The sequence below is a fragment of the Humulus lupulus genome, chromosome 4 (genome assembly GCF_963169125.1).
Source record: "Humulus lupulus chromosome 4, drHumLupu1.1, whole genome shotgun sequence".
NCBI lineage: Eukaryota > Viridiplantae > Streptophyta > Magnoliopsida > Rosales > Cannabaceae > Humulus > Humulus lupulus.
In genome coordinates this window covers 5,627,392-5,699,480 of record NC_084796.1, presented here as the reverse complement: position 1 = coordinate 5,699,480, position 72,089 = coordinate 5,627,392, and the positions used below count along the sequence as shown (strand labels likewise).

The following is a 72,089-nucleotide window of genomic DNA, read 5'->3' as shown; positions in this document are numbered from 1 at the left end:
TGAGTATAGCATATAATAAACTTGGGGGACGAATGTTATCCCCAAAATTTGAAAACGATGACGTGGCAATAAAAGTGACAAATGGCAAGAAATGGCTGAGTCAAAGGTTTTAGATTAATCTGGTGATATTACTGACATGGAAATTGCTTATCTGTTTTGGGAGTGATCTGTCCAACCTGGTAGAATTTCTGTCAGACCGGTAAAGATTTTTGACTGACCAGTCAAGTGTTTGGCCGACCAGTGAGGTGTTTGGCCGACCAGTGAAGTGCTTGGCCAACCAGTCAAGTGTTTTGGCCTACCAGTCTTTCTTCAAGGAGTGAAGTTGGCTGACTAGACAGATCATCATTATGCAACAAAATTTCAGTAACGGCTTCAGCTAGAATTAGTCATACCCACAGCGGGAATCTCTCAGATTATACCAAAAAATCGCATATTGTTGTATTTTAAACGTTATTATTAATTAAATATTGGGAGAGCAACTGAAGGATCCTGATTATGAGGGATTTTGATTTGTATGATCCTGAACTTATAAATAAAGAGCTCATGGCATCATTGAAAGGATTCAAAGGCTGATTTTCCTAAGAGAGTATTTGTATTCTGAGAGAAATATTGTTTTCATCTACACTGAAGAAACTCAGTTGACACAGGTTCATCTGATCTTGAGTGTAGATCCATAAATCATAACTCTAAGTGGATTAGGATATTACCAACATATTGGGGCTGAACCACTATAAAAATCATCAGTGTCGTTTTTTCTCTTGAAGGTTTATTGTAGTTTTGACGTCTACTCGTCGTTGGCCAAAATCGTGGTCAACAGTTACAAATGTCAAATATAGTAGGCTATAATAACTGCTATGTTATAATATAATGCTAGATATTGTAGGCTAATAATCAGTAATATTTGACATTTAGAGACATGAGCAAACGTGAGTCACACCCTAACAGTCAGAGACATGTTCCCCATAAAGTTGGTACACAACTTTCTGCAATGGGCCTCGTCCAATCCGCCTAGGTCATAGTCTCTATTAGTGTAGTCATTTTTGTATTAATTCAACATTAATACCCCATTAATGAGAGTATTTGTATTAATGATACATGATTAACATTAATGACATCAGCCTCTATAAATAGGGCTGGGGTATCTCCTTGTAAATGGTTCAGATTTTAGAGAGAAAAACTATGTAACTCAGCGCAATATATACGTTGCTTGAGAACCACCATTGAAGCTTGCTCAAACAAGTTTCAAGCTCACTAAATACCAGAGACTCGTGGACTAAGGCTCTTTTATAGCCTGAACCATGTAAAATCCTAGTTTTCTTTTCCATTATTTTACTTAAACTCTCGGATTAGGTTGATAGCGAAAAAGGCAGTCAACAATCACCATTAAGTGTTAGGCTTTTTTCTTTATTATTTTATTATTATCTCTAACTACCAACAATAAAATATAAAGAAAAATTATTATTTTTTGGATATTTTCAATAAATATCAAATGAGCATTAATGAAAAATTGATTTTTGCATCTACTTTTACAATTGTGCATTGGAGCATAGTGCTAAAAATTATGCCAAATATACCACATATTGACTTTTTGTGTCAAATATAGCATAATATTTACATCTCCATTGGAATTTTTGATATAGTAGTAGCATTGTATTAAAGGAATATCAAAATAAACTACATGTACAAACTTTATAATATTTGTTAGGGAATTTTTCTGAAATATATATATTGTTTTGTACTTTTTTTACATTTTTAGTGTTCCTAATTTTTTTTAAAAAATAATATGACCTCATATTTTAAAAATATGATTATCAATAAAGTTTCATAATTACAAAAATATGGTTTACAAAAACTGAAAAGCAACTAGAATACAACTCACTCGATCAACCAAAAATAAACTAAAAAAAATAAATAATATACATCATAACAATTAAACATCAAGCCAAAATAAACCTAAAAACAATACAAAGAAAGAAAAAAGGCAAAACCATAAAAAATATAAAAATTTACCTAAAATCGTAAAATTGAAAGAAAAAAATAGACTGTAATATGTAATTTTTTTAGCGAAATAAAGTATTTTGTATAAAAATTCATACTTGTTAACCAACAACCCAAACTTGTGTTGAGATTAAGAATGTAATGGTTAAGTTGTTTAATCAATATAGTGTAAAACAATTAACTATTTTCACTTAAGTTGAAGTGAAAATATGAGTTTTTGTTGCAGACATTAATAATTGACTTTTATGGGTCTAAAATGATACAATGATGTATCTAAGCTTACCCTGATAGCTTGGAATCATTTGGAGGTAATAAATGATGATTTTGGGCACCCTAGGTAGTGGGTAGGCGACATGTCGCTTATCACGGGTTTTAAGTTACATTTCTTTGCTCCAAAATGATGTATTTAAAAGCTTTAATCTTATTGGTCAGACTTAATGACAGTGTGTAGTGTCTCTGAATTTTACCTAGTAGTAGTAGTAGCTTAGTATGTTAGTTTTCGTGGTTATTGGTTCAAGTCGAGATTTAGTTGGAAGCTCATAGAAATAGTTATGGATTTTACAAGTTTAATCTATAGTTCAGAAATATTAATTATAACATAAGGTTTGATTAATATAGCTGGTCCTAGAAATGATATTTATTATTTAGATAGAATAATGAAGAATGTGACGCTTGTCACATGCATGTGTTATTAATGATTTAAGCATTTTGGATGAATAAATTAATAAATGATAGATCTAGAAGCTCTAGAACATTCTCTCAGCTGTTAGGATTATGTTTTACTCAGTCAAAGTTGTTTAAACAAATTCAAAATATGCTGAAATAATGCAAAAATGTGTTTGATATATCAGCGTATGCCGATATATCGCAGCTATAGGGGCCGATATATCGCCTAAGGTTGATACGGAAAGCACGTCGAGTTTAGTTCATTATAGTTCTTTAGTTTTCTTTCAGATCTTAACTTGTTATTATGGCTTTTGGTTAGGTGTTTAAGTTTCTTGAAACTTAAGGTTTTTCGGTAAGTTTCTATCTTGATGGTTTAGATCTATTTTTCATCTCATTTTTTTTAGAATCTCATGAATCTTATTGTTGGTTTTAGGAGTTTTACAGTCTTGTTCTTGTCTCCAATATCCTGATTTTAGGTAAGGAAAATAGGTTAGACTATATGTGTTATGATATGTTATGTTATGTATGTATATGAATATGTTTTATGTTATAGTCACTTGGGTATTATAGTTGCTTAGATAGCAAATCAAAACCCAAGATTTTTATCATCATCGTAGATTAAAGTTATAATTTACCCTACCTCAATTAGTAGACAGAGGACCTAGATGGGTTATCACATACTATTTTGTGATCTAACCTACCTCGATTAGTAGACTGAAGACCTAGATGGTTTTATCACATACTACGGTAATGAGTTATTGACCATTAATATTGTAGTCTTATGTTTTTATGATATATGTATTTACGTCATATGTTTTATGATTTAGTCTAATGATTTATAATATGTTTTAGTAGATTTTCCTTGCTGGGCATTAGGCTCATTCTTTTTATTTTAGATGGTGTAGGAAAATGAGCTTGGAAGGCGGGTTGGATTCTTGGCAGCTTGGCATGTGTATTGGGAGATGACTGATTGAATGGACTGTTGGAAGATCGAGGATGAAGTTATATTTTGAGTCTTTTTAATTTATGTATTTATGTTTTTTCGCAATTAGTTTTGAATAATTAAATAAAGGGTTATGTTTTCTTTATGTTTTTATGTACTAAATAATGGGATCTCGATTTTAGATTTTTAATGAAGTTCTATTATTTTATGTATGTATTCCAAAATAGTAGTTATTAATAGTTCGAGGTCTAGAAAGAGTCGGGGCATTACACAGTGCCTACACGATAAAAGGGATCATTTAGAGTTGTAAAGTTTTTATCACAATTTTCAACTCTCTCTAACATTTCTCTCTAGCTCTCAAAGATCATAAGTTTTCTCCAAGAAATTCATCAAGAAAGTACTTGTCTTGCAAATTTTAAAGGGTTGTTCAATCTCAATTTCGTTTCCTACTAGATAAAGCCACAAACATCTATGAATGGCTAGGATATAAATAATTTGGACAATGATACATCTCATGTATAAAGAGTTTGTTCTACAACTAGGGTTTCCATTTCTCCACTCAAATTTTTTATTAGACTTTGTGAAGTGAAATTGTGTGTAGATTCTTATTACATTGGTGGTGTAACCTTAGTCTCCTCCAACAACTTGTTCAATAGTGGTTCCATAAATGACAAAGCCTCACTGTTCACATTCATGCATTTTGGCTTGTCATGTCTTAGTAATAAGACTAGTTTTCCTGTTAATCTTCAACATTTCAATAAAATTGTTTGGTGAGAAATTGTAACCACAATCACAAAGAAGTCAAGTTCCTACATCAATCATACTCGAGGAGACTAGTGGAAGAAGGATCCTCCATGCACTGGAAAACAATTCAATGTCTAGACTGGAAAAAATGTCGGCTATCTCATCAAACAAATAGATTTCATCATGAATGTGGACTGAGTCAGAAGACTTTGCTGCCACCATATCACAATCACCAATAGTGGAATGGATGAAAATGACTTCAACAGATTTACTAATATCCCAATGTAAGCTTTGTCATGGTTTCTAGTAGCAAAAGCAACACCATTAAGGGGTGTTTGGTGTGGGGTAAAGTGAAGGTGAGAATGAGAATCTAAAACACTTCCCAGTTTGGTTCAAATTTTTAGGGGGTAAAGTTAATAATTTTTGTGGGCCCGAATGTATTTTAAGGGTAAAGTGAATTATTTTATACACTTGAGTTTAATATTACATCCATCCTAAGCCCATCTACACTTTCCAAAGTCACTCAATTACTTAAAACAAATCCACAAAATTCTGTAAAAGTTTGCAAGATCATAGATACAAATTAATGCATGTTTTTCTTTTTAAGCTCTAGATGGATTAGCATAATCACAGAGTTCATAAAATAGGAATAACTTTCAATTTTTGGTTCCACCAACAAACATCTAGTTTGTCACTGACAACCACACAAAGTTACTCAATGAGTGCTGCAAAAAAAGAAACATGGTTAGGAATAACGATTCCATTCCAATTCTCATTCAAGTCTACCAAACATGCTAATAGTTCTCAGTTACAACACTTTCAAACCTAAGACGCGTAGTTCTCAGTTATATTGAAACAACTTTCATAATGAGGTGACTTTTATTGCCATTAACCAACTTATGTATCTATAACGACCCAAATTCCCTAATGTGGCTTAGTGCCTGGATTAGGGGATCAGAAGGGCCATAATTGATTTAATATGCAATCATGTGATTATATGCATGCTTATGTGAGTAATATTATTATATGATGATAATTGTTGGCATGTGGGCCCACTTCTTATTAGAAGGGCATTTTCGTAATTTTGGCTCGTTAAGAGCATATTTGTATATTTATGTGTGTGTTTGTGATTTATGGGTAAGACCACGTTATTATGTGGTTATGTTCGAGTTATTTGGCATGAGACAATCCTAGGATGCAAGATTAGCGGTTTAATCATTACGTGGTTAATTACTGGGCCTGTGGGTTATTATTTATTAAATATTTGAGGATATTAAGAGTAATGAGAATTGGAGGGCGTTAATTATGATTAACGAGATAGATGGGAAATGACAGTTTTTCCCTTGTTAGTTTTGAAGGATTAACTTGGCCCTAGGGGCAAAATGGTCATTTTGACCATTAGATATGTTTAAAATTAGTGGGTTGTAGAAGGTTAAGGCTAAAAATAGAGTTCCTTTTTCCTATCTCTCTTTCAATCATCACTCTCTCTCTCGGGTTAGGAAGTTTGAAGCTAAACTTGAGGATTAAAGCTTGAGAGCTTAGGGTTATGTTCAGTAGCTGGAAGGGTTCAATTCAATTTGAGGTAAGGAATTCTAAGCCTTAATTTATGGTTTTTACTCTGTTTTGAAGTTATTTATAGGCTTGAGAATCTGTAGAGTCCAAGAACTTTACTTAGCTAATTATTTAGTAGTATTATAGTATGTTTAGTATTATCTTTGTAACTGTGGATTTTTGGTTCAGACCGAGAATTATTTGGACACTCATAGTAGTACTTATAGATTTTCTAAGTTTAATCTATAGTTTAAGAATATTAAGTTAACCTAAGGTTTGATTAATGTGACTGATATTAAGGATTATATTTATTATACTATAAGGTTTAGATATCAACCAATAGGATTTTAAGCACATGTTATGAATGGGTGATTAAGGATTAAGTATTTTGAGGATTAAATTTAATAAGGAGTAAAGTTTGAATCCCCTAAGGTCAGTCAGCAGCTTTGAATACGTTGAGGGCTTAGTCAAGGCTGTTTACTCCATTCAAACTTAGCTAAAAATGTGTAATTTCGTGTTTAAATATTTAGCGTGTGCCGATATATCGCAGCTATAGGGGGCGATATATCGCAGCACGTAGATACGGAAAACACGAGACGATGCACGGTCGCCTCGGGCATACTGGCCCAGGCGATATATCGCCTACAGGGGACGATATATCGCCTCCTTCAGTGTATTTTCAAACATTTTTGAATTCTTTTCCTTTCAGCCATTCAAACTTCTTCATAAATCCAGCATTTTTTGAACGATTCTTCAGCCTCTGCTGAACGATTATTCAAATTATTTTCACCTAAAAAGCTATTATTTTTATTCAAGTAAAATCAAGATCCTTTCATTTCCAAACTCTATAAATAGGACCTAGTACCTAGCCATTATTCACCTTTTGCTCTAAGTTCAGAAGCTGCAAGTGCTAAGTGAGTGTGAGAGTGTAAACACCTAGTTTGGGAAAATCATAAGCTTAATCATCTTAAGCTTATCAAACACTTTGGGAAGTGAGATTCTTTAGTATTTCGGTTGTGGTGTAGATTGGTCTTGCAAGTCTTTGAGGTAAACCAAAACTCTAGTTCATTTGATTTATGTTATGTTTCCCTTCTCTTAGTCTTCTACTCAGTTTCCTAACCTCATTCTTATTTTGGTTAGGGAATCTAAGTTCTTGAGCACATAAGTTTGGTAAGTGTGACTTTCAATGGTTTAGTCTTCCCATTCCTTTTCATCTCTTTTCCTTCTTTAGACTCACTCTTGTTCATTATGGTTTTAGGAGTGTTCCAAAAGTCCCAACTCAGTCCAACATATCCCGGTAACTTTGGTAAGGAAAATAGGATAGAATCTATATGTTTATGATTATGTTATCTTATGTGTTATGTTATGAAATATGTTATGAAATGTGTATGTTTGTAGGCTTGGGCATATGCCCTATTTGACTAACAAGACCCCAAATAAATTATGGGCATATGACCTACTTAGCTAGTAGGACCCCACTAATCTCATGGGCATAAGCTTGTTTAGTCTATGGGACCCCAAGTAATAATGGCCATTATAATAAGTGTATGTATTAAGTGTTATGATATGTCTTTACGTTTATTATGAAATTTATTTTTATGACTATGTGTTAGATTTTCTGTAGAGTCCAAGAACTTTACTTAGCTAATTGTTTAGTAGTATTATAGTATGTATAGTATTATCTTTGTTACTGTGGATTTTTGGTTCAGACCGGGAATTATTTGGACACTCATAGTAGTACTTATAGATTTTCTAAGTTTAATCTATAGTTTAAGAATATTAAGTATAACCTAAGGTTTGATTAATGTGACTGATATTAAGGATTATATTTATTATATTATAAGGTTTAGACATCAACCAATAGGATTTTAAGCACATGTTATGAATGGTGATTAAGGATTAAAGATTTTTGAGGATTTAATTTAATAAGGAGTAAAGTTTGAATGTTATAGGGTCAGTCAGCAGCTTTGAATATGTTGAGGGCTTAGTCAAGGCTGTTTACTCCATTCAAACTTAGCTAAAAATGTGTAATTTCGTGTTTAATTATTCAGCGTGTGCCGATATATCGTAGCTATAGGGGGCGATATATCGCAGCATGTAAATACGGAAAACACGAAACGATGCACGGTCGCCTCGGGCATACTGGCCCAGGCGATATATCGCCTACAGGGGGCGATATATCGCCTCCTCCAGTATGTTTTCAAACGTTCTTGAATTCATTTCCTTTCAGCCATTCAAACTCCTTCAATAGCCAGCATCTTTTGAACGAGTCTTCAGCCTCTGCTGAACGATTATTCAAATGATTTTCTCCTAAAAAGCCATTATTTTTATTCAAGTAAAATCAAGATACTTTCATTCCCAAACTCTATAAATAGGACCTAGTACCCAGCCATTATTCACCTTTTGCTCTAAGTTCAGAAGCTGCTAGTGTTAAGTGAGTGTGAGAGTGTAAACACCTGGTTTGGGAAAACTATAAGCTTAAACATCATAAGCTTATCAAACACTTTGGGAAGTGAGTTCTATAGTATTTCGGTGGAGGTGTAGATTGGTCTTTCAAGTCTTTGAGGTAACCAAAACTCTAGTTCCTTTCTGTATTATGTTATTTTCTTTCTCATAGTCTTCTACTCAATCTCTAACCTTAATCTTCATTTTGGTTAGGGAATCTAAGCTCTTAAGCACATAAGTTTCGGTAAGCATGTTTCTCAAATGGTTTAGTCTTTCCATCTCTTTCATTTCATCCCCTTTCTTTAGACTCACTCTTTCTTATGGTTTTAGGAGTGTTCCAAAAAGTCCCAACTCAGTCCACATATCCCGGTAACTTTGGTAAGGAAAATAGGCTAGAATCAATATGTTATGTGCTTATGTTATCTATATGTTTTATGTTATTAAATGTGTTATGATATGTATGTATGTTGTAGGCTTGGGCATATGACCCATATGACTAACAAGACCCCAAATGGGTTATGGGCATATGACCTACTTAGCTAGTAGGACCCCACTAATCCCATGGGCATATGCTTGTTTAGTCTATGGGACCCCAAGTAATAATGGCCATTATAATAAGTGTATGTTATATGTATTATGTTAAGTCTTTATGTTTCTTATGAAATTATGTATATGACTATGTGTTAGATTTTCCTTGCTGGGCATTAGGCTCATTCCTTTCTGTTTTATGTGCAGGAAAATAAGCTTTAGAGGCGGTAAGATTCGTGCCGCTTAGAGGATGTGTATCGATGGTGAATGGAGTCAAGGGGCCGAGCGTTATTCGATTCGAGGATGTAGTCTCATTTTACTTTTTATGGTTTTATGTGTATTTTCCGCACCAATTATGTAATGTCTTTTATTTTAAATCATCTTTTGTTTTTAAAGACAATGGGATCCCATAATCCTTCTTAGTATTCTATTCAGTTGTAAGTAACTCTTATTTTACAAGTTACTAAATAAAGTTGTGGTATTTTCGTAAAAATGTAAGATTATGTATAGTTTCGTTAATGGTCCAAATAGTCTAGATTAGTGGGTCATTACATTTTCCTTGCTGGGCATTAGGCTCATTCCTTTTTGTTTTATGTGCAGGAAAGTAGCTTAGAGGCGGTAAGATTCATGGACGCTTAGAGAATGTGTATCGATGGAGAATGGAGTCAAGGGGCCGAGTGTTATTCGATTCGAGGATGTAGTTTTTGTTTTATGTCTTTTTACATGTATTTTCCGCACTATTTATGTAATGTCTTTTTATTTTAAATCATGTTTTGATTTCAAAGACAATGGGATCCCATATCCTTTTTGGTATTTATTTTGTAAGTAACTCTTATAACTTATAAGTTACTTAATAAAATTATGGTATTTTCGCAATTGTAAGTTCTATTAAGGATTGTATGTATAGTTTCGTTAATGGTCCAAAAGTCTAAATTAGTGGGTCATTACAGAATCTTAGTTATAGAATTGTGAATTTGGTGATGTTTCAAGTGGTATAAGGCTTGGGTTTTGTTGTTAAACTGGTGGTAATGTTGTGGTGATGGTTGGTGGTGATTTTGGGATTGGTTTGATGAAGGTTTGGTTGTGTTTGTATTGGGAAAAATGGAAGGGAGTTGGGTTCGCGAGGTCAAGTCGAGACCGAGTTCATGCAAGTCGTGACTTGAATCCATTCCAGAGCCTCCCCTGGTCTTTGTATAGCAGGCGCGCCGCGACCCTCAGGGTCAAGTCGCGGACCGCCCCTGGCACCCCAGACAGGGGCTCTCTATCTTGGGGGCGTGCCGCAGCCCTTGGGGGCAGGTCGCAGCTCGCTTGTCTCTTTTGTGTCAGGATGAGGTTTTAACCACTTTTAAGCGGGGGTTTTCATTTCTCTAGGCTCGAGATCGAATCTACTAATCGTTTTAGTATAATTCTAGGTCCCAAGAGCGGGTGTTGCTGATTTTCCTAAGTGTGTGAAAGTGTACACAATCGCTGAACAAGTAGTATAATGATAGTAATTTTTTATCATCTCCTCAAGGATTGCCAAACAAATATTGTAAAAATCAACATCAAACAATTTGGGGAACAATTAAATTATTATATTTTATATAATTAAATCAATTGAACTAGAGAGAGAAAAAAAAACTAAACAAGAGAATTAACTCAGGTCCTTAACAATAAAGCTAGAAAATGACAATTTGTGATTAATATGATGATAAAAGTTAGGCATATCAAATCCCCTAATTTGTAATTTTTCCCTTGATGTTGCAACAAAGTTCTCTTGTAACTAGGATTTCCAATTTAATGCACATGCCATTTTCCAAATGCTCATGTTAAAGTTCCATCAATTAAATTCACATATTCCTATGCTAATTTTAATTTCAAGAACATAAGTCCAAGCATCAATCCTTCAAGTTTTCAAGGTGAATAAAATATCTCTAAGTTTTCACTAATCAATAACTAAATTATCAACATGCATCAATCAAGCATTTCCACTAATTTTAACCCTTCCAGAATTTAAACTAGCTTGTATCTCACCTAAGTTGATCATTCTCAAGCAAGAAATTTACACAATAAAAATAGCTTAATTGAACAAGAGAAAGTTATCATAAAACATTCAACACTTTGGGGTTGATTACAAATTAGGGTTCATCAATATCCCTAACACAACAAGTAAGTTCATAGTCAAAATACCAACATCACCACAATAAATACTCAACATTGTCTCAAGAGTTCAAGAAAGAAATAAACAAAAAGGGAATAAAATTATAAGAGAGTAAAGTTTAGAAAGACAAGCCAAATTGATAGAGATATTTTATTCTTTGTCTTCTAACTCTTCTTCTTCTTCTAGCTTCCTTCTCCTAGGTTTTTCCCCTTCTCTTCTTGATGATTTCAGTTCAAAAATGTAGAAAAACCTCTTCAATGGAGCTTGGGCAGCTGGTCTCTTTCTTGGAGAAGAAGATGATCTCCTTTTTTTGGGCTCACAAAGGATATAAACCCTCCCTTTCTCTCTCTACACGTGGGGGACCACATCCTTTGCCTTTTCATAATTTTGCAGCTCCTTTCCACCTCATCCTCCCACTAATCAAGTCTCTCCACCTCATTTAATGTACATGCCAAGTGTGTAGACTTTATGTTGATGGCTGCCCACACTTTGCTGCAGCAAAGTTGACTGATGTTGCAACAAGTGCCAAAATTTCAGCTCCAATATGATTTCCTTGCACATGCATCACTAAGTTTTCCAAGCACCCTTTCTTTTTGCCTTCAAAATAGATACCACATTTTTTTAGAATATAATCTCATTATTTTCCACAAGAGTTTTCATTAATTAAAACAAAATACACAAACATATTTAAAGGACAAAAAATGGCTAAAACCACACAACAATAATACAAACACTCTATTTTTACTTTAGATTTTTAAGTTCAAAAGCTCAATTAATAACTCTAAAATATAGAGTTATCAGCGGGGTTTTAGACCATGGACCTTTTATTACCTATTTTTATTGACGAGACTTCATATTTAGTTATGATTAGGTGACCGCTAAGGGGCTTAAGGACCGGTCGTTCTCAAGGGTCGTTCTTTTATTATTTCACGCACATGCATGGTTATTGTTGAGGCATGTTGAGTGCTCTATATATGGACATTGATTGCATTATAAATGCTTTGCAGCTTTGCCTAGTTGCAAATGACACTGACTTATTAGTCAGAAACGACAATGATGTTAGTATTGGTCGTGAAGTTGTGACTTATCAGTCATGATCGGCAGTAGTACTGAGCACTAGTCTTATGGTATTGGCTTATGAGTCAAGAGCGGCATTAGTGTGTTTAACACAGAGCCGAAATGATTAGATCTAATCAACATGAGCATTAAATGCTTGACCGACCTATTAGTCAAAGAAAACTAAAGCAATTGTCTAGTCTAAAGGCTAGTTACTCAGAACCAGGGTCAAAAGGCTCAGGTGACTGAAACGTCACATGGCTTAGGGCATAGAGCCCCAGAGAGAGACTTATTAGTCATCTATCCAGAGAGAGACTTATTAGTCATCTATCTAGAGAGTGACTCATTAGTCACCTATCCAGAGAGTGACTCGTTAGTCACATATCCAGAGAGTGACTTATTAGTCATCTATCCAAAAAGTGACTCATTAGTCACCTATCCATTGAGACTTATAAGTCATCTACCTAGAAAGACTTATTAGTCACCATCTTATTAGGACTGCAAGCCCCAGAATGATTACATGATCATTTCTTTATATTGTATACATACAGTAATAAGTTTTCTTGCTGAGCCTTAGCTCACGAGTGCTGTGTGGGGAAGGAAAAGGGAAAGAAAAGTTCACCCAACCTTGAGTGGAGGGCTTAGGTGACAATGTGTACATATGCGGCCGCTTGACCACTACGGCCAAGGTGTTTCTCAAGGGAACTAAGGTTTAACCCTATTTTTGCCGCTTAGGTCGGCGGGTTGTAAATTTTATACTATAATGACCATTTTGGATTGTAAATAACTTTGTAAACACTTTTATGGGCCCATGTACAGTTTAATATTTTAAATAAAATATATCCATTCCTTTTGACTTAGATTTTCACCCTGACCTATTAATAACACCCAGATGCACGTTTATAACCCAATGACTCATTTAGCGAGTTAAACACTATTAAAAAATACACAGTGTGACGGTCTTGGGCTATTTAGGGCGTTACAGTATCATAGTAGTCGACTGACTATTGTTCCCTAGTATCCTCCATAATCTCATAATTTAGGAGCAAGTCCACATCCTCAAAAGTATGAATAAAAAAGGTAAGATCATAAAATGATGGGTTATGTGTTAGGATTGGTTAAAGTACAAAACCAAGTGTTCTTACACAAGTTAGGTGTAAAACACTTAATGATTTCACATAGTGAAGATGTGAAAATTGAGTTTCTATTGTAGGCATTTAAAAATTGTGTGTTTGGGTCCAAAGTGATACAATAAGGTATCTAAGGATGTCAAAAAAGTTTTGAGGTGTTTGGGAGCATTTGGAGGTGTTTAAGGTCAATTTTGAGAGTTTGACCTACTTAGGTGGCGTTGCGTCGTCACTCTAGTAGCGTTGATGCCCTACTTATAGGTGACGCTTCACCTGGCAAGAGAAGCATCACTTATAGGCAGGCGACGCATCACCTGACGTGTCCGTACAGACACATCTTTAAGCTCCAAATAATGTGTTTAAAAGCTATAATCCTATTGGTTGGACTTAATGACAGTGCCTACACTATAAAATGGCTCTCTAGGGTCGTTTGGTATGAGAAGTTCACAATTTTCATATTACTGGGAAGGTTGAAGAAGGTAATCTGATAGTCTGGAAACTTACATCACAGTGTTTGTTTGTGCACTGGAATCTTATCTATGATTCCCGGGAATATCACTTTTGTGTTTGGTTGTGCATAGGAATTTGTTAAGTTTTCATATTTTCATAAAATTAATATAATAATATATTTCATCAAAATAATAAATAATATAATCATAAATAACAAATGACATTTTAAAAAATTACCAAATTTTTACTTAGATTATAATTTATAAACAATTTTACTCATGAAATATTTTTTTAACAGAATTTTAAAAAATTATTAAATACTAGAATCAAGTATAATTTTTTAAAATATAAAACACCCTTATTTTATTTTTAATAATATTTCATTTGTTATTTTAAACTAAAGTAATGATATAAATGTTGTACATATCAATTTCTTTAAATAAACAAATATTATTTATCATTTTATAGTTTGATATATGTATATTTATTTTTATATTATAAGTTGTAATGACCCAAATTACTAATAAGGCTTAAGGGCCTTGATTAGTGTGTCGGGAGGGCATAACTGGATTATGTGTGATTTAAATGATTAAATGCATGATTATGTGATAAGCATGCTTATATGATTATTTAGATATATGAGATGCATGAGTATTAGTACGCATGTAGGCCCTGATTAGATTAAAATGGCATATTCGTAATTTTGGCCCGTTGAGGGCATAAATGTAATTAATTGTGTTAAATTGTTGATACCACATTATTATGTGGATATATTTGCAGCTTGTGACTCGAGGCGATCCTAGTGAGCGATTTAGAGAAAAAGTCAAGGTAGGGATTTATACCCGGCTCGGGGGAGCCTGGGGGTATTACTGGGAATTTGGGAAATATATTGGAGACTATTTGACATTGAGGAAAATAATTGGTGATTAGTTGGGTGTCGGGATGTAAGCGGTAATTATTAGGGACACTCGAGGAATTAGCGGGAATTGAGAACAAATGACCAATATGCCCTTAGAATGTTTAAAGGCTTAGGATTTAAGTGGGAGGGAAAAATGGTCATTTGTTGGTAAAAGGAGATAAGGGTGTTTTCTGCTTCTTACACTTAGTGGGATTTGTAGAATGTGTTAGAAACAGAAAGAAAGAAAGAAGAAAAACAGAGACTCATTTTCCCTCTCCCCATCGATCACATTCTCTCTCACTCTCCTTGAAGATTTTTGAAGTTGTAACTCAGAGGAAGCTTAGGCTGGAGCTTGGGACTAGGGTCCTTGGTGAAGCTAGAGGATTTAGTAGGAATTAGCTACTCAATTGAGGTAAGGTTTAAAGGTTTTGATGAGTTTTATGAGTTTTGTTAGAGTTGATTTCTGAACTTGGGTTTTGGATGGAAGTTAAGGGAATTAAGCTTTGGGAACTGATGGAGTTTGAGATGATTTGGTGGTGGTTGAAGATGGGTGGTGATGGCTGGCCGTGCGTAGGGGATACCACTTTGGGTGGTCACGCGTGGAGGCCGGTGGTGGTGATGGTGGTGCTAGTGGTGGCCGAAGTGATGAGAATGGTGGTCTAGTGTAGAGTCCAAGAACTTTACTTAGCAAATTGTTTAGTAGTATTATAGTATGTTTAGTATTATCTTTGTTACTGTGGATTTTTGGTTCAGACCGGGAATTATTTGGACACTCATAGTAGTACTTATAGATTTTCTAAGTTTAATCTATAGTTTAAGAATATTAAGTATAACCTAAGGTTTGATTAATGTGACTGATATTAAGGATTATATTTATTATATTATAAGGTTTAGACATCAACCAATAGGATTTTAAGCACATGTTATGAATGGTAATCAAGGATTTAGTATTTTTGAGGATTAAATTAATAAAGAGTAAAGTTTGAATGATATAGGGTCAGTCAGCAGCTTTGAATACGTTGAGGGCTTAGTCAAGGCTGTTTACCCCATTCAAACTTAGCTAAAATTGTGTAATTTCGTGTTTAAATATTCAGCGTATGCCGATATATCGCAGCTATAGGGAGCGATATATCGCAGCACTTAGATACGGAAAACACGAATCGATGCACGGTCGCCTCGGGAACAGTGGTCCAGGCGATATATCGCCGATAGGGGGCGATATATCGCCTCCTCCAGTATGTTTTCAAACATTTTTGAATTCATTTCCTTTCAGCCATTCAAACTCCTTCAACAGTCCAGCATCTTTTGAACGAGTCTTCAGCCTCTGCTGAACGATTATTCAAATGATTTTCACCTAAAAAGCCATTATTTTTATTCAAGTAAAATCAAGATCCTTTCATCTCCAAACTCTATAAATAGGACCTAGTACCCAGCCATTATTCACCTTTTGCTCTAAGTTCAGAAGCTGCTAGTGTTAAGTGAGTGTGAGAGTGTAAACACCTGGTTTGGGAAAAATCATAAGCTTATCAAACACTTTGGGAAGTGAGGTTCTATAGTATTTCGGTTGAGGTGTAGATTGGTCTTTCAAGTCTTTGAGGTAACCAAAACTCTAGTTCATTTTTGTATTATGTTATTTTCTTTCTCATAGTCTTCTACTCAACCTCTAACCTTAATCTTCATTTTGGTTAGGGAATCTAAGTTCTTGAGCACATAAGTTTCGGTAAGCATGTTTCTCAAATGGTTTAGTCTTTCCATCCCTTTCATTTCATCTCCTTTCTTCTTTAGACTCACTCTTTCTTATGGTTTTAGGAGTGTTCCAAAAAGTCCCAACTCAGTCCACATATCCCGGTAACTTTGGTAAGGAAAATAGGCTAGAATCTATATGTTTATGTTTATGTTATCTTATGTGTTATGTTATAAAACATGCTATGAATATGTTATGAATGTGTATGTTTGTAGGCTTGGGCTTATGCCCTATTTGGCTAACAAGACCCCAAAAAGATTATGGGCATATGCCTACTTAGCTAGTAGGACCCCACTAATCTCATGGGCATAAGCTTGTTTAGTCTATGGGACCCCAAGTAATAATGGCCATTATAATAAGTGTATGAATTATGTGTTGTGATATGTCTTTACGTTTATTATGAAGTTTATGTTTATGACTATGTGTTAGATTTTCCTTGATGGGCATTAGGCTCATTCCTTTCTGTTTTATGTGCAGGAAAATAAGCTTTAGAGGCGGTAAGATTCGTGACGCTTAGAGGATGTGTATCGATGATGAATGGAGTCAAGGGGCCGAGCGTTATTCGATTCGAGGATGTAGTCTTGTTTATGTTTTTTTATGGTTTTAAATGTATTTTCCGCATTTTCTATGTAACTCTTTTTACTTTAAGTTATCATTGTTTTAAAGACAATGGGTACCCATATCCTACTTATTTTGTGAAAGTAACCTTTTTTTCTACAAGTTTATAATAAATTGTGGTATTTTCGCAAATGTATGTTTTAGTAAGAATTTGTATGTATAGTTCGATAATGGTCCAAGAGTCTAGATTAGTGGGTCGTTACATCTAGGGAGTGAGATTGTGGCTGCCATGGTGAGAAACCTTGGTTCGGATGGCAATGGCTGAATATGTGATGAGGTTGATGAGAATGGGGTCACGTGCATGCATGCGTGCATATGACCTAGCTGGTTACAAATAGTTACAAATATGTAACCAAAAGGACAAAAAGCAGTATTTGGTCCCGAAAATTTAGGAAGTTATTGCAAGGCTTGAGATTAGGTATTCTAAGATCAAAATCTGATTATTGAGAATTAAGGATAAAAATTCTCTAGGTAATTGTCCAAGTATAATAATTTACAAGCTAGGCTCGGGAATTATTATGTAAGCTTCAAGAAAAATTCTAAGTTTGGGAGTTAGTTTCAAAGTTTAGATTTGATGACTTAGAACCTATGAAATATTTTCAAGGACTTAGAGAATATTTTAGGAAGTACAATATTACCAATTTTAAGTCTCAAGATCAAGAAGTGGGCTCGGGGCTCGTGAATTGGACTTGAGCATCAGAAAATGGAATTTTAAGAAATAATTGGAGTTTTGACTTGAAATTTTGGACATAGTTTATGATAAAATTATTATCGGAAATAATAATTTTCTAAGTTGAGTTCGGGATATTGAGAGGGGTATTATGGTCATTTTACCCCAAGGGCTCGGGTTGGGCCAGGGTCGAGAATTTCAGTTTTGATTTTAAATTCCCTTATTTATATTTTAGAATCTTAGTAAGTGTAACGCCCCAACTCTAGGGACCGCTACAGTGTACATTGTAAACAGTGCTAAACTCGCTAATCGAGTCGTTTGGCCATAAACGTGTAACTAAGTGTGATTAGCGATTTAGGGATTAAAAATCTCGGTTAAGATGTAACGTTTCACTAGAACGTTTAATATATACATTGGGATCCAAAAAATATAATTTTAAAGTCTATTACAAAAGAATATTTACAACAGGCCGTTCTAAGCGGAAAAACAGGGTTCAGCCCTAGTTCCACTTTCAAACCTCGCCCAAGTATTGGTCGAGCAGCTGCATATGTACACGTCATCACCTAAGCTCTCCAACTCAAGGATGGTCCAACTTCCTTTTGCCCTTACCTGCACCACAAAGCACCCGTGAGCCGAAGCCCAGCAAGAAAACTCACATGCTCATAAACAGTCATATCATGATATCAAATCATATCTGGCATGCCTAGCACTCATAGCTCTATTCAGCATGCAAATGAATTCAAACAAATGCTGGGGTATCCAGGACAAGAAGTCCTGGCCTTCTGATTGGAGGACTATCAAGTCAATCCTAATCAGATGAGTGTCGCAACACTTGAGGTTTTGGTAAGCCATACTGAGTGACCGACAAGCGAGTCACTAATTCAAGTGGAAGGCTGGCTGTTGGGTAAGCCTCTAACCTTCAACAGGTTCTGGTAAACCATGCTGAGTGACCAACAAGCAAGTCACTGGGGCCTCAGTGCCCAAGCCATGCATATGATGATCAAAATGATCATGCAGAGCTCATAGCTTTGATCGGATGAGTGAATATCACTTTGAGGTCCTGGTAAACCATGCTGAGTGACTGACAACCAAGTCACTAGGGGCCCAGTGCCCATTTCCTGCAATGGCTCCACATGACTAGCCTTTGGCTAGATAAATGCTTGTTTATATTCATCGAACTTGAGGTCGGTCCTGCATTAATGCTCTTTGAGTCATTCAATGCAGAGGGTCGATTAGGTCCAATCAACATAGCTTGCACTACTCACTAGGGTTGTCATGACTAGTGAGTTAGCGCAATGTGACCAGTGCCCAGTACCACTGCCGAGCCTGACTAATAAGTCACAGCTTCACAGTTGATACTAGCACCTTTGCCAACTCTGACTAATTAGTCAGAGCCATGCATGGGTAAGCAATGCTATCAATGAGTATCATATGCCAATTATCCAATAATAGGGCATTTAGCATGCTTACTAAACAGTTGCTAGCATATTTATGATCATGCACAAACGCAGAGACTCAAGCTCTGACCAATCTCATATTCATCATTCATGGGATGCCCTAATCACATGTTTCTCGTGCATCATATGCATCACACTTAATCATCCATCATGCCTCAACAATAATCATATGCAAATGGGCAAGATTGCCAAGCATTCATTATGCTATCAATGTTTACATTTAAACATTCAACATGCATCAATCATAACCATGCATGTCACATATGGGGTGCAGTTTTCTTACCTTGGGTCCAAGCACAGGTTACCAACAAACGAGCCACAAGAACGATCCTGATTCCAAGCCTCTAGTGTTAACCTAGTCACAACCACAAATGGTGATCCAATGAGTTCAAGTTCTAAAACCAACCCTTGAACTAAAACTTAGCCTCCAAGATATCAATCCTCACTAATCCGGGTAGTAGGAATGATCCTGAGGCCTAAAACCATGTAATCGGGGTCAAAACGAGCAAACGGGGTGAAAACAGGGCAAGGGCTGCGGCCCTAGCACCTTGGGCCGCGGCCCCCAGGGTTCTCAGAGGCTAGGGTCGCGGCACCCTCCATCAAGGGCCGCGGCGCCCAGCAAGGCCAAACCCTGACACCTGCTTCTTCGAGCAAGGGTCGTGGCGCCCAAGAACAGGGCCGCGGCCCAACTTCGGGGCAGCCATTTTTCCTTCGTTTTAACCTTTTAAAACCTCCCAAAAACATGTCTAAACATTCCAAAATCATTAAATCAAAGTTCCCAAACTCCCCAATGGTCCAAAACCACCAAAACCCAAGGTTCAAACAACCTAAAAACTCAACGATTCACAAAGCCCAATTCAAGCTTAAAAACTTTTAAAAACTTAAAACTTAAACTTGAATTACCTCCGATTGAGTTGTTTCCAACTAAATCCTCCAGCTAATAAGCTTCTAATATTCCTTAGGATTGCTATGCCTTGATCCTCGCTTGATTCCGAGTCCTAGAACTCAAGTTATCTTCAAAAATGCAATCGGGAACGAAAATGGAACTTTAGGGAGAGAGAACGTACAGAACGTTCTTTTTATTTCTTAAAAGGTTACTTCAAGCTTAAGTAGCTTCCAATAAAACCTAATGCTCGGGGTCCTGAAAACACCCCCGGGGACATTATAGTCAAAACTTCCTGAATTTCCCCTGGTCTTACTAACTCCCAACTTATCACCAAATATTAATTCCCATTACCCAATAACCCGGTAATGCTCTAAATACCCCTTGACTTACTCCAAGTCAAGATTAAATCCCGTTGTGACTTCCCACTAGCTTACCTCCTAGGATCGTCTTGTGCTGGGTAACCCTGGCATAATCAAATAATAACAAAGCACCACGCCCATTTCACATATATGCCAAAAATGCCCGAAATGGCCAAAATATGAAAATCACCCAATTAATCACAAATGGGTTCACATGCATATTTAATACACCTAAACATGCATATTATCATTAAATAGCATAATAAAGCAATTATGGCCCTCCTGGCCTCCTAATCAAGGTCCTAAACCTTATTAGGAAATTTGGGGCATTACAGTAAGCATAAACTAAGACATATTGTCCCAATATTATTATAGGGTCTAAACGCGATCGGAAATACTCACAAAGACATAATTCCCGAAAGCTAAGGACAAGAGGTAAGGAAGTATACAACAAGAGTAACTTAGCTTGTTGTGATCTTAGTGAATTGTTTGCATGTTTGTATACTGCCGGTTAAATTCTAGATGCTATGTATATGTGTGATTATATGGCTGGATGCGCATGATAGTACCCATTTATTGGGTTTGAATGTGCTTAGTGCAGTAAAGTTATCATGAATGCATGTGCAATGTTTGTGACTGTTAAGGGAAACCTTGTGAGGGTGGACCCCATGCAGCCGTGTAGTTGGGTTTGCCGTCTAGTCAGTAAAGTCATCGGGTTTTAGCGGAGTATACCCCTTTGGCAGGGAGGTGAGTATTCTCTGGGCCGCGGAGGCCGCCCGGGGATCATGACCCCACAGATAATTCGATGGCTCAGTACAAGGCCTTGTGAAGGCGGATTCCCCATGCAGCCGTACAGTGGGGTTATCCGCCAAGTCAGTAAAGTCATCATGTTTTAGCAGAGTGTACCCCTTTGGTACGGGAGGTGAGTATTCTCTGGGCCGTGGAGGCCACACTGGGATTAAAACCCCACAGATAACACGATGGCTCAGTTATATGTTTTCAGTATGTTACGCAACACTTTGACTTATGTGAATATGCTAGACGTGTTGCTCAATTTGCAGTTTCTAGATATGCATTTCTGTTACGCAAAGTTTGTTTTGGATAGTAGAGTCATAAGTTGTAGCTAGCGTTATAGCTCATCAGTTACTCTGTGTGTGTAGGTAAGGGCAAAGCTTAAGGAGCAGTGCAATGAGCTGGAGGGAATTCTGTCTGAAGTATGCATACTGTGAAACAACCGACCTGCAGGGTTGTCAGGGTTCTCTTAAGTTTTTTTTTTTTTTTTGGTAAATCAGTAAGATTTCATTACTCCAACAAAAAAATACAAAATAAGGCCTTCTTAAACAAGGCCTAAGAGACTATCTGTACAACAAAACCATTATAAACCCTCAAACCAATCTAAGTCAGTGTGACTCATTTTCTTAGGTCTTCTATAGTAGACTCTATTTTTTACATTATCTTTAACCAACTGTACAACTACATCAATATGAAATTGTTTTTGAGACCACAAAACCTCATTACGCCCTTTCCAAATCTGGTAAGTCACGGCTGCAACTACAGCAGAGTACAAGAGCTTCCTAAACTTACTAAGCTTAGCTCTCTCAATCCAACGCAAAACAGCCACCAAAGAAGATGCATTTGCATTCCAACCCAGCCAAAGTTGAACCTGCCGAAGGCAAATCAAACTTATGCTACAACCAAAAAATAAATGAGTAGCACTTTCAGGTTGACTATTACAGAGCAAGCATGTAGAGTCATTAAGAATATTAAATCTCTGAAGCCTCTCTATAGTCTTTAACCGATTCTGAACAGCAAGCCAAAGTATGAATGATGGACCCAAAACGGGTATGTTTTAAATATTTATACTCGCAAGCGCACGAATCGTTCATATAGAATAGTGATCGTGTAAGCAAGGATGTCGAACCCAAATGAGTTGTCTAAAATCGAAAAGAAAACTATTTTAAACCAAAATTAATAAATTCTAACATAGTTCCAAATATTGATGGGATTTTTGAAATAATGAAAATAAAATAAAAGACAATAATATAGAAATTAAAGATAATATATATTACTAAAGTAATAATTGTAAATAAGATTATTAAGGATTAGAATCCACAAAATATAAGTTTAATAATATCTATAAGTATATTGATTCCCAAGTTTTAGTGATAGTTAAAATAAATCAAACTATCATTTTCTAAATAGATTTATAATTTTAAGCACAAATTTCTTCCAAAAAGATAAGATTTTTCTTCACTTTTCAAAATTATAATTTCAAAGTATTTAGTGTAAATCAATCTAATGAAATAACAAATAAATCAATGAACATTATTTATAAGGCAAAACATAATATTTTTGTTCTAAGCATGGATGTGTACAATTTAATGACACATCTTACACAAAGAATATTATGTTTTAGCACTAATGAAGAACAAAGTGTAAATATGTGCTAACAATCCAAAATACATGATATTTAAGATGAAAGAAGATATTTGAAGAAGAAAATTCCATAAACTTTGTTGCACAAAATGGGAAATCAACATACAAAATAAACACTATCTAGTTACAAATTGTTTCATCATCACCTTAATAATCTTAAAAAAGATTAGAAACTCATAACTAGAATACCAAATACACACTAAAAATTACAAACATAAATAGGAAAATTTGGAGAAACCCCCAAATTTTTCCTCTAAAAATACATAGAAAAAAAAAATAAAAAGAAGAAGAAGATGAAGAGAATAGAGAGGTTTTGAAATGTGTAGAGTTTTTGGTATAGTAACCTCTCTCTCAAAATGGACACCCTAAATGGTCTTGAAATACCATATTTATAGCCAAAATAGGATTATTAAAATAATCAATTTAAATTAATTAAATTGATTAAATTAATATAATTAATTATAATATGGCAAATATGGGTAAATTATAGGGTGTAATAATGATATTTTGAGGTAAAATGTGTAGAAAGTGAGGTAAAAATGTTGGCATTTTTGACAATAGGGGACAATGGTACTTTGTGGTATTTTTATGGGCTCAAGAAAATTGCTTTGTGGCTACTTTGCTTAGGGGCAGCTGGTTGTGTACAGGCCAAAAGTTGGCTGGCTGATGGCAGAATTGTTGCTGCTGAACCATGGAGAGGGCTGGTCAAATGTGGCGTGAAGCAAGGGAGGAAGGCAGGCGTGAGGCTGGCTTTGTTGATATATGAAGTGGAAGGCAGCTTCAGGAGTGATGAAGGCAGCTGCTGGGTTGGACTTTGGAGGCTGGCAGGCCCAGGAGGTGAAGCTTGGGCTTGGGCCCAAATGAGCTTTTAATTTCATAAATGCCAATTTCCTTAGCTTTCTCCCAAAAATACTACTTTTCTCTTATTTTTCTTGCTTTTTCAAGAGCAAAAATTGCAACAACTCCTCTACAAAAATCAACATAAATTAAATTAAAACTAAATATTTTCAATAATAAAATACACAACAAAAGTTCCATGAAAATATTAATTAAAATTTAATTTACTTAAACATTTAAGCTCAAAATTGCATATTTTTACTCATAACTTAACAATATTAATTTTAAATAATTAAACTATAACATTTTACAACAAAATAACTATAAAAACACATAAAAATATATAAAATCAAAATAAACCCCATAAATTCAAAATTACTTAAAAACTTAATAAATCAATTAAAAACTCAAGAATTAAGCAACAATTAGCACATAAAAAGTGGTAAAATAACTCTATTTTGTAGAGTTATCAAAGAAGCTATGCTTGGGGATATTTAATCTCCCCCACACTTCCTTGCACCAATGGACAGTCTCAATTATAGGGCTAAGTAATTGATAACCCTTTCGAATTTGATAACCAGTAGTGCTTAACTGCTGAAGAGATCTCAAATTTTTAAACTGGTCCTTGACTTGAACGATTTTTCTCCAATACCAACTGCTCTGAACAGGGGCAACATAATCCCACCAATCCTTATCTCTGATATAAACACCATGCACCCACTTAACCCATAAATTGTCTTTCTTTTCTGCAACAGCCCAAATATACTTGCCAATGGTAGCAATATTCCAAGTATAACAATCCTTGAAACCAAGGCCTCCTGCTTTTTTTGGTTTGCAAATCTGGTCCCAGGCAATATTACCAGAATTCATAGAAAAAACTTGACCTTTCCAGAGAAAAGCTCTGCAGATGGCTGAAATTTTAGCCAAGACTCTCTTAGGGAAAATCATTAGTTGATTCCAGTAAGAGTGAATTGACAGAAGAACAGAATTAATTAAGGTCACACGCCCAGCAAAAGAAATATTTCTGGAACTCCAGCACTTAATCCGAGCAGCCATTTTATCTATTAAAATATCACACTCTTTCACTGATATTCGCTTGGAACAGATGGGCATTCCCAAATATTTAAAAGGCAAAAAACTCCTACAGAACCCCGAAGCATCCAAGACTTGCTGAGTCTCATCGTCAGTCATACCACAACAATAGATGGCAGACTTTGAATCATTCGGAATGAGACCAGAAGAATCAGAGAACAACTTAAGACCTTGCAACATATAATAGATGGATTTGTACTCACCTCGACAGAAGAGCAATACATCATCCGCAAAAATAAGGTGATTAAGTTGAAGTCTCTCACATCTCTCATGAAACTTGAAGTCATCTTTCTGCCCAATCATTTGCATGATTCTAGTTAAGTATTCCATACTCAGAACAAAAAGGAGAGGAGACATAGGATCTCCCTGCCTTAACCCGCGTTTAGACTCAAAAAAGCCATGCAAAGATCCATTAAACATTAAAGAGAATCTAGGAGTTCTCACACACTGCATTACCAGAGAAATGAATTTGGCAGGGAAATTAAAGGCTTCAAGCATTTCTTCAATAAAATCCCATTCAAGAGTATCATAAGCTTTCCTCAAATCCAATTTAATGAGACATTTAGCTTTGCCAGATTTCCTCCCATAATGCCGAACAAGATCCTGACAAATCATGATATTGTGGGCAATAGATCTCCCCTTAACAAACCCGCCTTGATTAGGAGCTATTATCTCAGATAAGATAGACTGTAATCTAGTGCAAATAAGCTTAGTGGCAGTCTTGTAAAGCACATTACAACAAGCAATGGGACGGTAATCAATAACACTAGCAGGGCACTTGCATTTCGGAATAAGAGTTAAAACAGTGGCATTAATCTCTTTCAAAATCTGACCTGTATGCAAAAAAGAAAGAATTGCATCACTCACTTCATTCCCAACAATATCCCAGTGATCTTGAAAAAAATGGCTGCTGAACCCATCGGGACCAGGCGCTTTGTTACCAGGAATATCAAAAATAGCACACTTAACGTCCTCTCTGGTGAAAGGCAGCAACAGAGAGTCGGATTGTTCTTTAGAAAGAGTTGGACCTTGAGTAACTAACCTTGTAATAACCCTCTTCCTACCTGTCATGCAGCTACCCAACAATTTCTTATAGTAACTAATAAAAGCATCAGCTACTTTTCCTGGTTGATCAATCCATTCACCAGAATCTGTTGTAATAGAATAAATTTTATTTTGACTTCTTCTATCTTTGATGCTAGCATGAAAAAAACCAGTATTTTCATCCCCTTCTTTGAGCCAATGAACTTTAGCTTTTTGGTGCAAAAAAGAGCAGTAAGCCTTATGGACAGCAGCATAATTTTCTCTAGCGACCCCTTCCAACTTAATCACCTCAGCATTAAGAGGTTCTCTCAACAATCTCTCCTGGCAATCGGATAGAACTCTAGAAGCATTCAGGTCAGCTGCATGAATATCATTAAAACCCCCCTTATTAATCTCTTTCAAAAGGCCTTTAAGTCTTCGAAGCTTCTGAACAACTATATACATCATAGTTCCACTAATAGGCCTACTCCAATCCATACAAATCTGATCATGAAAATTTGGATACAAATTCCACATTCGAAAATATTTGAAAGGTTTTTTGCCACTTGTATAATCAGGATAAACCGAAAGTAAGGCAGGGGAATGATCAAATAATCCCGCATTAAGAAAGCTCACTTCAGCAGTTGTAAAATGATCTATCCAAGATTGATTAGCCAAGACTCTATCAATTTTGGAATAAATCCTATCATCTCCTTGCTGTTTATTAGTCCAGGTATAGTAATTACCTCTAAATCTGACATCCTCCAAATGACAGGTTGCAACACAATGCTGAAACAGCTGAGAATTATTGTGCTTAACCCACTTGCCAATTCTATCCTCCTTAGCCAAAATATCATTAAAATCACCCAAAACTAACCAAGGCTGAATTACCATCTACTCCTGTAAATCCCTCCATAAACTGATTCTACCATTATCATCATTAAAACCATATACAAAGGTAGTATAAAACTGCTCCTTATTATTAACAGTACTGACAAACAAGTGAATCAATTGATTAGTACACTTTAGGATATTCACATTGAACATCAAAGGATTCCAACTTATCACAATGCGCCCACCCTCATGCCACGCATTGTTCGAAGTAAAACACCAACCAGAGAATATACTATTATATAAGACTCCCAACTTCGGAGTCTTAACCCGAGTTTCAAGGAGACCAACTAAACCAACCTTCTGAGTTGAGATCAAATTCTTAACCTCATGCTGTTTATTTTGGCTGTTGATCCCCCTGACATTCCAGCTCAGAATTTTATCCATTAGGAATAGGAGGCTCTCCCCCTCCCCCTGTATTTTCTTGTTCAGGCGCATCCTTCAATATCTCCTCTATTTCATCACCTAAAGGCTGAAAAGTATTAGCAATAACAGTGCTCCCAAGACTGCCTTTGCCTTTTTCTTTCGGTTTCCACCCTTTGGTAACTGTCAAAAAACCTTCTCCATCAGGACCTTGTTTCTATTTGGGACTCAAACCTTGCCTTGAATCAACTGCTTTAACCACCCATGTCTTCCTCTGAAAACTCTACTTTTTGCAATCTTTTGACAGATGCCCCAATCCCTTACAAGTGCCACAATACACCGGCTTCCACTCATAAGAAACCATAACTGAAACCTCCTGATCCAACTCGTTCACAAAAGAGATAACCTCAGGAAAATCTTGTGCCAAAGAGACTTCAACAAGAACCCAAGGGAAATTCAATTTCTCTCTATATTTGGTCACTTGATCAACCATTAATGGCTTCCCCACCTGTCCAATGATCTTGAATAGAGATTTTTTCCCCCAGTATTTAAGCTCCAAATTGTCTAAATGAATCCAAGTTGGAACCACCCTAACATCCTCCTTCTTGAAATCAGTCATTGCATCCCATGGCTTCATAATGAGGGGTTTCTTATCAAAGAAAACATAACCTCCATTCAACACTGCATCTCTATCCTCAACAGATTTAAATCGAATAATAAAGACTCCATGAGAAATGGTTCCAATTTTATCGATTCCCTTTGATTTCCAAATCCGACGGGCAAAACCATCCATAACTGAAATTGGAGGATTCGCTCCCAACACATAGCAAACAATAGAGGAATTCCAAAAAGAAACCTCATCCTCGATATCCTCCATACTGATTTTAACACCCTTTCTAATTTGCTCATCCGCAGCTCCAGAAGCATCAAATTTAGCCTTCAGATTTTGAGCAATATTTCTAGAACCTAAGATAGGCGGGGAAGGTGACATACCTCTAGCTAACTCCTTAGAACATCTCTGAGTAGCCACGAGAAAGTTCGAAAAATCTTTCCTAATTTCTTCTTGTTGTTGCAAAATCTTCAAGGAAGATTTAGGGGAATAAACTGCAGAACAACCCTCCATAGCTTCCTCATCTCCATCTCCTAATCCAACTGCTGAATCGTGGATAGAACCAGATTCCAAAGGAACTTTGATTTCATCTGGAATGTCTAGAGACGCGATACCAAGTACAGCAGCCATCGATTTGGTCTTCTGAACATCCGCCGTAGACGTAGGACCTCTTTTCTTACGTTTCTTCGCAGAGGCTCGAGTCTTCCCCTGCGCCTGAACCCTCATCTTTGCCATGGCACCAGCTTCACGCTGAGAGAGAATTTCCCGCGCAAAAAGAAAACTACAACATTGCGATGTGTTTTAGATTTATTCTCTTAAGTTTTCCGCTGAGTCCAGTAACAGTTTTATCAATTTCATGTTTATTAGTTTATCTAAAGAAAGCCATGTCGCTACAGACTATTTCTTAAGTTACGTTAAAACTACATTTTGTTTTTAAAACTATGGGATCCCATCCAAATACTATTTTATTTCAAAGTACTCCAATATAAAATTTTCTAAAGTTTACTTTAAAGTTTATTTAGTTTTTAACGTCCGATTTTTACCAAAGTTGACTGTAAGGGTCTAGTTAACCCCGGATAGTCATAGTCGCGTTTCAGTGGGTCTAGTTAAGAAAATTCGGGCCGTTACAACAAAAGTGAAATATAAATGAAACATAAAAAGTATGGGTTACCTCCCACAAAGCGCTTTAGTTTATAGTCTTTAGCTCGACTATAATTTTTTTTCTTTCAACCTACACTCAATCGATGGTGTAAAATTTCATTAGTAGGGTGAGTTAAGATTTTAATGCAAATGCCATAAATAAAAAATGATAACATCACACCTACAAGAAAATTAGAAATATGCAATTTTAATGGAATATCAACAAAATAAGAAAATTGCATATTAGACTCATTTTTCATTTTGAGTAAATATACAAATTTGTTCATTTATGGGCTCTTGAGATATAATTATATCTTTTTCATTTTCCTCATGAGCCTCGAGAATTATTTCATTCAACTCTTTTGTTTCATTAGGGGGTTGAATGCATATTACTAGTTCTTCAACTACTTCATTCTCTTTTTCACTTTGAATTTGACTATTTGGATTGGGAATGAGTTGATTGTGATAAACTTATTTTTCCGACTCTATAACAGTTGCAAGTTGTCCTACTACTGTCTCAATTTTTGAGATTAACTGAGACTGGCTAGTAAGATTTGGTAGGTTGATTGCATGAACTGTTGTAGGGTATCCTCTAAAGATGAGCTCGTTTCTTGTTGAATGGGATATGATAGGTCGGATTGGGCATGACTTGGATTAGGCATGTTGAATTCATGCTCTTGATTCATTGGAGATTGGGTATGGCTCCATGAAAATTTTGGATTATAGGTGGGGGCAAATGGGATATCAAAAGATTCACCATAATCATGCATATCATTGGTTTCTTCATAATTTAGATTTGAGTGCTCATAATAGTTGTACTCAGAATTCGAACTATAATTAAAATTATTCATATTGTAAAAACTAAATGATATATATTTTTTAAATGACAATTAAGGTAAAAAGAAAAATTAAATTAAATTAAAATAACAAAAACAATGTTAAGATTTTAAACACACTTTAGCAGGCAACACGTTTAATTTCTAAAACTTTGATATTTATTTTTCTAAATATAATAATAATATTTGTATTTTTTTATTTTATTCAGAATATGTCTATCTCTGGAAATCCCATCACTGCTTTGATTGCACAAGAAAAATTAACTGGTGATAACTTCATAAAATGGAAATCAAATATGAATTTGTTGTTGGTTAGCGAAAACCACAAGTTTGTCCTAAATGAGGAATGTCCTGAAGAACCTGGCGTCAATGCCCCGAAACATGTTCGGGACAAATTTGATGCATGGATTCAATCCAATAACAAAGCTAAGTGTTATATGCTTGTAAGCATGAGTGATGTCTTACGAACAAAGCATGAATCCATGGAAACTGCTTTTGAGATACTAGAATCTCTTAAGGAAATGTTTGGGCGCCCATCTGATCAAAGCCGTCATAAGGCTACTAGAACCTACATGAATGCTAAGATGAAGAAAGGTCAATCTGTGCGTGAGCATGTTTTGAACATGATCAGTGTACTTCATGAAGCTGAGACGCATGGAGCAGTCATGGATGAAAAGACACAAGTAAGCATTATACTCGAGTCTTTAACTCCTGCTTTTTCTGCATTCACAACAAATTATGTCATGAACAAATTGGATTTTAATATGACACAATTGCTGAATGAATTACAAACTTTTGAGTCTTTGAATAAGACCATCTCAAGTCAGGCTGAAGCAAAACCATCTTCTTCTAAGAAGAAAAGAAAAGGCAATAACAATGGCAGCAAACCTAAAAAGGACAATCCGAAAAAGGCAAAGAAGTCATCCAAGGCACCCGAGAACAAAAAAAACAATGACCCCAAACAAAAGGCACCCAAAGGAAAGTGTTTCCATTGTAATGTCAATGGTCATTGGAAGAGAAACTGTCCAAAGTATCTCGCCGAGTTAAAAGAGAAAAAGAAAGGTAAATCAGATTTACTTGTACTCGAAGCTTGTATGGTGGAACAAGATAAATTATCATGGATAGTTGATTCTGGTTCCACTAATCATGTTTGTTCTTGTTTGCAGATGCTTGAGTCCGCAAAGCAGTTGGAGCAAGGAGAGATGACTATGAGAGTGGGAAGTGGAGCGCTTGTTTCAGCTAAAGCATGTGGAACAGTCCGTTTGAATTTTAAGAACAATTTTCTAGTTTTGAATAATGTGCTATTTATTCCTGAAATTACTAGAAACATTATTTCTTTATCTTTGTTACATGAACAAAAATTTGGCATTTCTTTTAATAATAATATGGTTTTTATTTCAAGGAAGGGGAACAATATTTGTCACGCAAAATAAAAGGACGGACTGTACATGCTTAATCCAATAGAAAAATCACTCAATAATTCTGAATTGTTTAAAGTAGCTCTTCCACAAAGTAACAAAAGACAAAAGGTTTCTAAAGAAAATGACACGTATCTATGGCACTTAAGATTAGGTCATATTAGTCTAGATTAACTAAAGATGGACCTCTAAGGGAACTAACAGTTGGGACCCTACCGGTTTGTGAATCCTGTTTAGAAGGAAAATTGACTAAACGACCTTTCACTTCGAAGGGAACTAAAGCCAAAGAACCACTAGAGCTAATACATAGTGATGTATGTGGTCTAATTAACATTCAAGCTCGAGGTGGTTATGAATATTTTGTCACATTTACTGACGACTATTCTAGATACGGTCATGTTTACCTAATGCTTAAGAAGTCAGAAACTTTTGATAGGTTTAAAGACTTCAAAGCTTTAACTGAGAAGCAATTAGGTAAATCTTTAAAAACACTCCGATCTGATCGTGGTGGTGAATATTTGGATTCTGAATTCAAAGATTTCTTGCTGGAGCATGGAATTCTATCCCAACTCACAGCACCTAGAACGCCACAACAAAACGGAGTTTCAGAGAGAAGAAACCGGACCCTGTTGGACATGGTCAGGTCTATGTTAAGCTACTCTTCACTTACCTTATCGTTTTGGGGTATGCACTTCAAACGGCTAACTACATTTTGAATTTAGTTCCGTCCAAAGCTGTGACAAAGACACCTCTGGAACTATGGAATGGAAATAAACCTAGTTTACAACATTTTCATATTTGGGGTTGTCCTGCTCATGTGCTAAGACCTAAATCTGGAAAACTGGATTCTAGGTCTAAAGTGTGTATATTTGTGGGCTATGCTCCAGAAACAAGAGGTGGATATTTCTATAGCCCAAGTGATCAAAAGGTATTTGTTTCGACAAATGCAACATTTTTAGAACACGACTATATGAATGATTTTAAACCTCGGAGCAAAGTAGTTTTAGAGGAACTAATGACAGATAAAATTTCATCTCCATCTTCTTCATCAGTTAATGATGAAACAACCGAAGAAACCACAATTCCTTAAAAGGAAAAATCAGTGCAACGTCGTAGTGGGAGGATTGTGAGACAACCTATTCGCTACGAACATGAGGCACACGTTCTTGTATCAGATACTGAAAAGGACAATCCATTGACTTTTAAAGAAGCAATGGAAGACCCTGATGTTGATAAGTGGCAAGATGCCATGAATCAAGAAATGGAATCAATGTATTCCAATTCAGTCTGGGAACTTGTAGATCTGCCTGACAATGTTAATGTCATTGGATGCAAATGGATCTACAAGAAGAAAAGGGGTGCAGATGGAAAGGTAGAGACCTATAAAGCAAGGCTTGTGGCCAAAGGCTACACACACAGAGAGGGTGTGGACTATGAAGAAACATTTTCTCCTGTGGCCATGCTTAAATCCATTCACATACTTTTATTCATAGCTGCCATCTATGATTATGAGATATGGCAAATGGACGTCAAGACAGCCTTTTTGAATGGCCACCTTGATGAAACCATTTATATGGAACAACCATAAGGGTTTATAAAGAAGGATCAAGATCAAAAGGTATGCAAGTTGTTGAAATCCATATATGGATTGAAACAAGCATCGAGATCTTGGAACTTAACATTTGATGAAACTATTAAAACATATGGTTTCGAACAAAATGTTGACGAAGCATGTGTTTATAAATACATCAAAGGAAAGATTGTGGTTTTCTTAGTTCTTTATGTTGATGATATCCTACTCATTGGGAATGATGTAGAGACATTATCAAATGTAAGGAAATGGTTGGCTGACAAATTCCAAATGAAAGATTTGGGAGAAGCGAGCTATGTTCTAGGCATTAAAATTCTAAGAGATATAAAGAACAAGCTCCTAGCACTTTCACAAGCAAATTATATTGATAAAGTGCTTGAAAGATTCTCTATGGAGAATTCCAAAAAGGGTAAATTGCCGACCAGACATGGAATTACTCTTTGCAAAGATCAGTGTTTAAAGACACCACAAGAGCAAGAGGACATGAGAAAGTATCCCTATGCATCAGCTGTAGGGAGCTTAATGTATGCAATGTTATGTACTAGACCTGACATATGTTATGCAGTATGGATTGTCAGTCGTTATCAATCAAATCCAAGTTTGGAACACTTGATTGCGGTGAAACATATTCTCAAGTATCTCAGGAGAACGAAAGACTATATGCTAGTATATTCGGGTAGTGACCTCGAACCTACTGGATACACTGACTCAGATTTTCAATCTGACAAGGATAGTAGAAAGTCTACTTCTGGGTTAGTATTCACTCTTGGTGGTGGAGCAGTTGTTTGGAGAAGCATTAAGCAATCCAGTATAGCTGATTCAACCATGGAAGTTGAATGCATAGCAGCTTGTGAAGCAGCTAAGGAAGCAGTATGGCTGAAAAAGTTCTACACAGATTTGGAAGTAGTTCCAGAAGTGGAGAAACCACTTGTTCTTTACTGTGACAACAGTGGAGCAGTGGCCAATTCTAAAGAACCAAGAAGCCACAAGAGGGGAAAGCATATAGAGCACAAATACCACTTAGTCAGAGAAATCGTACATAGAGGAGATGTGACCATTCTGAAAATCGTATCAGAACATAACCTGGCAGACCCGTTCACGAAGACGCTTCCAGCAAAGTAATTCGAGGGTCATGTACGTAATATGGGATTGAGAGAAATGCCTCACTTGCTTTAAGTACAAGTGGGAGATTGTTAGGAGTGTGTGTCCTAAAAGCATGTAAAGACATTTGTTTTTCTGTGAATAAATAAATACAATGGTTTATTATTATTGTTATATTTAGATTGTTAAATTATTGTTTGAATAATTTTGTAAATATCAGAAAAATTCCATATTCATTATTGAGGATGTGATCTTGTATTAGTACGAAAGAATTAAGATCACATGAATGAATAAAAATAGTCAACAACAACAAATTAAAGTTATGGAATTCTTTAATTGGAGTTGTAAGTACGGTTTACTGAGCATCATAATGATACAAATAATCTAGATTCGGATTATTGATGTGGAAAGACATCTCGGTAAATGTGCTTTATATAATATGATTATATATGACATGGACCGATATGAATTAAAGTCTTTATCCAAAAAATCATTTAACAATAAAGACTTGTAATTCATATCATAATTGATGATCATTTATAGATCAACCTAAATCCTGAGTGTTCATGAACTCCTGCTCATGTTTATTAAATCTTTTGATTCATTTGTTAAGGTCTCTTCAAAGAATGAGGCTAATGACTTTTGTTTTGGAGATTTAATATCATGGATTGTTGGGAACATGTATCAACATTACAGAATCTAATCTTTCCTAACGGATCGTATATTAGTTCCCTTAAGGGTTAATTCTGGAACTGAATGATTTTGAGCTCAAATCTATAATTAGATTATAGATTAATTATTCACTAGTGAATTAATGGTACTTAAGGAATAAGAAGTAAATTAGAAAGGTAAAATGGTAATTCTTCCATTCTAATTTATGAACTGATTAATTAGAGGGTTGAACTATTGTAAGATGGTTATATCAATGGACGACTTAAGAAAAGATTTCAGTAAAAGTATATCTATAACATAAAGAGTACAATTCTGAATTTATAGTGGAGTAATATCAGAATTAATAAATTAACTATTATAATTAAAGAGTCTAATTATTTAGTTTATCTATTGGGGCTTATTGTTATAGGTCCATGGTTCCCGAAATAGCTCAAACAATCACTGACAAAGGTAAATACAAAAATGGGCAAAAATGACTTATGTGATAAGTAAAATATTTTTCTATGTATCAAACATAATTATTGTTTAATTATGTGTAATTAATTAATTCTTTATTTGATTTAACAAAAATATAATTAATTTTGAATTAATTTATTTTTGGGATTTTTGGTATTTAAATAATAATAAAAATTGGGAAAAATCACATGCCATCACTGGCATGTGGTACACATGTAGCACAGTGCACAGTCACTGTGCTACATGCATAAGAGACTGTGATCAGTTTCTAGGTTCCATAATTTTAGTTATTTAAATATTAAATAAATAATGAGATATTGTAATTTGATTAAAATATTATTTAAACAAAAATCTGATAACTGATTAGTCATTTTCAAAATTGTTTGAAATAACTAAGATTTTATTTTAATATATTGGATATATTAAATATAGGATATCAGTTTTCAGAACTTAACTTTTGGAAAGACAGAAAAATATCTAGAAATCTCTCTCAGAAAAAGAGAACAGTGACACAAACAAAAGTCATTGTTCTTCACAAAACCTAGGTCCAAACTTTATCAGATCTCATGTGTTGAGAACATCTGATAAATAGTTTTTTGCCTATTGTTTGTATAGCGAGCCCACACTCGTTCTTTGTGTGCTGAGAACATTTTGGAAGATCTTGGTGTGAGATCTCAAGGATTTAGCCATACAAAAAGATAGCAGCAAGGAAATGACCTGAGGTAATTTTTCTATTCATGTCTTTGATTCAATATATATATGCATGTGAAGAAGTAGATCTAGAAATCATATGGGATTAAACTAACAATTTGATTGTTGTTCCGCTGCTCATAATCTCTGATTTGATCAATAAAAACCAACAATTTTCGCTTGCAATCTCTCACGCTCGGTATTTGATCTTATTTGAGGTAAGGAAGTTAGATAGAACTGGTCTTTGTTCTATGTGAATTTAGTCTTGCTTGTTGAGTTTGTACAGAGATCATAGTTTTTGACCATGTAGGTCCACAGTATTTGACTGTGTAGGTCCACAGTTTTGACCAAGTATGGTTTCAAGGGTATTTTTCCCAACAAAATCAAGATTTCTTGCTTCCTCAACTCATCTATATATACTGCTTGTTGTGTTAGAAATATGTGATATTGTTGTTGATATATTATTGCTTGAAACTTAGTATGCTATAAAGTTTGTGTTATGATTTTAATTTTTATGAAGATAGACTTCTTGTTTGTGTATGCGCGAAGCACTTCCTTACTGAGCTTTAGTTGCTCATTCCTTTCTTTGTCTTTTGTGCAGATAAAAAGTGAAACTTTAGGGCAGACGCAATAAGCTGAGACTCGATCCAGAAGTGTGTGTGTATCCTGTGAGGACCATATAATCAATGGGAGATCTCGGACAAGCCAACTTTATTTATTTATTTTCAATAAAGATTGTTGCTATGATTATTTTAAGACTATTTGTTTTTTTTTTTACTGGGATCCCATTTTGTCGAAATTTCTTTTACATTTAATAAATATGACGACATCTACTGTTTATTTATATATTTTATTTTGAATAGTTTTTATATAAGAAAAAGTAAGGTCATTACAATAATTGTTCTTGAGTTTGGGTTAGCTTGAATCTTGTAAATCTAGGTTTGTGAATATGAACAAGCTTGGGTTTGTAAATCTGGAAACGATTCTTTCTTTAGCTCTTAATTGTTTTAAATTTATTTTAATTTTGATAATGTTTTAATTTTTAATTAGTTATTTATCAGATTTTTGTTTTATTTTTAATTAGATTTTTATTTTTAGGGATTTTAATCAATAATATTTAATTTTAATTTAGTTAAAATATGAATTTTAAATAATTTTTTATTTTTTATTAGATTTTTATTTAATTTTTAAATATATAAATGAATTTTTAATTAAAAATATCCACTTAGACCAATCAGAAAGTGCCACGTAGGCACTTACCTGGTACTTAACAGTCAGGTACCTACGGATGCCAAGAAATGTTGACGGAAGGTACTTTAGCCGCAAAAAAAAGACTTAGGTATTTAAGTGTTATAAAGTGAAAAACTTAAGTATTTTTACCGCAAATATCTTTAATTAAATTGATTAAATTAAATTTAAAATGAAGAATAATATGGCATATAGGGGTAAATTTTAGGTGTAATGATGATTTTGGGGTAAAATGTGTAGAAAAATTTAGGTAAAAAATTGGTATTTTAGGGACAAAGGGACGAAATTGCAATTTGACGGGCTCAAGGGGGCTGTGGCAGGTGGGTTGCAGGTGGCTGGCTGGTTTGGGGCGAATTGGGCTGAGTGGCTGGCGCAGGCCCAAGTGGGCAGCTGGTGCTGGGGAGAGTTGGGCCGTGTAGGTGCTGCTGGCTGGGAGCATCAGGCGTGGCCCTGGAAGAGCTGAAGGTAGGAGGGGGCTTGGGCTCGGTTGGCTAGGCCTTGGTGAGCTGTTGGCGTGGTGGAAAGAGCTGAAGGAAGGCACGGGTGGGCCTTGGCTAGAGTAGAGTGGCAGGGAGGCACATGCCTGTGGGGTGCTGGGCTGCGTGGTGGCTGGCTGGGCAGGAGGCTTGCTACTGAGTGGCTTCGGGTGTGGGCCAGGCTGGGAGCAGCTGGTGGGCTTGGCTGGGCAGGAGGTCCAAGGCAGCTTCTCTTTTTAAATTCTCAAAAATACCATTTTTTTGCTTTCTTTTCCTTACTTTTTAAAGCCCAAAATTGCAATAAATTCTCTACAAAATAAATATAAATTAAATCATAATAAAATATTTTTAACTATAAAATAAATCAAGTTAATTATTTGAAAATATTAATTATAACTTAATTTATATTTAACATTTAAGTTCAATAATACAATATTTTTTTACCTCAAATTAAACAACAATAATACAAATAATTAACTACAACATTTTACAACAAAATAACTATAAAAACACACAAAAATATATAAAATCAAAATAAACCAAATAAATTCAAAATTACTTTAAAACTTAATAAATCAATTAAAAACTCAAAAATTAAGCAACAATTAGCACATAAAAGTGGTAAAATAACTCTGTTTTGTAGAGTTATCAAGAACTGAGGAGCTAAAGGCTGGAAAGGCTTAGAGGGTAACCTGGGGTCAAATTTTGATTAGTACTTAAAAATGACATTTTACTAAGCTTAAAGTTTAAATTAATATTTTCTTAAAATTATTTTGATATATTTCTTTGATGGAAAATATTAATTTTAATTTAATTATATTTAAGATGACATTGTGATGGTCTCTGTAAATATATGCTAATAATAAAAAATACATGATATTTAAGATGAAATAAAATATTTGAAGAAGAAAAATCCATAAACTTTGTTGCACAAATGAGAAATCAACATACAAAATAAATACTATCTAGTTACATATTGTTTCATCATCACCTTAATAGTCTTAAAAAGATTAGAAACTCATAACTAGAATAGAAATTACAAACCAAAAATTACAAGCATAAATAGGAAAATTTAGAGTAGGAGCCCCTAAATTTTTCTTCTAAAAACTCATAGAAAAATGATCAAAAAGAAGAAAAAGATGAAGAGAATGGAGTGATCTTAAAAGTGTAGCAATTGTGTAGTGTAACATTTCCTCCAAAAATGGTATTCACTTCCATTATTTATAGCCAAAATAAAGTGTTTAAAATAATTAATTTAAATTGATTAAATTAAATTTTAAATGAAGAACAATATGACATGTATGGGTAAATTTTAGGATGTAATGATGAATCTTGTAGTAAAATGTATAAAAAAGTTGGATAAAAATATGACATTTTTGGACATAATGGGACAGGGAGACAATGAAACATTGGTGTGCTCAAGAAAACTAGGCTTGCAGCTAGTGGGAGGCGCATGGGCCTAAACTGGCAGGCAGGCCCATAGTGTGGCTGGGAGAGGCTTTAGGCGAGATGGGCTTGCTGGAATTTGGGCTGCGGTACTGTAGCGAGAATAGTACCCCACGGTCCTGTAGCGCGCACTGTAGCTGGGCTGGCTGCAGGAGGAAGGTGGGCTTGGGCCTCTGGAGTGTGGGCTTTGGAGCTTCAATTTTCTCGTTTCTTTCTTCAAAAATGCCAACTTCTTTCTTTTGATTTCCTTTAAACAAAAAATGCAAATTAATTTCTATAAAATAATATAAATTAATTTCAAATAAAATATTTTCATTACTTTAAAGAAAATATTAATTTAAACTTAATTTGTTTTGACTCTTAAGTTGAATAGATATGCATTTATTTTTACCACTAAACACACAACAATAATTCAAATAAGGGATAATTGCAGCATAAGTACCCAATATTTGGGTTTTGTACGCGGCATAGACCCAATGTTTATTTTTAGTGGCAAAAGTACCCAAAGTCAGTAAAACTGTAATTCCGTCAGTCTCCTCCGTTAGGCAGACACGTGTCACGTTTTTATTGGTCCAAATCATAATTATTTTTAAAATATTATTGAGTTGGACCAATCACGAAGTGACATGTGTTAGTCCAGTCATCACGAAACGGAACCTAACGGAGGAGGCTGACGGAATTACAGTTTTACTGACTTTGGCTACTTTTGCCACTAAAAATAAACATTGGGTCTATGCCGCGTACAAAACCCAAACATTGGGTACTTATGCCGCAAATATCCCTTCAAATAATTAAACTACAACATATTACAACACAATAACTATAAAAACACACAAAAATCTATAAAATCATGATAAGACTAATAAATTCAAAATTACTTAAAAACTTAATACATCAATAAAAAACTTAAGAACAAAACACTAATTAGCTTATAAATAGTGGTAAAATAACTCTATTTTGTAGAGTTATCATCTAACTATTATATTTAATTTCAATTAGATATGCTATAATTAACTCTATAATTTTGAGGTTTAATTTTAATTATCTATATTGTTAATTAATTTTTGAGATTTTTTCTTAAATACATTTTTTTTTTTTACTTTTTTACAATTCCTATTTTTTTCTTTCAAAAATACGCAATTAAGCTTTCTAAAATACGACTTTTAGAAAAAATAACTTGAAATCAACTTGAAAACAACTCACTTGACCAACAAAAAAATAATTAAAAAATAACAAAAATAATATATATATATATATCATAACAACTAAACTTCAACAAAAAAAATACATAAAAACAATGTGAAAAAAAAAGAAAGACAAAACCGTAAAATTAAAAAGAAAAAAATGTTTGATCGAAAAAACGTAATTTTTTAGCGAAAATTAATATTTTATGTAAAAATCTCTATTTTTACTCATTTTAAGTATAATTTATCTTCTGCATGATCATCAAAAAATTTGAAGATCATATAGAAAAAAACTATAAGGATAATTTAGAAATTCTTACAAATAATTGGATTATATTATTTCATTTATTTTAAAAAGAATAAATATTTGGATACAATTAATTCATATTTTATTAGGAAATCAAAAAAATAATCAATTGGTAAGTTTTACATGTTAGTAAAAAAAAAAAAAAAACTTATTAAATCCAGGATAGTCACAATCAAGGCTAAGAAATAAATATATATTGTGTCTCACAAAATGTTTAAGAATTTTTTTGTGTCCATATTATCATATTTCATACTAGTTACAATAATACGCTTGTACCTTTTAGAAAAATCCAATATATGAAAAAATATTCTATTTCTTCAAATTTTGTCTAGAAAACCACTCTGTACAAATATTAACAAAATTATTTTTATTAACAAAAAATTAAAAGACTAGTTAATACATATCAAGATTATTTTCTTGATCTAATTATGAGATTTGATTTCAATTATTTATGCTATAACTAACTCTATAATTATGAGTTTTAATTTTTATTATCTATACTATTAAATAATTATACTTATTTTTTAAATAATAATTCTATAAATAATTATCTATAATTATAATTATTCAAAAAAAAAATTAAATATACTTATTTTAGTAGACATTTATCTGCCTAAAATGAATATCTTTTGCATGATCTTCAAATTTGTTTGGTGATCATATAAAGAAAACTATAAGGACAATTTGAAAAACTACAAATTATGTTAATTCATTTATCTTAAAAAAGATAATTGAATCCACTTAATTCACATTTTTGTCAGGAAATCAAAGAACAATCAATGTGTAAATTATACATATTAGTATTGTACATTAATTACATAATCATAAATATATACAAATAACAAACTATATGTCTAATTGCATAAATATTACACTGTGAAGTGCTGTAACTCTATTTGTATATATTATCAAGTATGCTAAGGACTTGATTTTGTAATCTCGGCCTATTTGAAAGATGAGATTTTATTTTTCTACTTATATTTACAGTATCAATGATAATTTTTACTATTATTTCTAACTTTTTATTTTAAATAATTCTTAGTTGAAAAGTAAAGCACCATTCGGTTGATGAAATCAACTAGATACAAGATTAATGTGTAGGGATGTAAATGGGGCAGGACGGGGTCGGGGAAGGCTTCCCCATTCCCGCCCCGTCTTAGGGTCGAGGCCCCATCGAGTACCCGTTTAATAAAAATATTTAATTTTTTTTCTAAAATTGATAAAATAATTAATACTTTTTAATATAAAATAATTAAATTATACCATTAATAAATATATATTTTTCATATAAATTATCATATTATATATTTTTAATAATATTTATATTAAAAATATAAATCGCAATGTAAACGGAGTGGGTTCGGGACGAGGATTATGTTCCCCGCCCCCGCGGGTTAAATTGACATCCTTATGAATGTGCTAATTCAATTTTATTGCATCTTAATAGTGCATGAGTGAGTGAGGATTAATTTTGTCATTATATTTTAGGATTGTTAACTTATAAACTTAGATTACAATCACTTATAACTATAGGATTATTAATTTAGATTACAATCATTTTGTATAAAAGAATTGTCAAAAAAATAAATTTTTACTATTTTTGTATCAAATAAAAACTAAAAAAATTGTCATAAACATTTGAGGAAAAAACAAACTCATAATTATTCTGGTCTCATTTATCAGCACAAATGGATCATTTTAAGTTGAACTCATATTTTGGATGATCTTCAAATATTTTTTATGATTATATAAAAATAAAATTTATAAGTATAATTTTAAAAGTCGATGTCATGATATATATATATATATATATATATTTATATTCCCACAAGTACCTATAAGATTAGACTTGTTTACTCATTCATTTTATAAACTAATGTCGTTTCATGTATATGATCTCTTTTAAAAATATCATTTTATTATAAAAAATTTTAAAATAACAAATTTTATATAAAACTCCTATCACTCAGGCAATAACTTTTTATTTCACAAACTTACTTGCAATAACTTTTTCATAAGTTGTTTATAATGTGATAGCTCATAATCTTATTTTATCTTGGGTCAAATTTAAATTGAACACAATCTTATTTAAGGTAACAATTTTGTTAATGACAATGGAAATGATAATAAAATGGAATAAGAATTATTATGTTTTGTTAATAACAGAAATGGAATAGAAGAAATATTAAATTAACCAAAATATCCCTATTCTTATAATATTTTATGTATTTTCAAATTAAAATATATTTAATTATTATTTTTAATTAGTTCTTAAAAGCTATTATCTGAGTAACTAGCAGTTGTGGTCATATTAATTAATGGTGATAAGATTATCAAAATTATTGATGATGGTTTCATTAGATTGTTTTCCTTATTATGGTCTTATCTACCTATTTTATGACAAGACTCCTAATTTTGGTATTAAATTTTTTAAATATGTTTTTATTTGATAACATCATTACTTAATGTTAGTGAAAATATCTCACATGGAAAGTGTATGGGTATATTCAATAATAGTCTGAGTTACTCCACTTATCATTAATTGGTTTTGAGATGAAATCTCATACTTCTTACCATGCACCATATTCTACTTCTAAACCACTTTCCACATTCTAACATAGTATCATGAGCCAAAACTCTAACGAGTAAACTCACTTAATGTTGAAATTTTACTTCATTTTTAAAGCCACTTCGGGAATGGAATTTGTTTTAGAGTGGGAACTTGTTTCCACTAAGTTGTAGAATTCTTGTTCCATAGAAATCAGTATTCTCAAGTTATTTGAATTGCAAACCAAACATTATTGGAATGATTTTTGTCATCATTCTATTCCAAAGTTGATTCATGCATACCAAACATGATCTAATTAAGCTCTTTAGAACATGCTTAATTAGAAATAGAAACACCACATTTCTCAACTTTCAATTGAGAAAATTCATGCTTAGTGAAAATAACATCTCTAGATATAAGAAATATATTATGGTTTTGTCATTTTCAAAAGTACAAAGTCAGCCAAGAAAGATGCACTTAACAACTCTACCATCAAGCTTATCTTTCTTTTGGTGTACATTAATTAGTGCAACGAAATATTCACTACAAAAAATCTTAGTTTTAGCCACAATAAATTTTGCGACTACAAATAAAATATTTATGACTAAAGAAAAATCATCTTACATGTGTCATCATTAAAAAGTCCGTGACTAAAAATATTAGTCACAAAAATTACAATTTGTTGTCACTAAATGTATTTTTAGTCACAACAAACTTTATTATTAAAAATAATAAGTTGTGACTAAAACTACATTAGTGAGAACTTGTGATTAAGTATGACTTTTTAGTTAAATATAATTTTTTGTTGTGACTAAAAGTAGCATTTAGTCACACAAAATATATGTTGTGACTAAAAAGTTTTCTCTAAATAGTACATTATGTGTAGTGATTCTTAAGTGCCTAAGACTCTTTGCCTTATTAGACCAATATTCATAAGGTGTCTTTATTTTCTTATGATCTTCTAAGACTAGGATTTATAAAAAAATAACATGTTGTCATAAGAGCACTAATAATCAAGAGACATCTCACTTTGTTTTGTTTATGAAGTGTGCACAATAGTTCTATGATTTACAATGCTACAATCAGTCCACAACTTGTTAAATTCTTTATATATGAATTCTAGGCCATTTAGGTTTTGGCAACAAAAGACCTTAATCTTTAAAAATTGTTAGACAAGTATATTTATTCCATTAGAAATATGAAATCAAAATACAACTCTAAGCAAGAAATACAAATGAACTAGAAGATTGATAAAATAAGTATTACAGCTCTAACACAAAAGATACAAGTAAATAGAAAATAAGAGATAATACAAGTAAATAGAAACTGCAAAAAGGAAATAAGAACCAAAAGGAAAGATGGAAACTCTTACACTCACACATTCTTACATGTAGAGTAGTGAGGATCACTAACTTGAACAAGCGTCAAGATTTTTGTCCAAAAGCTTATTTCTCCTATTATTTAAGCAATAAGTAAACTCTCAAATGGAAAAAGTTATCTGGAATTATCAAGTTTTTGGTGAATTTCTAGCCAAATGCTCTATTGGATAGAAATTGTGTCTTATACTCTTATTTATAGAGTTTTGAGACACTCTCTGAATTTCAAATTCCACCAACCCCTTGAATGTTACCAATATTAAATTTAATGTTTATGGAATTAAAAATGAAGATTTGGAAGTTATTTGAAGTGTTTCAAACATTCAAATTGTAGAAAAATGTAAAAATGAGATTTGGCCGTCAGCGCCCTAGGCCGCGGCCTGGAGAGTTTGTAACCTCTCAATTTTTGTACTTTGCCACAAAAAAACATCCCAACTCTTTTCTTTTTAATTTTGTAACCTCTATACACCTAAGAATAGTCAAAATCATATCTCAAACAACCATATAACATAATAACTTATGAAATTTAATTTAGAAATATGTAACTCTCATTTTACACATTATTAGGTGATCGTTTGTAAGTTATAAATAGTTATTGATTTTGTAAAATGTGTAACTCCTAAAAATATGTTATTGGGAAAGTGATTTTGATTTGAATAAGTAGAGTAGTGCCAAAAAAATACAAGACTTAAAGAAAAATATCACTTCTATTTTTCTACAAGTACACCAACCAGAGTTGGCGTCTTCAGATGGTAACCAAAGACGATCACTAATAATTTGTCTAACAAAGACAAAACTCAACTTAACTTGGTAACACATCTCTCTTTCGTTTTCCTATCACATCTATAAAACGTGTTCAATCTAACTATCTTCATTAACTCTCTACACCCTACCACGTGTTTGGATAGAATCATACCTTATTTGGAATGGGATTCACCAATCATTGTTGTACACACCTGTTCTTTTGAAAAACTCCTTCAAACAAAAATATCAAACATGTTAAGGAAATTATTCGAGCTTTTATAAGACATCACTTTTTTTTTTAAATAATACTTATATATACTATATATTTTAAAATTATACATATTTAATATTTTAGATAAATTTTTATCAATATAAATATACTATCATCAGTTATATAATTAAGTAATTAAATTTGAATTTAAAACTCATATAATTGAAAATATGATTAAATTAATAAAATTTTATTAATTAAAGTTGAATTTAGTACGATTTCAAAATACAGAGTACTAAATATATATGATTTTAAAATATAATATACAAAATACGTATTATTAGAAACACAAAATACCAAAATAATACTTTAGAAAAAGCCCGTTAGAATGATTACCTACCCAACATATTATAATGTTATTTTATGGCTAATAATTAATATTTAAGATGACAAGAGAAGAATCAACTTAAGATTTAAGGTCCCAAGTACAAGCTTTTATTGCACAGTGTACAAGTACTCGAAAGAATAAAGATTTTTCATTGTAAAACTACATTAATAACACTTCAAAAAGAAAAAAACTATATTCAATAAAACAACATTATATAAAATAAAATTCTTGGCTTTAGAAGGAAGACGAAACTTTTAAGCAACTGAAGACCTTTCACTTTCTATCATACTCTATATTTTGTAAGAAAATCTCTTCTTAATACTCGGAAGGAACTGGAATACAATAAAGCACTGGAATCTAATGACACTTCTCTCCCAAGATTAAAGGTAATAATTACTTTTACAAATCTTCTATTTTTTATTATCTTCCCCATAGTTTTGGATGTGTTTAATTCGTTTACAGAAGCTCAAAATCATAACTTTTATGTAAAGTTTTGATCTTTAGTTGTTGTAACGTATAATTTTTGAGTTTGGGATGGCTCAAAATTGTTAGAGTAATAGTCTTTCTTTTGTAAATTTTGTTTTTTGGCTTGGAGCAATTGGAGCTTTTAATTTACTTTATTTTTATCACCTTTTTCTTGGGCAATTATTGAGAGGGAAAGTAGTTGCTAATTGATTGTTGATCTCAACAGATTGAAGATTCTAGTGATGGAAATTCTCTCTTACAGTTCTTCACCATGTTGTCATGTTGTGAATTTGAACTGGAAATTAGTTGTTAATAGCTCAAGTTTTCAACCCAAGATCTCTCCTTTAAAAAAAGCCAGAGTTTTTTGTGCTAAAGTTGATTCTGGAAGTGGGTCTTTGGGATTTTATAAGTTCTTGGGAAACCCTAATAACCAAGAAAATTTTGGGTCAGAAAATGCCCTTTTGAGCCCCAAACGTGTTGATACTAAGGTCTTGAGTGGAGGCTCTGATGGTTATGTAATTGGTGATGAAGAGGAAGCAAGAAGGCTTTCAGGAACTGGGAAATCAGTGACAAAGGTTCTGATTCCTGGTTTACCAGATGAATCCAATGCTGAATCCGCTGCCGAAATCAGTAGCTGCTTCTGGGAATGGAAGCCAAAATTTAATGTCCACTATGATAAAGCAGGGAGTGAGAATGTGAGCTCACCACCAGTATTGTTTCTTCCTGGTTTTGGTGTTGGTTCCTTTCATTATGAGAAGCAGTTAAAGGATTTGGGCCGCGATTATCGAGTGTGGGCAATCGATTTTTTAGGTCAAGGCATGTCCTTGCCATCTGAAGATCCTGCTCCTTTGTCCAAGGAAGGAGATCAATTTGTTGGGACAGATCTTTCTTGGGGCTTTGGAGATGAAACTGAACCTTGGGCAAGTGAGCTTGTTTACTCTATTGATTTGTGGAAGGACCAAGTTCGTTGTTTCATAGAGCAGGTGTGTATGCTATTCCAGATTGAGCTAAAAAAAACTATTCTGAATTATGTAGAATTTTTTTATGGGATTCCTTAGTCTGACTAATTAGTGGTTTTTAACATGAAAGACTTTTTTTTATATTCTTTTCATGTTCTGATATATTTGAAGAAATATATTTAGCAGTGTGTTTTTCTAAAGAAGGAATCTAATTGAATTGTCTGTTATAGGTCATTGGAGAACCAGTTTATTGTTAAATCTGACTAATAGTGGTTTTTAGTTGCAAAGAACTCTTTGTTATAATTGAATGAACACATGTAGCAGTGTTTTTATTTGGCTACATGAAGAAGGAATTTGATTGAATTATCTGTTTTAGGTCATTGGAGAACCGGTTTATCTTGTTGGGAACTCGTTGGGAGGATATGTGGCCTTATATTTTGCAGCTAGCTATCCTCACCTGGTTAAGGGTGTTACATTACTCAATGCTACCCCTTTCTGGGGCTTTCTACCAAACCCAATGAGATCTCCAAGAGTAGCTAAGTTCTTCCCATGGGCTGGAACATTTCCTATTCCATCACGCGTTAGAAAGCTCACAGAACTTCTGTAAGTTTCCTATTCTGTTAAATCATTTGCAAGTTCTTTTCTTGTTGTTTATGTTCATCAAATAAATATGGTCTGAATTTATGTTCTATTGATTTCAGTTGGCAGAAAATAAGTGATCCTAGTAGCATTGCAGAGATACTCAAGCAAGTCTATGCAGACCATTCGACAAATGTAGATAAAGTGTTTTCGTGCATACTTGAAACGACACAGCATCCAGCTGCTGCTGCATCGTTGGCCTCGATTATGTTTGCTCCTCAGGGACAACTCTCGTTTCAAGATGCCTTATCTAAGTGAGTGTAGTACCTTTGTCTGCTTGAGATATTGTCTTTTTTCGTACGATTTTAAGGAAATATTTTCATTTTTCATTTGCAGATGTCGAATGAACGACCTACCAATCTGTCTCATGTATGGGAAAGAAGATCCTTGGGTGAGGCCAGTTTGGGGCCTTGAGGTGAAACGCCATGTACCTGAAGCTCCATATTATGAGATTAGCCCCGCCGGTCACTGCCCCCATGATGAAGTTCCTGAGGTATGCAACTTCTTTTTTAAATCGAAGCCATCTTTTCGTAGGTGTTTGCTCTCGATACAATCGGGGGATCGAATTGATTTTAGAAACATGAGTTTAATTAGTCGATTTAGTAGTGAACAAGGGAAATATATTATCTAGACGGGTGAATAGATTGACCTTAAAACAACAAACTCGTATTTTATCTTCGTTACCTTTTCTTAATAATGAAAAACAATTTGAAAGAAGCGAGTCGACTCCTAGACTAATTTTCTACTTGTTAGCTAATAAGTTAGACCCTTTGATCCGATTAAGGTTTATTAGCTTTCAGTCTTAAAACTTGAAATGTTTTCATGAGACTGATTTTTCTGTAATCTGCTATACAAGCATTACTGTTATGTGGATACTTAGTAGCTTCCATTGCCAAACAGGTTGTAAATTTATTGTTGCGTGGATGGATTAAGAACGTAGAGTCACAAGGCTCGGTTGTGCTACCTCTGCTCGAAGAACTCGACAGTACCGACTTTAACATTGCCAGAGACTTGGAATTCCCCAGAGATGGATCAAAGAAAGCAGTGAACGTGCGGTTCTTTGGTTCCAATATCTCACTTTGGAATTGGATAAGTTCTTATATCAGAGCGCACTTGGGAGACTTGAAATTTAAATCTTAGCAGTAGCACCAATATGGTAAATTCTTAGATGTAATTATATTCTCTGATTCATTATTATATTGATTAAGTCATTCAGTAGCAATATTTATGTCAATAGTTGCTTAAAGAATTGTTCTAATAAAGATCGTCCTTGACACAAGTGATAAAACTACAACAAAATAGAGACATACAATAGATTAATGGAGATTACTATAATTGCCAATATTAATGTCAACAACCACCCTAACTAGAAAAAAAAAAGGTTCACACTGACAAAGACTAGGATGGTTAGGAAACCAACATTTACTAATGTACAATGTAAAGTAAATTAAGAAGCAAGCAAATTATTTTTAAAAGACCATTTTAAGAATAATAATAATGGTTAGGGTTTATGTCTTTTTAGGATATTGTGCTTTGACTCATTACTTGTTTGGATTTTATATTTTAATAAATTATTTTTTGGACTTTGTATTTTTTAAAATAGTTCAAATAAACCTATAAATTCGATTTTGATTAAAATTTTTTAAAATAAAATCACAAATGATTCATCAAACTAACAACTCAAAATAAAAATATAGTTATTCTGCTTAAAAATTGTATTGTTATACTCAATTTTTTGTTAATTAAAATTAGGTTTAGGGGCTTATTTGAACAATTTTACAAAACACAGAGTCTAAAAAATAATTTGTCAAAATACTGGGTCTTAACAGGTAATAATGCAAAACACATGGTCTAAAAAGGTATAAACCCTAATAGTTAATAGTAGTTGTAATAAGATCATTTTTTTTTTCTAAATCCATTGAATTAATTACTAAAACAGTATTATAATTTTGTTACTAATTTAACAATGTGAAGAAAAAAAAAACTTTTGGGTGCTTCCCTGGCACACCCCCTATATTTTAATGTACCGGTGCATCTCTTCTTATTTTCGGTATTTGAATGATTTTTTGTGCAATCTTTTTAACGATCTTGTATATTGTAATTATTTAAAGTGTCCTGCAATTTTCAAAACATTCTGAATGGTTTATAGTACTAAAAACAAAGCTTATGTGCATAAAATAAAACAATCACATGTGCAATAAACTATTTGAACTTTATTTTTTACATTATAAATTATTAGAAATTTTCTGAAAAATTTAGAAAATATTTTAAATAACTACAATATACATATTTATATTAAAAAAAAAAGCTAAAAATCATTAAGTATGAAATAGAAAATAAGGAGTCTACTACCTATATAAAAAAAAATAGAATATGTACGAGTTATTTTCAGTTGATTTTGTATTAGTTAGGTCTCCAACATTTTCAAATCGTATTATTTAGGTTCTTAAATGATATATATTTTTTTTTTAAAATACATAAAAAAATATAAAATAGATAGTAAATCATTCTTAAAATATTTGGATATTTAATTTATGACAATAACAAACATGACATGAGAAAAAAATATTTTCATGGCTTTTTTAAAAATATTTAATATTTTTATAAATTAAATTAATGTTTTATTTTAAAAAATATTCTTACCTATATTGTTGTTTTATAATTAATATTAATAATTATGTTATCTCGATTATCTTGATATTATCAATTTTTATTATGTTTATGATTTTTTATTTCATATATTCTTTTCAAAACTTAATAATAGTGTATCTAAAGTTATTTATGTGCATATCTATTTATATATATGATTAGTTATAAGTTGCATTATAGAAAAAATTTATAAAATAAAAAATAAATATGTGCATTATAAATATTTATAATATCGTGATAGTTTAGTTATTAATATTAAAAATTTACAAGTGAGAATATTTTTGAATGAAAAACTAATTTAATTTATAAAACCATTAAATATTTTTAAAATGCCATGAAAATATATATTTTTTTAATATCATGTTTAGTGTTATTATAAATTAAGTGGTCAAATTTTTTTTTTAAGATTAATTTATTATTTTTTATATATTTTGAAAGAATATTTGAAAAGATTGAAACATATCTTATACAAAACTAACTTTTAGGACGTAAGTGTATGTATGGTAGAATTTCCCGAAACCTTTTATTGCTAAGAATTTCTTATTACAAGATTTTTTTTTTGAAAATAAATTATTTTTTAGGGATATATAAACCCAGAAATTTGAAACCATGAATCCTTGATACCAAAAAATGGATCCAAATCGATAAACCTACCAGAAATCATGACGACACGGCTCTCAGCCTTATTCCCTTCTGTCAAGCCTTCAAAAGCAAAACCAATTTCCACAAAGCCATCGTCATCGTCGTCCACACCACCACCATCAACATCGATCAAATCAGAAGCAAAACCATGGTCTGTGTATCTCATTATTTCCACAAACGCCCCGATCAAGACCTACGTCGGTGTCACCACCTGCTTCTCTCGCCGGTAATTCCATCTGGGTTCTTATGAATTTGTCAGTTAAATGAGCTTTCTGTGGAATTTCCTTCAAATGCTCACATGGGTTCTTTTTATTTTGTTACTAAAGCATTAATTTTGATCAGCAAGATAGTTTTTTTTTTTTTTCTTTTCTCTTTCTTTCTTTTTGATGGATTTGTTCAAAAATTGATACGTTGATGCGTTTGACTGCAAATTCTCATTTGTTGATGAAGCTTCTATTAAATGATAAATCTTGGCTATTTTTTTCTGAAAATTTTGTTAAATTTACTGAAACTCTCTGACATTTGAAGCAGATTGAAACAACATAACGGTGAGCTTAAAGGTGGTGCAAAAGCAACCCGCTCTGGAAGGCCATGGATTTCTGCATGCTTGATTGAAGGTTTCAAGGACCAAAGTGAAGGTAATTGATTGATTTAAACATACTAAAGAAGACAACTCTAGTTTCATGAAACTCAAATTAAGACAAATTTCGAGAAAGACAATGACTAACACTGTAATATTTAGGGACCAGAGAAAACTATAACAATTGCTATAAAGTGCGCTGGAAGGGCTCGAAGCAATTCACATGATTGATCAAGAACATGTCTTTTCTAAATATATGTTATTGTGAAATGAGAGGTGAAAAACCAGCCTTGATTAATAAGATAAGCTTGTATAGTCTTAACATTCATGAAACAACTTTCTGAGCAAACTAGTAATTTGATTTATCAGTAGTGACTATGTAGGAGCACGTTGGGTTGTAGTATGGGATTTGTTATTCATGTCATTTGTTTAGTTGTTCCTTTTCTAAACTGTGCCTTTTATGTATTTGTAGCTTCAGAGTTTGAATCAAATATATGTAGGAGCAAAACACATTACTGACCATTTGAGCTAATCCTCTAGGGTCTAGAACATGACTTTTCTAAATATATGTTATTGTGAAATTAGAGGTGAAAACCCAGCCTTGATTAATAAGATAAGCCTGCGTGTTCTGTTCTTAACATTCACGAAACAAAATTCTGATGAAATTAGTAATTTGATTTATCAATAGTGAATATGGAGGTGCACATTGGATTGTAGTATGTGATTTAATATTCATGCCATTTGTTTAGTTGTTCCTTTTTTGAACTGTCTTTTGTGTATTTGTAGCTTCAGAGTTTGAATCCAAATGGAAAACTTTCTCTAGAAAGTTGCCTCGCAAAAAGGAGAGCGAGGAGAGAAATGACGGGGAAAAGCAATTAACAGGCAGTTCACTTCGTTTGTTACAACACAGGCTAGCAGCTTTGAATAGAGTTGAAGGTTCATTTGATTGCAGTAACTTAGAAATTAACTGGCATTTGAACCCTGTCTGATTTGAAGATTGCATGATGGTTGTTATGATTAATTGATTCAGACATAAAAGATATGTTGTCATAAATTGTTGTATGTTTAATTGTCCACATTGTATTATTAGCATAGGGTATAACTTAAAGAGCAATGTCAGTTTGACATGCAATGCTCAAATCTCAATCAAGGCTATTGATTGTATTTGTACCATTATTTCTACTCTGGCAGTGTCGTCTATACTAAATTTTTTCTACTCATTAGATTATCTTTATTTTTTCCACCTTGTCATTCTGAATTTTTCTAATGCAGTTCTGCTTATGTTGTTGTTAATTCTGGTCTCTTTTACTGGCACTATAATAAATAAATTCACACTTACAACATCAAACTCAGCAAGATCAAGATCAAACAATGTAGCAAACATCAAAAACAGAAAGTAAAACACAAATGCTCCAAGAACAGACAACAATATATTTATACTGATTATGTCAATGTGATCTACATCCAGTTAGAGTTGTCCCAAGAATACTTTTCCACTGTAAAGAAGATGATTACAGAAATACAAACTCAGAAATAGAGATACAAAGAACCTCTCAAACTTTCTTGTACAAACCCAAACCAATACTCTATCACAGAGAAAACTAAGAATAATGTTCTCTCAAAACATGTACAATGTTAATTATCTCTCTGAAAATCTAAGCAAGTGATATGAAATGAAGGGGACAAAAGGCTTTAAATAGAAAAAAAAAAATTGCCTAACTGTCTGTGCATGCATCGGTCAACCAATGTGTACTAGACTGCATAATTCAGAATTGAAAAAATTAACCTCCAACACTAAACTGTATTCCCATAACTAATGTTTTTGAACACCCTGGTGTTTGTATTGATTGTGTATATTTAAAAATAATTCATAGAATTGCTGTGGTTTGATCAACAGATTCTACTAAAGCAAAAGTGAAACAGAAACTCAAGAAAGAACCTTTACGCCTTCTTGATCAAAAGGAGGACAATCAACTGATAACAGATTGATGTGTTAGAAGGATTCAACGAGTTAATGATTGAAGGATATTCCTCAAGAAGGCACTCACTGCTGCGCACTCTTCAAACATTCTGACATCAGCATGAAACCGAAGGAGCTGAGGCATAAACAGCCAAAAACAGGTACTGAAAACGAATACAACTGTTAATGCTCCTGAGATTAGCCTCGGCAGCCGCCACCTCCCTGCCACAGCCTTCTTCAGAACAATCTCAATCGTCAAACAGAGTCCATGGAGGACAAAGAACCCAGTGATCTTCCAATTCGGCATCAGCCGGCCTAAGTAGTAAAACACTAACTCATGCATGATAGCAGACACCATGAAGGTTGCCATAACAGCTGGGATTGATGCCCACTTTCGGCCAAGGGAGTTTTTGAAGATGTTGAGAGTTGGTTCGTACACAGTGGGACGTAGGATGCTGGTGACCATAAGATTCCATCTCTTACCCCAAAAGTCTTGTAGTGAGGAGGAAAGATATGGCTCATTGAACTGTGGCTCGAGCTCAAGTCCCAACAGGACTCGAGCCAGGCCAGCCATTACAGCTAGGATCAGCTCAAGGAAGAAGTATATGTGAAAGCAATAAAGAAGCAACAAGACCTTTGGATGGATGAAGTCATTGTAGTCATAGACCTTTACAACCAAAGCCAATAATAGTGCTTTTATGGCATAGTTTAGAAGAGACACTCGGCTATTATCAGGCGTTTTGACAGATGGGTTTTCCTTGTTTTGGCCATTTACATAAGATTTTGACAGTGATCGGCTTTCTCTGTGGTGGGATTCTTCTGGTTTTTTCAATGGAGGTTGGTACTGTTGAATCTTGATAGGAAGGCAAGCAACGGCCACAAAAAGACCAAGAGAGATGGATGGTGAGTGATCAGATGCCAAAGGGCCTTTACCAAAAGCGAAAAGTAAGAGCTTGAAGTTGGCAAGCCAAGCAATGAAAAATGCAGTCAAACCAGTAAAAGTCAGGGAAGAAAGCTTGAGAGGAAGGTAGAGAAAGAGACATAATACTGGGAGTAGCAAAACCAGTCTTAGAGGACCTTTGGATAAAACTTTACCAGTTGTGTAGCAGTAACAAAGAGAAATGAAAGCTGTGAGCCATACTTTGATTAAGTTGCTCAGCTCTTCTTCCATTTGGTCTCTCTCTCTCTCTCTGCAATGCTTACAAACCAACACACAGGTATTGCTTATAGAAACCTTTTTTTATAAACACACACATCTACCCAAACCACAAACACACTTGGCTTTTAGCCTTTTTGAATTTATTTCCTTTGACAGCTATCCAAGATGATATTCTTTTAATTTTCTATACCAAATAAACGTGTTTTGGAGTTGGATATTAATATAAAAGTAAACTTATTTAAACACAACTTTATATTTTTTTGCTGGTCAAATCTAGAAAAGATTACTTAGTGATGCCACTTATTTGGGATTTTTTTTCTTTCTTTTTGTGGAGATTTATTTTTTAGACATTTCTAGAGATAGTGTGTTATTACTTTAAAACCCTGCCAAGCCATATGCAAGGTTTTTTTTTGGAAAGTTGCAAGGTCCCATTTTAAGAGCTCATTAAACAAATTGGTATTTTATAAACAAAGAAAAAATCTAAGATATTATTGATAATAAATATAATAAGATTTTAAATTTATCTTGTTTGATTTTATTTTTTATGTATAATTATTTAAAAAAATAAATTTTAAACTTTTTCCATTTTGTTGAAACTTTAAAATAATTTTTGAAAATAAATGAAGAAAAAAGTTCAAGGCATATTTAGGTTGTTTTGGCGTGCCATCCATGTACTCATAAAAAAATGATTTTGATGACTCATGTATTCCATTCAAGACTTTACAACCTATTACAACACTTAAAATAAAAATGTGATCTTTCCAATGTAAAACCATGAGTGGCATATATTGACCAAAGCCTTTACAAATCTATAGTCTTGATCTCCTTAATAAAAGCAAATTAAAAATAAAAATGGTAGACATGTTTATACAAGTATGCCAATAATATTCCAACAACAAAATAAAGTAAGCCAATAATATTCCACCAACAACAAAAAAAAAGTATGCCAATAATATATTAAAAATATATATATTTCAGCTTATACAAATACTTGGGGGCATGTGGGGCCATTTTCGGATCTTCTCCAAACAAACCAATGGGGTGAAGCTTTTATGAGTCTGTATTCAGACTCTAATATCTATTTTGATTATTTTAATTATTAATGACCAAGTTATTGATTAATGTAAGACTAAAAAAAAGGTATATTATTGAGAATTGTTAAGGCCACTATTACTACCTAACATCATAAGTAGGTGACATATTATTATTGATTATCCCATTTATTTGAATTTAATAAGTATTATGAAATATCGCTAACCAATTATGTCGTGCCAACTCATATGGTGTTAGACATCTTAAGATGCCAAATAACAACACTCTATATTAATTAATATGGAATTATATCTCAAAATTAATTAATAATGAATGGAGTAATTTGTACTTTTATAAATTATTCTGTTTGTTTCAGTTGACACATTATGTGAGCTAAATATGTTAAAATGATCACTTTCTAGTATTTTTTGTTGATTAGTCAGGAGATTTCTTGTTCAAATATTGGGATAGTTTTCTTAGACTTTTTTAAGTTGTAATTGAAGGCCACAAATATAATTTTCAAAATTAATTATATATATTAATATCTAAAAAGCCAAACTCTATTCAAATCATTATCATGATTTACAAAAAGGTAGTGCTACAAGTGATGTCAATTAATTAAGGGTATATATATTTTTGAACCTGATTTTTGTTAAATTATTTATTTGGATTTTGTATTTTGACAAATTACTTTTTAAATCTTATATTTTATAAAATAGTTAAAATAGAACCATAAACTCAATTTTAATAAAAAAAAAATTAAATATAACAATACAGTTTTTAAGCAGAATAATTTTATTTTTGTTCTAAATTGTTAGTTTGGTAAATTATTTGTAATTTTAGTTGAGAAAATATTGACCAAAATCGGATTTAGGGTTCTATTTTAACTATTTTACAAAATATAAGGTTCAAAAAATAATTTGTCAAAATACAAAGTCCAAACAAGTAATGAGAAAAAACACAAATTCCAAAAAGGTATAACATACAAATTTTATGACTCAAATTCTTAAAAAATATAGTATATTTTCCTTTACAAAAATATAGCAAGTGTCATATACAAGTAATTAAAAGATCTAGAATTGAGACCGAAACTTAGTCCAAAGATGGTAACTTTGACTGCCCATCTTCCCCAAAAGGTTTCCAAATTTTGCATACTCTTCAAGAGCTCTAACATCAGCCTTGCACCGAATGAGTTGTGGAAAATACAACCAAAAGCTAGTCAACATCACAAACCCAATAGTCAACGCTCCAGACACCAACCCGGGCAACCGCCACGTGTCACTCAAACCCTTCTTCAAAACGATCTCGACCGTCAAACACAGCCCATGCAAGACGAAGAACGAGGTCACTTCCCACGTGGGAGGCGTTCGAACCATGTAGAAGTACATAAGCTCGTGAACCAAACCAGACACGACGAAAGTTACTATCACAGCAGGGAGCCCAGCCCACTTGTGACCTATGAGAGTCGAAGAGAATCTGAAGATGGGTACGAATACGGTGGGGCGTAGTATACGCGTTACCATGAGGTTCCACCTTCTTCCCCAGAAGTCCTGTAGCGAGGTCGAGAGGTATGGCTCGTTGAACTGTGGCTCGAGCTCGACTCCGGCCATGACTCGAACCAAGGTGGCCACCGTGACCAAAATGGTCTCGAGTACAAGGTATGTTAAGAAGAAGTAGAGAATTAAAACGACATTGGGGTGAAAATTATGGTCTTGGTTATTATTACACACTCGAATTAGAATGGCTAAAAGAAGAGTCTTTATTGTGAAGTTGATGACTGGTTTAGGGTTTTTCTGAGATGGGTTTTGTTTGTTTTTGTGAGTTTTTGTTGGAAAATGTGAGTTTTGTGAAGATGGGTTTGTGTTGCTTTCTTTGATTTCAATAGGGAATGAAGCTATAACAATGAAACGCCCAAAAGAGAGTGATGATGATGATGATGGGTTTGAAGCTAAAGGGCCTTTGTTAAAAGCTAAGAGTAAGAGTTTGAAGTTTGCAAGCCATGAAATGCAGAAGCTAGTGCCACCAACTAGATTAACAGAATTGAGTTTGAGAGGGAGAAAGAAAAAGATGAATATTATTGGGAGAAAAAAGATGAGTCTTTTGATACCATTTGAGACTAGTTTAGCCATAACATAGCAATAAGATAAAGAAACCAAGACTGAAAACCATACCTTGATGAAGTTGTTCATTTCACCCTCCATTTTTTATTCCCCTTTTGTCTGATTTGATAATTTAATGGTCAAAATCATTATTAAAAGATAAAGAGTCAAACTCATGAAACATTATTAATTAATTGATGAAGAGAAGAGATTTTACCTTGATCGATCCACCTCTTATTTATTTATTTTTGTAGAAATGGGGTCGATAGAACCAAAGCTTTTAGGAAATACTTAGATATAATATGAGATCGGGCGGTGGAGAGGAGAACTTTTTTATTTCATTTAATTCACTCACATGTGGTGGTTTGTTGTATATTTATATAAAGTATATACTATATATTTATATATATTATTTTGCTTCGTATGTATATATATGGGAGAATTTTTTTATAGGAGCTTTATTGTAAGCCTTATCGGTAGGGTTTTTGGTGTTTACAACCCACGAACAGTTTTCGGCGTGATCTTTTTTTTATGACTGTGTATATTGTAGCTATTTAGAGCATCCTGCAAATTTTCAGAAAATTCTGAATAGTTTACAGTACCGAAAACTAGGTTCAAACATGTTGTTGTTTTTTTATGAGCGTGGAAAAGATGTTTGAACCTACTTTTCGGTATTATAAACTATTTAGAATTTTTTGAAAATTTGCAGGATACTCTAAATAGCTACAATATACACGGTTATAAAAAAAAGTCCTGTGGAAAACTATTCACGGGTCGAGAAACACTGAGAGTCCTACTGGTACCAGTAGGGTTTAAAGTGAAGCCCCTATAGAAGAATTGTCCTATATATATATTAGATACAACCAATGTGCAATATGCACGTTTGTTTAGTTTTATTTATAATTTATTAATGTTATATAAATTTCAAATAAATATTTTATTTTAATTAAATAATTTATTTATTTTTGTTTAAGTTTATGTTTGTTCTAATTTTTGAATTTGAGAGTAACAACAAGAGATTATATATTATATGATTAATATAATATTAAATATTATACGTGAATTTTAAATTTAAATTTCTTGTTAGTTTTATTTTTTAAAATAATTTGTTACTAATTGACAGTAGATTATATTATATATTTAATATAATATTATTCTAATAAGTGAGTTTAAGTTTAATTAAATTTTATTTAAGTTATAAAATATATGATTTTATTATTTTTAAATAATTATTATTGTAAAATATCTCAAAAATATCATATTTGAATTTTTTTAATTATTTATTATTTTTAAATAATTATCATTGTAAAATATCTCACTAATATCCTATTTTAATTTTTTAATTATTTATTATTTTAAAAAAAATTATTATTGTAAAATATCTCAAAAATATTCTATTTTAATTTTTTTTAATTATTTATTTTATTTTGTTTAAGTTTAAGGGTTTATAAACTACCGTTAAATATAAGAGTATTCTGTTAAATATAAGAATATTCCGTTAAAGTTAATATTAAAAAAATAAAAATCCGTTAACAAGAATTTTCGTTATCTACACATTTATTATATAGAAGAGATATCAATTCTTCAAGCTTCACTTTACGCCTTACTGATAGACTCTCAGTGTTCTCTATCAGTGGGGCTTCACTTTGTTGCACGCATGACTAATTTTTTTTATGCGCATAAAAAACATGTTCGGATGTAGTTTTTGGTACTGTAAGCTATTCAAAATTTTCTGAAAATTTACAGGATGCTCTAAACAACTACAATATATACGGTCATAAAAAAATTGTGCCGAAAACTATTTACAGGTCGACAACAATGAATAGCCCCACCGGTAGAGCTTAAAGTGACGCCCCTTTATAAGAATTATCATATATATATAAATTAAATTTGGCATCTTGAGACATTCTATATTAATTATGATTTCTTTGTGTGGGTATGAATAGAAAATTGAAATTAGTAGAAGATGAGTTATTATAAATAATGAGCCAATTTGATAGAGTTATATATAGTTTATTCATGAAATTACTGTGTAAGTTAATTATAATTGTTATAATTTATAATTGAATTTGTAGTTAAGAAGAAATATTTTTAATTGAACCCACAGATATGCAACATTTTCAAAATTCTACAAATATTTTTATGATTGTGCAATGAGCCAAACTCTTTTGACTAATCATGGTTCACAAAAAATTCCAAGTGAGGGGCATCATGTGGAAAAATGCTCACATGGGTTCTTTTGATTTTGTTACTGAAACATTAATTTTGATCAGCAAGATAGTTTTTTCTTTTGTTTTTCCTTTCTTTTTGGTGGATTTGCAAAATTTTATATGTTGAAGGTTTTGAGCTGCAAATTCTCATTTGTTGATGAAGCTTCTGAAAATTGTTAGTTTTACTCAAACTCTCTGGCATTTGAAACAGATTGAAACAACATAATGGTGAACTTAAAGGTGGTGCAAAGGCAACCAGCTCAGGAAGGCCATGGATTTCTGCATGCTTGATTGAAGGTTTCAAGGACCAAAGAGAAGGTAATTGATTGATTTAAACATACCAAAGAAGACAAGCAATAGCTTCTTTTTTCCAATTCTGGGTCATGATAATAGTTACACGAAACTCAAATGTAGATAGATTTCAAGAAACAACAAGTCTAACACTTGTATTGTGAAATTAGAGGTGAAGAACCAGCCTTGATTAATAAGTTAAGACTGTGTTCTTAACATTCATGAAACAAAATTCTGATGAAATTAGTAACTTGATTTATCAGTAGTGAATGTGGAGGTGCACAATGGATTGTAGTATATGATTCAAACAATGTAGCAAAGATCCAAAACAGAAAGCAAAACACAAATGCACCAAGAATACACAACAATTTATCTATACTGATTAGGTCAATGTGGTCAGTTCTCCCAAGAATTATTTTCCACTATGAAGAAGATGATTACAGAAATACAAACTACAAAGAACCTCTCAAACTCTCTTGTACAAACCCATACCAATACTACTCTCTATCTCACAAAGAAAACTAAGAACATTGATCTCTCAAAACATGTACAATGGTAGTTATCTTTATGAAAATATAAGCAAGTCATACGAAATGAAGGGGACAAGAGGCTTTAAATAGGAAAAACAACTGCCTACGTGTGTGTGCATGCATAGGTCGACACTAAACTGTACTTCCATAACTAATGTATTTGAACACCCTGATGTTTGTATTGATTGTGTATGTATAACAATGGTTAATAAGATCGCTCTAGTTTGATCAACAGATGCCACTGATGCAAAAGTGAAACAGAAACTCAAGAAAGAACCTCTATGGCTTCCTGATAACAGGTTGAGATGTGTTAGAAAGATTCAATGAGTAAATGATTGGAAGATATTCCTCAAGAAGGCACTCACTGCTGCACACTCTTCAAACATTTTAACATCGGCATGAAACCGAAGGAGCTGGGGAATAAACAGCCAAAAACAGGTACTGAAAACGAATACAACTGTTAATGCCCCTGAGATTAGCCTCGGCAGCCGCCACCTCCCTGCCACAGCCTTCTTCAGAACAATCTCAATCGTCAAACAGAGTCCATGGAGGACAAAGAACCCGGTGATCTTCCAAGTCGGCATCAGCCGGCCTAAGTAGTAAAACACTAGCTCATGCATGATAGCAGACACCATGAAGGTTGCCATAACAGCTGGGATCGATGCCCACTTTCGGCCAAGGGAGTTTTTGAAGATGTTGAGAGTTGGCTCGTACACACTGGGGCGTAGGATGCTGGTGACCATAAGGTTCCATCTCTTACCCCAAAAGTCTTGCAATGAGGAGGAAAGGTATGGCTCGTTGAATTGTGGCTCGAGCTCAAGTCCCAACAAAGCTCGAGCCAGGGCAGCCATTACAGCTAGGATCAGCTCAAGGAAGAAGTATATGTAAAAGCAATAAAGAAAGAACAAGACCTTTGGATGGATGAAGTCAATGTAGTCATAGGCCTTTACAACCAAAGCCAATAACAGTGCTTTTATGGCATAATTTAGAAGAGACACTCGACCTTTATCAGGCGTTTTGACAGATGGGTTTTCCTTGTTTTGGTCAGTTCCATAAGATTTCGACAGTGATCGGCTTTCTCTGTAGTGGGGTTCTTCTGATTTTTTCAATGGAGGTTGGTGCTGTTGAATCTTGATAGGAAGGCAAGCAACGGCCACAAAAAGCCCAAGAGAGATGGATGGTGAGTGATCAGATGCCAAAGGGCCTTTACCAAAAGCGAAAAGTAAGAGCTTGAAGTTTGCAAGCCAAGCAATGAAAAATGCAGTAAAACCAATGAAAGTCACAGAAGAAAGCTTGAGAGGAAGATAGAGAAAGAGACATACTATTGGGAGTAGCAAAACCAATCTCGGAGGACCTTTGGATACAACTTTACCGATTGTGTAGCAGTAACAAAGAGAGATGAAAGCTGTGAGCCATACTTTGATCAAGTTGCTAAGCTCTTCCATTTGATCTTCTTGAACATGAAAAGCAAAACTTGATCAAACAACCAACTAGATGTATATTTTTTGATTTATTTTATACTATACAACCAACTAGATGTATCTATGTAAAGAAATTAAGATTCAAACACAAAGTAATAAAAAATAAGGTTGAAAGGACCATATGCATAGTCTCTTAATAATGCATGGCCCCACCTTGATAAATAATAGGTGGTGGTCCATTGGTGGTTCTTTATTATTCATATATTTTTTCTAACATAAACAAGATTAAAACAAAAGTAAACAAAGAAGAGAGAGGGTTTCAGTTTTGGGCATTTAAGGTAGTTTTGGCCAAGTCCAAGGCAAAACTGTTTCTATTTGGGTGTCGTGTTGCCTCAAATTTTTTGTATAAAAAATTTATTACAAGTTTGACTATACCAAGTTAATTATTTGCTATAATTTATAATTAAATTCCAAGATGGGAAAAAAAAAGTTTTCGAAAACTATTTTTATCTGAAGACACCCATGCTAAAAAGATATATATTGTTGGGGCTATTATTTTATTTAAGTTGCAATTAATTGAACCCCACAGATATGCAACATTTTCAATATTATATAAATATATTTATAATTATATATATGAGCCAAACTGTTCTGACTAATCATGGTTTACAAAAAAAAATCCAAGTGTTACAGAGAAGAATCATTTAGGTAGTAGATCTAGATTTGAGACTCAAACTTGGTAAAAAAATGGTAACTTTGACTGACCATCTTTCCCAAATTTGCATATAAGCTTCAAATGTTCTAACATCAGCCTTGCACCGAAGGAGTTGAGGAAAAAACAACGAAAAGCTGGTCAACATCACAAAGCCAATTTTCAAGAACTCGTAGTAGAAAAGTCAAAAGAAGAGCCTTTGTGGGAAAGTTGATTAGATGTCGTTTTGTGGTTTGTTTGTCGTTTTGTTGTCTTAAATTGCAATAGGACCATGAAAAGTCCTAGTGAATATGAGTTTGAAGCTAAATGACCTTTTTTCAAAAGCTAGAAGTTGGCAAGCCAAGAAATGATAAAAGCAGCTCCACCTCCTAAGTTTATGGATATATATAGGAATTTTTTTTTTTATAAGGGTTTCACTTCGAGCTTTATTGGTGGGGCTCTCAGTATTCTTGACCCGTGAACCGTTTTTGGTACGATTTTTTTTTATGACCGTGTATATTGTAGCTATTTAGAGCATCCTGCAAATTTTCAGAAAATTCTGAATAGTTTACAGTACCGAAAACTAAGTTCAAACATGTTGTTACACGCGTGACTAATTTTTTTTTTTATGCGCGTGGAAAGAAACATGTTTGAACCTAGTTTTCGGTACTGTAAACTATTCGAAATTTTCTGAAAATTTACAGGATGCTCTAAATAGCTATAATATATACGGTCATAAAAAAAATCGTGCCGAAAACTATTCACGGGTCGAGAACACTAAAAACCACACCGATAGGACTTAAAGTGAAGCTATATAAAAAAAATTGTCCAATATATATATATTGGAGAATTCTCCAATAAAAAAATTATCCTACATATATGTATTAATATTACTTACTAGAAATAATATAACTAGCTATTGTGCACTTAATATTTTATTAGTTTTGAAGTTTTGTGTGTCCCACATTATTAATTGTGTATTATTATTTTTAGATTTTTCCATTTGCTATAAATAAATAATAGTCCACGTTAATTATTTAAATAATATTAAAATATAAATATTAATACATTAAATAATATTTAATATTTTATAAATACTAATAGTAGAAATAAATGTAATAAGGTCCTTTTTTCATAATTAGTGTATAAGATGAATTATATATGAAAATAAACAAGTTAACTTACAACATAATATGTATAGTTATGTATGTAACAATAATTTCTAAAATTTCTCATTAAATTAGGTATCACTAATGCAAAGAAGAAACAGAAACTCAAAGATGAACCTCTAAAAAATTAGGCATTTCTGATCGGAAAAAAGACAGACAACTAATAACAGATTGATTTGTTCGAAAGATTCACTGAGTAAATGATCGAATGATATTCCTCAACAAGGCACTCACTGCTGCATACTCTTCAAACATCTTAACATCAGCATGAAACCGAAGAAGCTCAGGCAAAAACAGCCAAAAACAGGTACTGAAAACGAACACAACTGTGAATGACCCTGAGACAAGCCTCGGCAGCCGCCACCTCCCTGCCACAGCCTTCTTCAAAACAATCTCAACCGTCAAACACAGTCCATGGAGAACGAAGAACCTTGTGATCTTCCAATTCGGCTTCAACCGGCCTAAGTGGTAAAACACCAGCTCATGCATGATAGCAGACACCATGAAGGTTGCCATGACAGCAGGGATCGATGCCCACTTTCGGCCGAGGGAGTTTTCGAAGGTGTCGAGTGTTGGTTCGTACACACTGGGGCGTAGGATGCTGGTCACCATAAGGTTCCATCTCTTACCCCAAAAGTCTTGTAGTGAGGAGGAAAGATATGGCTCATTGAACTGTGGCTCGAGCTCAAGTCCCAACAGGGCTCGAGCCAGGCCAGCCATTACGGCTTGAGTCAGCTCAAGGAAGAAGTATATGTGAAAGCAATAAAGAAGCCACAAGACCTTTGGATGGATGGAGTCAACGTAGTCATAGACCTTAAGAATCACAGCCAATAACAGTGCTTTTATGGCGTAGTTTAGAAGAGACACTCGGCCCTTATCAGGCGTTTTGACAGATGGGTTTTCCTTGTTTTGGTCAGTTCCATAAGATTTCGACAGTGATCGGCTTTCTCTGTAGTGGGATTCTTCTGGTTTTTTCAACGGAGGTTGGTGCTGTTGAATCTTGATAGGAAGGCAAGCAACGGCCACAAAAAGCCCAAGAGAGATGGATGGTGAGTGATCAGTTGCCAAAGGGCCCTTACCAAAAGCCAAAAGTAAGAGCTTGAAGTTGGCAAGCCAAGCAATGAAAAATGAAGTCAAACCAGTAAAAGTCACAGACGAAAGCTTGAGAGGAAGATACAGAAAGAGACATATTACTGGGAGAAGAAAAACCAGTCTTACAGGACCTTTAGATACAACTTTACCAGTTGTATAGCAGTAACAAAGAGAAATGAAAACTGTGATTCATACTTTGATCAAGTTGCTTTGCTCTTCTTCCATTTTGTTCTCTCTTCTAGATTTTTGATATAATCTGCAATGCTTACAAAACTAACACAGATATTGCTTAGAGAACCTTCTTTAATATCTACCCAATCATAAACAAGACTTGGCTTTTAGCCTTTTTTATTTTATTTCCTTTGACAATTTATAATGCCAAATAAACATGTTTTGGAGTTGGGTATTAAAATAAGTTAACTTATTTAAACACAACACAACATGAGATTTTTTTGCTGGTCAAATATAGCAAAAATATATTTGTGATGTTACTCTTATTTGATTTTTATTTTATTTCAATAGTAATATTAGAGATAGAGTGTTATTATTAATGATATTTGCACTTCAAATATGCAACAAAATATTACATATAGCGATGTGTAAATCAACCACAATAATACGTATATATTTTAGATACATATTTTAATAAATGTAATTGACTAAGTTAATCTACCACAATAATACGTATATATTTTAGATACATATTTCATTATTCTACCTTAAAAGCCTGTCACTTTATTTATTTATGCAATTCACACTATTTACACCTAACTATAGTCTATAGATAGCTTTCTCCATGAAAAGTTGACCACTCTCAATGGTTTTGTATAAAATGCATTCATAACTATATAAAAAGTCGTCTCTTTAGTACATTAATTAAAACTGTAGTGATATTACTTATCTGCCCCTACACCAACAATCAGATTTGTTAGATTCACAAGGTCATTTATGACCTTTTAATCTATGTGTAGATCTCTCCGTGTATGACCAAGTAAAATGAAGATGAGAATGATAATGAGAAATTTGAGTTTTAATGCAATAAGTGACACTATATTTAAAAAATACCCTATCTTTATATAAGTCTTATTTTGGTGCTACTAATGATGTTACTACCCAAAATACCTCTGGCATAATTTTCCCTCTCTTTTTCTCATAGTCTTCACTCTCTATCTCTTATGTTTTCCCTCTCTATCTCTCAAACTCTCGTACACAAAAAAAAAAAAAAGCCAGCCACCATTAATTTGTATTTCGGATCTAGGGGCAAGTTGTGAGTCCTTTCAAGTCAAGAAACTTCATTTTGGATTTCGGATCTAGATGAAAAAATCGTATGGGTAAGTATATATTTGTTATATGTAATGAGGAAACTTGTCTGGTTACATTACTTGTTTTATTTCGAACAGATCTGTGTATGCCTTCATGTTTTATTGCAATTTTTCACTGTCAGAATGAATTTTGGATACTTCGTGCGTTTTTTTCTGGATTTTTTTCCTGCCTCGATGAGTTTCGATGAAACTCGATAGGTTTTGATGTGTTGCATGCATGCTGGCTCGATGGTCATCGATGGACCTCGACGTGCCTCGATAGTGTTAGGATGTTAATACCTTGATGGTCCTCGATTGTACTCGATAAGGCTCGATAGGTGTATAAGAGTTTAATTTGATTTAATAACTCGATTGTACTTGATAAAACTCGATAGGTGTATAAGAGTTTAATTAGATTGTTTGCCTCGATAGTCCTCGATTCTACTCGATAAAACTCGATAGGTGTATAAGAACTTTATTGGATTGTTTGCCTCGATAGTCCTTGACTGTACTCGATAAAACTCGATATGTGTGACCTCGATAGGACTCGACATATATCGATAGAAATCGATATTTTCTGTTTTATGTTGTAGTTTAGCTTTTTGACTTTTTTGTTTTGTTTTTTTGTTGTAGATTCGACTGTTTCCATATTTGTTGCATTCAATGGTGTTTGGGAACTCGAAAATAAGGATTGGATTTTTAGAGATGCTGAAAATAAAGTTCTGCCCATGGAGAAGGGCGTGACGTATGAGCACCTGCTTGACATTCTGTACGATGAGCTTGAAGTGGATAAATGTGTGCATAACTTGAAAATTGAGGTCCCGTACACATGCCTATCACAATCCGTCAAACCTATCGTTATAAAAAATGATAGGTATGTGCGTGCATTCATTGGGTTAGCATCGAAATCTGTAGAGAAGCTCATTCTCTATGTGTGACATTGATTAAGAAGGGAGGTGTAAGAAATGCATCTGTAACGCCTTGGGTAACCAAGACCGTTACACTGTGTGTTTAGAATAGTGCAAGACTTGCTAATCAAGTCATTTAAACAAACTGTGAATCTAAAGTCATCAACTGATCAAAAATAAAAGATTTTGGTCATAAATAAGTTATTTTCGTTAAAAATGAAAGTTTAATACATAGACTCTCAAAACAGGGTTTGGATGACATATTTACAAAATTCCAGAAGTTATAAACAACTCAGGCCACTCTAATGGCAAAATACACATTTTAGGTTTCCGTCCCTGTACAATCCCTCGACCGTGGTGGCCGAGCAGCTGACAATGTACACCTCACCCCCAGAGCTCTCCAACTCATGGTTGAACCTACACATCCTTGCCTTTACCTGCACCACGTAGCACCCGTGAGCCGAGGCCCAGCAAGAAAACGCAATAACATAGCATGATCAATATCAACAACCAGATATTCCACAACACATAATCAAGAATTCAGCAATTCATAACATTCACCTATTCAATGATAACAATTGACAAACTAACAATCTGTCATCCAGATAATCAACATATCATATCTATCAGAATTGCAACAACAATCACATTTATAGTCAACAGTTTATCTCAATCACTACACAATATTTAGGGTCGGCACCCTTAGGCCGCTCCCTCTGTTTAACCCACTGTCTTCGGCTCACTTAGGCCGCCCCCAATGTAATACCCACTGACTCCGACCAGCTTAACCGAGCTCAGTGATTAATAAGCTGTCCTCGGCTACCAATGTCCGAGTCGCGCCATGTGTGCAAATATTATTTACGGCACCCTTAGGCCGTTTATCTTATGTCCCATGGCATAATACCATCTATGGCATCATACAAATATAGGGAGCCCTTAGTCCCATCACAACCACATAATAATGCATACAAGTGTAGGGAACACTTAGTCCCAACCTAACCACATAATCGGGTGCAGTTTTCTTACCTTTAGGTTTCGCTAGCTCGTTCAATTGATCCTCAAGCACGATCCCGTTTGAACCTTAGCGTGCACCTAGTCACAGCCACAGATCAGAATCATCACCAAATCTCAAATCCAAAACCTAGCCTCAGGACCAATCCCAAGTCCCCGGGAAGCCCTAATTCCACCAAACGGGGTGGTGGAATCAAACCCTGAGCCCTCGGGCAAAAAACCTAAGAAATAATCCAAAAACCCCTTTCTGGAAACAGGGTAGCGCTATAGCGCTCTAAGGAGGGCGCTACAACGCTACTAGCAGAGCCAAAAATGCCCAGAAAGCCCAAGCCTAGCACTGTAGCGCTCAAAGGCTAGCGCTACAACACTAGTCACAGACCAGCAACACCCTGTTTTTCCCTTCTTCGATTTTCTCGAACCAAAACCCCTTGGAACCCTTCCAAACCTCAACTACACACCAAATTGAGTCTACCATCACCTATATCTCATCCCAAATGGCCCAATAACACAAGACTTAACCACATGCAGCATCAAACTATGAAAACAAACATTGAACCCAAGAACTAAAAGATTCAACCAGAAACTTAGAAACTTAGAACTTCAAAGCCAGAATTTGTTACCTTCTATGGAGAAGTTTGACCTTAAGTTATCCCTAGCATCCAACCAGCCTCAAGCCCTTCAACTCCTCGAACTTATATCCCTTTATTCCATCCAAAACTCAAGCTTAGAAACCATCTCGATAAAACTCAGAAAAACACATCAGGAAACCTTGAAACTTACCTCAATTGACTGGCTAATCCCTGCTAGCTCTTCTATCTTCACCAAGCTCTTTAGCCCCAAGCTCCATCCTGAGCTTACTCTGGAATTCCAACTCCAAAACTCACTAAGAATGGTGAAGAGATGACCCAGCCAAAAGAGAAAAAGTAATACCTCTAAGTGTTCTGTTTTTCTTTCCTTCCTTCTTCTTTTCTTTTCCTTAAGCTTCTGTGTCTATCTACAACTTCCACAAAAATTATAAAGCAGAGTATAACTTATCCTTTAGTAAGCCAAATGACCACCTTGCCCTCCCAATAATAACTAAACCTTTAAATCACTCTAGGGGCATTTTGGTCATTACTCCCAATTCCCGCTAATTCCTCGAGTGTCTTTAATATTTACCGCTTACTTTCCGATACCTAACTAATCACCAATTATATTTCTCAATATCAAATCATTTCCAATATATCCTCAAATACATCCCTAGGCTCACCCCGAGCCGGGTATAAATCTCCGCTGTGACTATCCCGCTAAACCGCTTGTTAGGATCGCCTCGAATCACAAGCTCCAAATATATCCACATAATAATGTCGTCCCAACATTTATCACATATATTTACATTTATGCCCTCAATGGGCCAAATTACCAAAATACCCTCATAACAAAATATATACCCCTATGCATGCCTTTATCATCATATAATAATATGATCCACATAACCATGCATATAATCATATAATGGCACAATAAATCAATTATGGCCCTCTTGACCTCCTAATCAAGGTCCTAAACCTTATTAGGAAATTTGGGTCGTTACAGCATCGGCTTCCGCCAGCGTTAATAAAGAAGTTCGATTTGAAGAGAACATTTCTCCTCCATGTCATGGTTTCAAAGGAACTCAAGGTGACGTTGGAACATGTGTTCCCGAGACAAATCCATATTTCATAGTCTATGATGATATCCCGGTTAGATATCCGTCATATGTGCATGACACGGCGGAGTACGATCCCTATGGCTACGATCCTTATGTCAACGACGATCCTGTTGCTGATGCAACAGATCTTGGTGGGCCAGATGTTAGGGCAGATTTTCCAACACAGAGTTTAGATGTTATGGTAGATGAGGAGCGCAGAATAGAAGATCGGCAAACAACTGGGACCAGCAGTAGTCGTCCAGGTCCAAGTAGAACCGATGATAGTTTTAGATGGAGTACTCCATTGGACTTAGGTGAAGTTCATAGAACATGGAGTGCTCCCATGTTCACCAAAGAGGATATAGAGGCCTCACATCAACATCATTCCTCAACCAGCAAAGCTTCAGGAGAATTGCACCTTGGGAAGTTCTTTCAGAACAAGCTTGAATTGAAAACCAAAGCATCCATATTTGCGATGAAGAATAATTTTGACTTTATGGTGAAGAATTTGGGACTGATGTGTGGTACATTACCTGCAAGGATCCTGATTATGGTTGGAGATTGAGGGGTAAGAAAAAAATGCGATCTGAAATGTTTGAGATTACTGTATACAACGAATTACACACTTGCTCACAAGAAATTCAAGATAAGGACCACCGTCAAGCATCACCGTGGGTTGTTGGGCACCTAATCAAGAGGAAATTTGCTACCGATGGTACTCGGTACATGGCAAACAACATAAGGGAGGACATGAAGCACCATTTTGGGGTCGAAATAAGCTATGAGAAGGCGTGGAGATGTAGAGAAAAGGCTCTTATGTATGTCAGAGGGACACCTGAGGAATCATACTCCAAGTTACCTGGATACCTGTGTCATTTGGAGCATAAGAACCAGGTACAATTACTGATTTTGTAGCAGAAGATGGTCGTTTCTTGTATTGCTTCTTTTCCCTCGGTGTTTCTAGGCGTGGTTTCCAGTACTGTCGTCCTGTAATTTGTGTGGATGGCACATTCTTGAAGAATAAGTATGGTGGCCACATGCTCTGTGCTGTTGCGTTGGATGCAAACAACCAGTTGTTTCCAATTGCGTTTGCATTGGTGGACAGTGAGAACCATAACTCTTGGACTTATTTCATGAGAAAATTGAAGGAAGCCATAGGGGACGTTGAGAACCTTGCTTTTGTATCGGACAGGCATAAAAGCATTAATCATGCTTTGGAGCTTGTGTTCCCAGATGCCTATCACGGTGCATGTTACCATTACATCTGTATGAATGTGGTGGCAAAATTCAAAACTGACCACGTGCAAGACATCATGGGGTGTGCAGCGTACGCATTTCGAAGAACATAATTTCACAAGTTCTTTGAAAAGATTAAGGTAATTTATCCGCCCATTGCTCAATATCTAGACGGAATTGGCTTTGAAAGGTGGAGTAGCGCTTATTTTCCTGGTACCGATACAATATCACGACGAGTAACTATGCAGAAAGTTTTAACAATAAAACCAAGGAGGCAAGGAGCTTTCCAGTCGCCACTGTTCTTGAATTCATAAGATTCACTCTTCAGTCTTGGTTTGCAGATAGACGTGAAAGAGCTGCAAAAGCAACAACCGTGTTATCACCTGAGATGGAAAAGGATTTGAAGCAAATAGGTAATAAAGCAATTTTCCTGGATGTCCAAGTCCTTGGTCATCACGAATTTCTTGTGGTCGATGGTAATGGTGATGGTGAGGTGAACTTGGCAACAAAATCATGCTCTTGTGGCACGTTCCAAACCATTGGAATACCCTGTGTACATGCTTTTGCTGCAACCAGAAAAAGAAACATAAACATTTACTCATTGTGTTCCCCTTACTATAGAATCGAGGCATTGAGGGACACTTATAAAGATACTATTTACCATGTTGGGAACGAGGATGAATGGGTAATCCCTGATCACATCAGAGATACGAATGTCGGCGTCCACGTTGAGAAAACCCTTGTAGAAAGGCCCAGGAAGCAGAAAGTGGGTAGGCGAAAGACAAACCGCTATGCTTCACGTGGGGAAAAGATCGTCAAGCCACGTAAGTGTAGCAGATGTGGTGGTAGTGGGCACAATAGGAAGTCATGTAAGGCTAGGATTTAAAAATTTGTGTTATGTAATTATTCAATTGATTTTGATACTTTGTTGGTTTTGATCTAAATATATGCATTTATTATTATTTAGCTATCGAGGCAGATTTGGTTTGACCCATTGCGATTTTTCGAGGCA

General features: G+C 33.9%; 5 protein-coding genes, 1 long non-coding RNA gene and 1 pseudogene across 7 annotated transcripts; 3 read left to right on the top strand and 4 right to left on the bottom strand.

The window, feature by feature from the left end:
• Positions 1–45,586: 45,586 nt before the first annotated feature.
• LOC133829794 (pheophytinase, chloroplastic) lies at positions 45,587–48,649 on the top strand. Its single transcript, XM_062259589.1, has 6 exons — positions 45,587–45,750; positions 46,056–46,812; positions 47,165–47,391; positions 47,490–47,681; positions 47,764–47,920; positions 48,328–48,649. The coding sequence occupies exons 2-6, from the start codon at positions 46,072–46,074 to the stop codon at positions 48,565–48,567; spliced, it is 1,557 nt and encodes a 518-aa protein (XP_062115573.1). The 5' UTR covers positions 45,587–45,750; positions 46,056–46,071; the 3' UTR covers positions 48,568–48,649.
• A 1,889-nt stretch (positions 48,650–50,538) lies between these two features.
• LOC133829799 (structure-specific endonuclease subunit SLX1) lies at positions 50,539–53,346 on the top strand. 2 transcript variants are annotated; one of them, XM_062259593.1, is made up of 4 exons: positions 50,539–50,944; positions 51,247–51,356; positions 52,085–52,234; positions 53,196–53,346. In XM_062259593.1, exons 1-4 carry the CDS (start codon positions 50,739–50,741, stop codon positions 53,285–53,287), a joined length of 558 nt encoding a protein of 185 aa, XP_062115577.1. In that variant the 5' UTR covers positions 50,539–50,738; the 3' UTR covers positions 53,288–53,346. The 2 variants fall into 2 exon arrangements, with proteins under 2 accessions (XP_062115577.1, XP_062115578.1); XM_062259594.1 differs by having other exon boundaries at positions 50,564–50,944; positions 51,250–51,356.
• Positions 52,710–54,429, bottom strand: LOC133829796 (acyl-CoA--sterol O-acyltransferase 1-like). Its single transcript, XM_062259591.1, has one exon. It carries the CDS (start codon positions 54,427–54,429, stop codon positions 53,302–53,304), a length of 1,128 nt encoding a protein of 375 aa, XP_062115575.1. The 3' UTR covers positions 52,710–53,301.
• A 1,989-nt stretch (positions 54,430–56,418) lies between these two features.
• Positions 56,419–57,886, bottom strand: LOC133829795 (acyl-CoA--sterol O-acyltransferase 1-like). The gene is made up of 2 exons (XM_062259590.1): positions 57,766–57,886; positions 56,419–57,668 (listed from the first exon to the last, which is right to left on the bottom strand). The coding sequence occupies exon 2, from the start codon at positions 57,648–57,650 to the stop codon at positions 56,523–56,525; it is 1,128 nt and encodes a 375-aa protein (XP_062115574.1). The 5' UTR covers positions 57,651–57,668; positions 57,766–57,886; the 3' UTR covers positions 56,419–56,522.
• Positions 56,969–60,314, top strand: LOC133829800 (uncharacterized). The gene is made up of 2 exons (XR_009891869.1): positions 56,969–57,107; positions 59,970–60,314. It is a non-coding gene; the product is annotated as an uncharacterized LOC133829800 (long non-coding RNA).
• Positions 60,315–60,442: 128 nt separating this feature from the next.
• LOC133829797 (acyl-CoA--sterol O-acyltransferase 1-like) lies at positions 60,443–62,174 on the bottom strand. Its single transcript, XM_062259592.1, has one exon. The coding sequence runs from the start codon at positions 62,022–62,024 to the stop codon at positions 60,900–60,902; it is 1,125 nt and encodes a 374-aa protein (XP_062115576.1). The 5' UTR covers positions 62,025–62,174; the 3' UTR covers positions 60,443–60,899.
• A 1,673-nt stretch (positions 62,175–63,847) lies between these two features.
• LOC133829793 (acyl-CoA--sterol O-acyltransferase 1-like) lies at positions 63,848–65,177 on the bottom strand (annotated as a pseudogene).
• Positions 65,178–72,089: the final 6,912 nt, after the last annotated feature.

Excerpts from the sequence above, each read along its gene's own strand:
- LOC133829796 (XM_062259591.1), bottom strand. The coding sequence starts at position 54,429 with ATGGAAGAAGAGCTGAGCAACTTAATCAAAGTATGGCTCACAGCTTTC.
- LOC133829799 (XM_062259593.1), top strand. The coding sequence starts at position 50,739 with ATGACGACACGGCTCTCAGCCTTATTCCCTTCTGTCAAGCCTTCAAAA. Across the intron at positions 50,945-51,246 it reads ACCACCTGCTTCTCTCGCCG|CAGATTGAAACAACATAACG; the intron begins GTAATTCCATCT and ends TGACATTTGAAG. Across the intron at positions 52,235-53,195 it reads AGCTTTGAATAGAGTTGAAG|ATTCTACTAAAGCAAAAGTG; the intron begins GTTCATTTGATT and ends TTTGATCAACAG.
- LOC133829797 (XM_062259592.1), bottom strand. The coding sequence starts at position 62,024 with ATGGAAGAGCTTAGCAACTTGATCAAAGTATGGCTCACAGCTTTCATC.
- LOC133829794 (XM_062259589.1), top strand. The coding sequence starts at position 46,072 with ATGGAAATTCTCTCTTACAGTTCTTCACCATGTTGTCATGTTGTGAAT. Across the intron at positions 47,392-47,489 it reads AGAAAGCTCACAGAACTTCT|TTGGCAGAAAATAAGTGATC; the intron begins GTAAGTTTCCTA and ends TATTGATTTCAG. Across the intron at positions 47,921-48,327 it reads CCCATGATGAAGTTCCTGAG|GTTGTAAATTTATTGTTGCG; the intron begins GTATGCAACTTC and ends ATTGCCAAACAG.
- LOC133829795 (XM_062259590.1), bottom strand. The coding sequence starts at position 57,650 with ATGGAGGGTGAAATGAACAACTTCATCAAGGTATGGTTTTCAGTCTTG.